This window comes from Ursus arctos, unplaced genomic scaffold (assembly GCF_023065955.2).
Source record: "Ursus arctos isolate Adak ecotype North America unplaced genomic scaffold, UrsArc2.0 scaffold_16, whole genome shotgun sequence".
NCBI classification, from domain to species: Eukaryota; Metazoa; Chordata; class Mammalia; order Carnivora; family Ursidae; genus Ursus; species Ursus arctos.
In genome coordinates, this window is record NW_026622830.1 from 29,700,186 (window position 1) to 29,772,274 (window position 72,089).

Sequence of the window (72,089 nt, forward strand, 5' to 3'; positions counted from 1 at the left end):
GGGGGGGTAGGTGTTTACCTCTTACCACTCTTTGCATTTCCTGCCCAGTTATTTCAGGCTACTTTCCAATTGGCAATGAGCTGGCTGAAATCCTACCCGTACCTGGCACAGGAGCTGGGGTGATGGCGCCGGGATGCCTTCAGGTAGAACCCGCTGGCGACCTGGGTCAGAGCTTACAGGGAACCAATGGGAGAGCTCAGATATCTCGCCTTTACTTGTTAAAGCCAAAAGAAGGTGATTCCATCTCCCCGGGACCTGTTTTTGCAGATATTCAACCCTCATAAAGCCTCCAGGACTCGAACACTGACAACAAAATACAAACCATTTGAAAAAGCTGAAGTTTATGTAACCATCCGGAAATTTAAAAAAAATTAAACCAGCAACACAACATGCAGCCTAGGCACGACTGTCACGAGTCCCACTCTCGCAGACGCCGCTGTTGGTCTAAACGAACCCCCTCAATGGATCGTGTTACAGGTTTGTGGACCATCCCTCAGCTCTCAGACGCTTCATTCCTAATGGACTGAGCTCACAACCTTCTTCAACCGCAGGACCACTCTGCCCAGCTTTGGTGAGAGCCTGATGTGCCCGTGGCCAGACTGCGGGGGCAGGAATCTGAAAGCCCTTTGCCTTGAGATAGGACCAACTCAGGTATGATTTGAGGTCCAGATCAGGTCAAGGTCAAGATCACATACTTGGCTTCTTCCCCTTCCCCTTTCCGCTTCCCCCATTATCTTACTGGTCTCCCCAGGGACTGCTTCCTTCATAAGATGCTTGCTCATGTATTGCCATCTTAGGAAAATGCTTCTGGAGAACCCGATCCCGTGCTAGGATCCCTGCTCCATGCCAGACACAATGGGAGGAAAAGAAAACCCCCTCCTTCACTGCAACTATCCTTAGAGGGAAGACCCACACACAAAACATATTCAAAAAATATTTCTTAGACGGAAGCAAGTGGTAAAAATGTTGTGGCCCAGTTACACCCCATCTGTATTATTGGATGCCCGTGACGGTGCGTGCTCAGAGCACCTTTAATGTAACGGGAAGGAAGAGTGAGTAGGGGGAGGGGAGGTAAGGAAAATCACTTGCTGAAGAGGTGGCTCGGAGGCACGGAGAACTTGCAGTGTTTGGTGTAATGTTGGTAGTAACATGGAACGTGGACTGCATCTCTCTTTTGATCTAGAACTCTGCTCAGAAGCAGGCTCAGGAGTGAGGGAGAGAAACTTCCCCAAGGACCTGCCTGCCCTTTCCACTGCTGCCTTATTCAGGGTGGGAGCTGCCTGCCGGAGTTCTGCATCCAGACCCGAGGCCACCCACTTTGCTCAGCAGCTTTCTTCCCCAGCGTCTTGTGATTTACATTCCCTTTGGGAGAGAAGGACATGGCATGCCCAGGGCAGTGTGAAAAATGCCTCTAGTTTTCAGTTTATGAAGAAATGACCCACTGCGCTTTCAATTCCCTGAATCCTGATTGACTTCCTTGTTCATTCATTCAGCAATCGTTATGGAGCACTTACTGTGTGCCAGTCAGCGAACTAACTTCCCAGAGCTCACCCTCTGATAAAGGAACAGCCACTAGAATTCTAACTTGGCTCAATGAGGGCAGTGACAGAGATACGCACAAGGCTCACAGGGGTACAGACAAGGAAACCCTAACTCAACACTCAGTCAAGGTCAACCATTCAATGACATTCTTTGTGTGGCCACACCCTTTCTTCCAGAACACTTGACTGCTTCTAGTCTATATCAAGGCTTTCAAATAATCATTTACTATATGCAAAATCTCTTCTCTTATAGCCGGGTTTTCGAGGTAAAGAGAACACAATGTTACTTAAACCATCTCCCTAATATATAGATGTCATGTGCTTTTCGAGAAGATTTATGCTTTGTGTGTGCACCATTGGTCGGTTAGATCCCAGCAGAAAATGCCAGCTAGCACACACACGGGTGAGAAAAATTCACCTTTCGCATTATAGCCCCAAGTGATACTCAAAGTGACACTTGGTAAACTTGATTCTACCCCCTTTCTGAACATCATCTTTGTGAATAACCTTGCAGCTAGTTTTATCAGCTTCTTGGTAATCGTGGGGGCTTTTTTTTGTATTAAGGATGCAATTTTGAATATTTTCTCCATCAGTATGAACTTTTCTCAACATTTCGAAAGAAACCATATTAATTTCATCTGGAAAAGCATTATTTTGCACTCTTTCTAGTTGGGGATATGGGACTCATTTATTTGAAGTCCCATAATACTTGAAATCCCATAAATGTTTAAGTGCTTCCATGCTACTGTTTAGCAGAAGGGATTTGAGAAGGTCAAATGGATAGACTGGGGTCAGAGACTAAATGCATAGAGCTGGGAATATTAAGGGCTCAGGGATGACTTTCAAGTCTCTAATTTGTTGACTGGGTATGTGGTGGGGCCACCAGTTGAGATAGACAATCTAGAACAAAGAGCAGTTTAGGGGTGGGGAAGACTGAGAGCCATTTGAATTCAAGGTGCCCATGAGGCGTCAAGTGGAAACATTCAGCGACTGTGAGTCTGTTGTGAGTTGATGAGGGTCAGGACCGGAGGGTTGGATCAAGAAGTTATTGGCATACGGGTGGCAGTTAAAACTGAAAAAGGGTGAGGTCATTGCAGGAGATCAAGAACAGTAGGTATGGGCTGATCTTCAAGGGGGCAGGCAGAGCAAAGGGGGCTTCCCAAATGGAGAAGGTAGGCCCAGAAAGACACTGGAAGAGGGCAGTGATATGGAAGGGAATAGAACATTTCAAGGAGGAGGGAGTGCTGAAGGTACGAAGAACTCCAGCAGGATTAGGACAGAGCACGGTATAGAGGTAACCTGTGACTTCTGTGGGAAGATAGTTGGAATAAGTTTGGTTCTGATCTCGTGGGTAAAGCAGTAACGAGTCTTCCGGGAGATGTGTATGAATAGGAAAGGAGGGGGGATTACAGAGCAGATGGAGGGCAACCTGAAATAAACATTTTGTTTAGAGCCTTAGAGGAAGTTGCCAGCAGAAAAAGACAAATGGGAGGTATAAGGGAAAGAGGATGATTAGATCGAGGGCCTGGCCTTGTATAGGAAAGTGAGGGTGGCTGTGGACGAAGATGAATATCTAATGGGGTGTAGGTAGCAAGTTGGGGCTCACGGGTGATGACCTATTTTTTTCTCCATCAAGCAGAAGGCAGGTTGCTTGCTGAGTATAAGAAATGGCGAAGGGTTGAGTAGGGGCTTTATGAGGACAAGGAAGGTTAGAATAGTTGTGGAAGACAGTGGGAGATGAAGCTCCTCCCCAGGGAAAGTAAAAGAATTGCTTAATTTAGGGCATCGAGGGCCAGCCCAAGTTTGGAGAACTTGAATTTCTAGTGATTGGTTTTCTCCAGCAGCTCTTGGCATCCTAAGTGGAGAAAGTAGATTAGAGTCTTGATTCTGGATGAACATTTTGCACGACAGGTGAGGCAGAAGGATAAGTGTGCGAGGAAATGGAAGGTTCTGGTTAGAGAACGATCCAACAAAAGTATTCAGTTTAGAGAAAAAAGAAAACAGGCCAGGACGTGGAAGATATACTATGTAATGGGAGACAGTGTGTCAAGGGTAGGACCCCCAGGAGGTGGAAGAAGAGGAGTGATGGAAGCCACATGGTAGGGTGGTCATCAGTACCAGTGAATAGAGCATTGGAGTTTAAGACTGGAGTGGAGCAGATTCAGGGTTCGGCTCTGGACATGACAGGCTGAGACATAACGGAAGCAAGAGAGCAAGAGGTGAGAGGTCACCACAAACTGTGAAGATGGGCTACCGCCCTGGACATTGAGATCTTCCAAGACAATGTCAGGAAACTGCTTAGAGAGGAAGAAGCACAGGCTGGGGGCCAAGTGGTCAGAGAATGAGGCCAGGGCTGGAGCTGGGAGGGGCCGGGGGTGGGGCGGTATAGATGAAATTAACCAGAGGAGCCATAGAGAGTGACAGATCTGGGGGGCGCAAATAGCAGAGGGGGAGGTCTGGAGAATGATTCAGTGGTGTGTGTTTGGTGGGGGTGGGGGAATCAAAGGAGCTGTCACTGAAGGGGACTGGGGAGGAATTGGTCCTCAGGGAGGGTTCCTGCAAGTGATTTAGGACCTATGGGAGTCTGCTTATTACAATGGAAGGAAAGTTCCAGAGAGGCAATATGGAGGATTGGGATGGGGGAATCTATTGAGAGGATTCAGGAGGAGAAGGAAAGCTCAGAGAGAATGAAAGAGCCCAGTCTAGGTCAGGGAGAGAATTGCCTTTTAAGGACTCCAAGCTTTATGGAGATGAGAGACAGGGAAGACCCTCAAAAGCCTTGACTGAGGCACAAGCCAATTCAGTTCTAGTTGTCCCTAAAGGCCCTGACAATGGGTGGATTAGCCTCAGAAGGGGCAAGGGCCTCCCAGATGCTCAGAGCAGCGGTGGGGGCTCCCAACGTGCAGAGAGATCATGGAGGCTCTGACTTTCCTCCTCTGTCATGGGTTCGAAATGTTCTCCCATGTGTTTCCTCTCACAGTGTTGTGATGTTCACAGCACCCTGGTGGCTCGAACCATTCAGGAATAATGACCAGGAGGCTGTGAAATTTCGATGGCTAGTTACCGCCCAAGATGAAGGAAAGAGAGGTCTGCAGCCTCGGAGACTGGGCGCACCCACAGCTTTGCTGAGACCTCACCATGAACTCACTCATCCTAGACACCCCAGCACAGCACACGGAACAACCCCCGGTGGGGTCTGACTTGTCCTTAAACCTGGCTTCACCGTCTGGATCCATGGGCAAATTCTTGACTCTTTAATGCTGACTTTTCTCACGTGTATAAAAGGGGGCTGTTTTCAGAGATGACGTAATGCCTGTATAGTTCCTAGCACATGGCAAGTGTATAACTAAAGACTTCTCTTCCCCCATGCCCTTTCCTTGCTAAACTTGCCTATGAATCCCTGAGCAGCCACCTGAATATCCCCCAGCTTATTGCCAGAAGGTGTCCGTTCACGAGCCTGCCCACCCGGGAGGAAGGGAGGAAGAGACTGCAGCCAGTGCCTTCCAACCAACCTGTTTCTGCCCTTGGTGTGGCAGGCTCACTGGCCTCACTCAGGCGTGGGGAGATCCGTGTGGCTTTAATGAACAATTGCACTTTACAGAATTGAGCTCACACTATAAATAAGACCTGAATTTCCGTGGTGGGATTTATAGGCTGCGGGTGGTAGGCTGCAAAAGGATTGGTCTGAACGCGGGATTTGTCTAAAACCTGGAGTGAGTGAGTGGGTAAAAACAGTTACGGAGGAACTGTCTGGCCCAGGAAACATCCATCAGTTTGGAAGGGCCTTGCTCCAGCAATGCTCTGGGGGCGAGGCAGGAGCTGATCCCGGTGAAGCCTTTTACGATAGGAAGTAATCTGGTGCCAGAGGTTAGAATGGTCTTTTCCAGCACTTGGTCTTCTTGTCCCTGCACAGGCAAAGGAGAAGTGAGGGGTTTTTCTTCCATGGAGACTATTGGCGCAACACAATGCCCAATGCTGAAGGCTCATTAAGATCCAATGAAGCTGAATGTAGAGGGAAATTTTAAGGCCATAATGTAAAATGGTACAAAGTCTTATGAGAAGAAAATAAAGCTCATTTATCAAGTCCCAGCAGTTTAGGGACAGGGCTCTGGAGCTGGGAGCAGACTCTGGGAGGCCAGATGCCAGGTCATTCTCTCCGCAACTTGGAGAAATAGTGGGGAATTGTCACACCCCAGGGAGAGTCCAGTCTGGGCATGGAAACAGGTTTGGAGAAAGGCAATATGGGGTCCATGCCTACTCCATGGGCACCCACAGCTTCCCGAACCACACCTCAGGCTGCTCTGGGAGTCAGGAGTGGGACAAAAAGAGATGATGGTTCAGAACTAAGAGCCCCCTTGCTGCCTTGTCTGTAGTAGACAGGACAGGAGAATACTATCAGACCTGGGAGATAAGATCTTAGACAAGCGCCTCCCCCCAGAAATGGGCTGAGATAGGCCACCCAGCTGTTCCTCGGGAGAACTTTCGGATAGCCACAAGCAGGTGCCTATCCCAGACATCTCTCCTACCCAGCCCAAACAGGGCTTTTTCGCTTTGAGAAATTCTTCCCTTTGGAGGTAGGCGTGGCAGGATCAAAAGGCCTTTTAGGGGAAGTAACTCCGCTCAGGACAACTTTGCATGAGTAATTGGACAAGTAGTCTCCTTGCGGAGGAAATGGAACCCAAGATGGCATGAGTTTAAATAGCATGATGAGGTGAGGGCTCTTAGCGGATGTAGAAGTATCTGGAGCATAGTGCCTGATTTATCATTGACACTCCACGGATATTGATTGAATATGCATTGCAATTTGTCTAATGAAGGGTTTTCTTTCTTCCTTTCTTTTTTTCTCATCTTCTATTCTTGGTCTATTCACATGAAATATTTAACTTGGATCCCTGGTCTAAAATTAAAAAGCTCAGGTTTGAACAAATTTGCAGAAATGACTCGCATGCACGCGTGTACATCTTGCTTAGAAAAGTTGACCACAGGAAGGAATGACCACTCAAGAGCATAATTCAAGGTCACAATTCATGATTTTTGTTTGTTTGTTTCTGTCCCGGTCATCATGTTCCCTGTACCTGCAGAAAACACTATCCTGGTATTTCCCACCGATCCTAGCGTTGTTTCCCCCCTAGTCACTTACATTTTTGAACCCCAAATCCTAGGTGGCACCAAAGGGCCATCTTAATCATCTCACAGTGCACATGGTTTAATAACCTTATGTTTTTTTTCCGGAATCAAGTGTTTCCAAGAAGTCTTGGATGGAGAGAAGCGGGCTGAAGGGAGGAGAGAATGAGGCAGTGACCGGGGAGCCATGTCACACTCAATACATCATCTCTGTTTTCCTTGGTTGTAGGAGTGGGGTCACTGGGAGGGTCTGTTGCAAACCACACTGGACAGCTGGGATGGTTTATTTTTAGTGGTGAGAGAGAGGAAGAACTTCCAAAGATAGAACTCGTGCCCACGCTCCACTCGGCAAGTTCAGACTTGGGGGCGGCTGGCAAAATGGGCTGGGGGTTCTGAGCCAGAACAAACAAGTGTGCAAGGCCAACCCAGGGGGAGGGCTGGGGATGGCAGCTGGTCCCACCAAAATGCACTTGGAGTGAGCTCCATGGGGTTCTGGATTTGGTCCTCACATCTTTTCAAGTGGGATTTGCAACAGGGAAGACCCACTTCCTTTCTTATTTGTCTTTTTTCTCCCTTACTCCTGACCCCTTCTTCCCTGCAGTGGCTTTGATGACTTTTCCAATCCCTCTCCCTGCTAAATGGCAAGCCCCGGTCTTGTAGCAGAAGTGGAGTGGACAGGGGAATTCAGGTTTGGAACCAGATACACGTGAGCAGAGTAGAGAGCCCTATGGAGTGTGGCTTTAAAATCACACACAAAAAAAGCCTGTGCATTCCCCAAACTTGGCTTTGTACCAGCGGGCGTGCTGCCTGCAATCCCCCGCTAACAAGGAAGCATTTCCTCAGAAAGCCAGCGTAAATGTGCAGATCTGAGATCTGGAGATGAGCGCTTTATCGGGGGCCGTGGTGAGCCCGGACCTAGCGAACTGGCCTTGAGGAGTCACAGGTTACTGCGCTGTGTCCTGTCTGGGGAGGGTCTGAAGCTCCCATCGGGGTGTTTTGTGTGTCTCTCTGCTCCCTGCTCTCAGAAGAGACTCTGACAGCTCCTTCACCCAGAGGGGGCTCAGCTCAGGGGACGTCCTGGGGCGTGGGGGATGCTCTCATCCTGCAGGGATCGGGGGACCACCGAAGGGCCAGGGAAAGGGTTTTTTGTGCTGTTGTCTGTGGGGATCCAGCCAGAGGAACCCTGACTTCTTTGCTTAGGTGTAAAGAGGACCTCTTGTGGGGTCTCAGGTAGGATGGCCTCTGGGAGGCAGACTTCAGCAGGACTCTGTCCAGTGGTCTTTTGTTCTGTTTTGAAAGAGGCTTTATTTTTGAGAGCAGTTCTGGCTTCACAGCACAGTTGAGGAGAAAGTACAGAGATTTCCCGTATACCTCCCTCCCCCGCAGCCCCCCTCCACCCACCATCAAAATCCTGTACCAGAGAGGGTGTCTTCGTATTACCTACGTTGATGATGAACCCACATGGATACGCCGTTGTCACCCAGGGCCCTTAGTTTCCATTGGGGTTTACTCTTGGTTTTATACATTCTGTGAGTTTTGACACATGTAATGACATGCAGCTACCATCACGGCAGCTTAGAGTAGTTTCAATGCTGAAAAATTCCTCTCTGTTCTGCTATTTATCCCTCTCCCCTGCCCCATAATCCTTTGCAACTGATCCTTTTAGTGTATCTATAGTTTTGCTTTTCCCAGAAAATTAGTTGGAATATATGGTATGGACTGTTGGATTTGGTCCTCACCTATAGCTGGAATTATATAGTATGTGGCCTTTCCAGATAGGCTTCTATCCCTCAGTAATATGCGTTTAAGTTTCCTCCATGTCTTTTCATGGCTTGATAGCTCCTTTCTTTTTAGCGCTGAATAATATTCCATTGTTTGGATGTTACAACTTTATGTATCCATTTACCTACTGACGGACATCTTGGTTGCTTCCAGGTTTGGGCAATTGTGAATAAGGCTGTTATAAACATCTGTGTGCGGGTTTTTGTGTGGACTTAACGTTTTCTTTACCTTCTTTGGGTAAATACCAAAGAACACAATTGCTAGATCATATGGGAGAATATTTAGTTTTGTAAGAAACTGACAAATGGTCTTCCACAGTGGGTACCATTTTGCGTTCACACCAGCAGTGAATAAGCATTCTTGTTGCTCCATATCCCCGCTCCATATCCCCGTTGTTTCTGGATTTGGGCCCCTCTAATAGGTGTGTAGGGATGTCTCATTATTTTCATTTGCATTTCCCTGATGACCTACGATATGACAAGGAGCATCTTTTCATATGTTTATTTACCATCTGTATATCTTCTTAGGTGAAGTGTCTGTTTTCATTTTGTTTTTTAAGATTTTAAAGTAATCTCTAGGGGCGCCTGGGTGGCACAGTCGTTAAGCATCTGCCTTCAGCTCAGGGCGTGATCCCGGCGTTATGGGATCGAGCCCCACATTAGGCTCCTCCGCTATGAGCCTGCTTCTTCCTCTCCCACTCTCCCTGCCTGTGTTCCCTCTCTCGCTGGCTGTCTATCTCGGTCAAATAAATAAATAAAATCTTAAAAAAAAATAAAGTAATCTCTACACCCACTATGGGGCTCAAACTCACAACACTGAGATCAAGAGCCTCATGCCCCCGGACTGAGCCAGCCAGGAGCCCCAAGGTGAAGTGTCTGTTAATGTCTTTGACCCATTTTTAAATCACGGTGCTTGTTTTCATATTGTTGAGTTTTTAAAGTTCTTTGTATATTTTGAATAACAGTCTTTTTATCAGATCTTTGCTTGCAAATATTTTCTCCTAGCCTGTGGCTTGTCTTCTCATGCTCTTGACAGTGTCTTTTGCAGAACAGAAGTTTCTAATTTTAACACAATTTTAATTTAACACAATTCAGTTTATCAATGCTTTCGTTCATGGATCATGTCTTTGGGGTTGTATCTAAAAAGTCATCATCAGGGCACCTGGGTGGCTCAGTCGGTTAAGACTCAGTCGGTTAAGACCTCTGCCTTAGGCTCAGGTCATGATCCCAGGGTCCTGAGATCGAGTTCCGCATCCAGCTCTCTGCTTGGCGGGGAGTCTGCCTTTCCCGGAGTCTGCTTCTCCCTCTGCCCCTCCCCCTGCTCATGCTCTCTCTCTTTCTTTCTCTCTCAAAAATAAATAAATAAATAAATAAAATCTTAAAAAAAAAAAAGTCATCACCAAACCCAAGGTCATCCAGGTTTTCTCCTGTATTATTTTCTAGGACTTGGATATTTTGCAGTTTACATTTTGGTCTGTGATCTACTTTGAGCTAATTTTTGTGAAGGGTATAAGGTCTGTGCCTTGATTTGTTTTTTGCATATGGATGTCCAGTTGTTCCAGCGCCATTTGTTGAAAAGACCATCTTTGCCCCAACGTGTAGCAAAGTCTAGGCCTCTCTTTGAGCAAGGTTAAATTGTTTACTGTACAATAATAGCCACAATGTTTTAAAGCCATAGTTTTTCCTCACCTGTAAAAAAGAGAGTACAAATTCCCACTGCTCAAGGACATTGTGGTCACTGAAAGGATACATTTGAGAAGCATTTGGCAACTGTCATCATTATTTTCCGATACAAATATGGGAATGGGGCTCAGCTATTCATTGGCAGAATTGGCATCAAACTTAATGGTCATATTTTAAACCTCAATCTTCTGTTTCTGTCCTTCCTCCTTCTTCAGGGTCTCTGTGTCCCTTGGTCTAGGCACTTGCTGGCAGCATCATGCCATATCTGTTTTTCTTTTTTTTTTTTCCTTAAGATTTTATTTATCTATTTGAGAGGGAGAGAGAGAGAGAGCATGGGGAGGGGCAGAGAGGGAGGGAAAGAATCTCAAACAGACTCCCGGCTGAGCGTGCAGCCTGACACAGGGGCTGAACCCAAGACCCTGAGATCATGACCTGAGCTGAAACCAAGAGTCAGACGCTTAACCGACTGAGCCACCCAGGTGCCCCCATGTCTGTTGTTCTGACAAAGGAAACAGGCCTAGTGCTTGGAACTGTATCTGCCTCTCTGTTTTATTCCCCTGTGTTTGCATATTTTAAAATATACTTCTAAATGGAATATTCTAAACAATTCATAGAGCAAAGAAAAAAATCAGAATGGCAATTAGAAGAGATTTTTTTTAAAAAATTGAACTAAAACAGAAATAAATCACATATTAACCCTTGTAGTTATACTTGTAGTCAAAGAAGTGCACTTAATGAAAGTTAATATTTTAAATGCTTGTATTAGAAAAGGAGAAAGGCTAGAACTCACTCAGTGTGCAACTTAAGAAGCTGTAAAAAGACCAGCAAAATAAATCCTAAGAAGTAGAAAGAAGGAAACAAGATAAAAGCAGAAATTCATTATCTAGGAAACATACAACTGAGAGCATTAACAAAGCTAAAAGTTGGTTCTTTGAATATATTAGTAGTCAAACCTCTGGCGAGATTAATTAAGAAAAAAGGCAAAAAGCAAAATTAAGTATTAGAGAAAAAGGGGAGCCGGGGTGGCTCAGTGCGTTAAGTGTCTGCCTTCAGCTCAGGTCATGATCCCAGGGTCCTGGGATGGAGTCCCGCATCGGGCTCCCTGCTCACTGGGGAGCCTGCTTCTCCCTCTGCCTCTGCCCACTGATCCGCCTGCTTGTTCTCTCTCTCTCTCTGTCATATAAATAAAATAAAATAAAATAAAATAAAACTAAAATAAATATTAGAAAAAAGAGGCCAAACTACAGATAAAGAAAAATTAAAAACATCTGAAGTGTTATTAGGAGTAATTTATTAAACAATAAATTAGAAACACAAATGAAATGGATAAATTCCTTTAAAAATACCACTTAACAGAACAGACTAGAGAGGAAATAGAAAACACCATTATTCTATAACTTACCTTCGAAGAAATTGAACTAATAGTTTAAATCTTCCTTCAAGAATATACGAGGCTCTGATGATTTTAAAGTTAAATTTTATCAGGCATTCAAGTGGTAGATAATTCCAATCTATGCAAACTCAGATAACAGAAAAAAAGAGACTTCCCAATTAGTTTTATGGTGCTAGCATAATTTTGATACAAAAACCAAGCAAAGATAGTTAAAGAAAGGAAAACGATTGACTAATCACACCCATGAATATATTTGTAAAATCTTTTTTTTTTAAGATTTTATTTATTTATTCGACAGAGACAGAGACAGCCAGCGGGAGAGGGAACACAAGCAGGGGAGTGGGAGAGGAAGAAGCAGGCTCCCAGCGGAGGAGCCCGATGTGGGGCTCGATCCCATAACGCCAGGATCACGCCCTGAGCCGAAGGCAGCCGCCTAACTACTGCGCCACCCAGGCATCCCTATATTTGTAAAATCTTAAACAAAGAATTTATCAAGTCAAATTCAGAGAAATATCATCATAAGCAAGTTGGTTTGGTTCCAGAAATACAGGGAGGTGTAACATAGGAAAATCCCTTAACAAATTAAAGGATCAAGACCATGGGATCATCTCAATAGATGCAGGAAAGGCAATTGGTAAAACTATAAATCTACTCAATGGTAAAACTCTAGGCAAACTAAGAATAGAAGGCACTACTGTAAACTGATTAAAAACATCTATAAAATGGAAAAGCAAGGATGTCCCGTCTCTCCCCTTCTGTTCAATAGTATGCTGGAAGTCTTAGGCAGTGAATTAACTCAAGAAAAGCATAACAACCGGAATGGAAAAAACAAAACATTGTATATAACATTGTCTATGGTGAAAAAGTAAAAGGGTCTTCAGATTATTGGATTATTAGATTATTATGAATTCAGATGATTAGAAATAGTATTTGCAAAGGTTCGGAATATGAAGTCAAAATACCAAAGAGGCCAATTTTGAAAGCAACAGCAATTTGAAATAGGTTCAACGAACAATGTGCAAAAGCAGGGGGAAGTGTAAAACGGAATTGAAGATATTAGCATGTTAACCTAAATAAATGGAGAGTACGTTGTGTTTATCGATGAAAGGATTTAATGTCATGAAGACCGAAACTCTCCCCAAATTCTTCTGTAGATTTGATGCAATTTTAATTCATGGAATTTGATAAGGTGATTCTAAAATGTATGTGCAAAAACAAAGGGCAAGAAATACCCTATATTCTTCCGAGGAAGAACACAATAAGGTGAGATGCCCAGGCTAAGTACCAAGCTTTATTTAAAAAAAAAAAAAAAGTTTTTTTTTTTTTTTTTACTGCAGTGTGGTAGTAATAAAGGCAGGGTGATGTTGGCTTGGGGATGGACAAGCTGACCAGACGAGGAGAACAGAGAACTGAGATGCAGACCGTGGTTACGTGAGTCCCATTCACACCACAGTGAGCACGACAGAGATGTGGGGACAGTTGGAATTCCTGAGTATTCCTTGTCTTTTCCACGTGGAAAATGTGAAATTGGATTTCTACTCCCCCACCATGCACAAAGATCAATTGCAAGTAGAATAAACCTTAAATGTGGATGGCAAGCTGTCAACTTTTCTAAACAATATAGGAAAAAACCTTTGTGATCTGGGAGTGGAAAAGAATTTTTTAAATAAAAATCACAGAAAATAAACACTAAATGACAGGATAGATGAATTCATCTCTATTAAAACTAAGAACTTTTTTCGTTAAAAAGCACAATAGAGTGATAGAACAGCCAAAAGATGGGATAAGATGTTGTAACTCATTCGTTACAAGGGATTAGTATCTAGACTGTGTACAGAACTCCCGCCGTCAGTAAGAATGTAACGTACAACTCAGTAAGAAAAGCAGGGCTGGGCAAGAGGAAATAAAGGGCATTTCACAGAAGGAGAAACTTAAATGGCCCAAAACCTAAAAGTAGTATGTCAAATATTGGGTAGATAAAAGAGCTAAGAGTATGAAGATGGCAGTGTCGATTAATAAATATAATTCCAAGTTACTATATCAAGAATTTATTATTTTGATTTATAGAATTTAGCACCATGAAAATGGCAAACTTAAAAGTTTTCGCTCCTTGGGAATGGGACAGAGGGTCAGGTAAAACAGCTAAGCTCTCCTATATTCCTCTAAAAATATGTGCACGTGTCACTTTAAAATCAAAGAAAATAGGGAGGCCTGGGTGGCTCAGTCAGTTAAGTGTCTGTCTTCAGCTCAGGTCATGATCCCAGGGTCCTGGGATCGATCGAGACATGTGTTGGACTCCCTGCTCAGTGGGGAGTCTCCTTCCCCCCTCTGCCCCTCCCCCTGCTCGTGCTTGCTCTGTCAAGTAAATAAATAAAATCTTTTTTAAAAAAATCAAAGTAAATATAGTAAATACAGTCCCTTTTCAAGAGAAACAAAATGCTAAATACTCCAGAGCAAATGCACCAAAAATAGGCAGCATGGACACATAAATATGTCTACAAAATTTTACCACTGCATAAAAAAAAAAAGAATCCAATAAAGGAAGGGCTCTATAAATATAATATTCTGAAATAGGCAGATAACGTTGTAAGGATTCTTCCCCAAATTAACCTATAAATTTAACATTTCTCCAATTGAAAAAATTTTTCATCAGATCTCAACAAAATTGTCTAGAAGTCCTTTAAAAGTACATCAGAAAAGACTAGCCAAGGGGTCTGGGTGGCTTAGTTGGTTTTGGCTCAGGGCCTGATCTCAGGGTCGTGGGATCGAGCCCTGAGACCAGTTCTGTGCTGGGCATGGAACCTGCTTAAGATTCTCTCTCTCCCTCTGCCCTTCCCCCAGCTCGTGCGCTCTCTCTCTCCAAGAAAAAAGAATAGCCAAAAAAATAGGACTTATGAGAATTTCGTTTAAATATTTAGTAATTTAATTTAGTAATTTAAATGCTTTGCTCCTTGTGGAATGAGAGACGGTCAATGTAGCAAAACGAAATGATCAGATGAGCTCATTGAGGAGCATAAGAAGTGATATCCACAGTTAGGGGGAGATACGTGGTTTGGGGACCTGGATTTATCTAGAAACTGCTAAATTCTTACATTACACTATATGTTATTAAGTGCAAAGAAAGTTATGAAATAATTTGTGGGGCATAATGCCATTTTTGTAAGAATAGCTTAAGTTAAATTTGTATGCACGCACACACACACACACACACACACACACACACACACACACAGAAATGCTGAAGATAAAAACGAATGGTACTACTGGCTATCTCTGGTCGTTGGCCATAGGAAGAAAACATGTGTGTAGCCAGAGGTAGTAACGCTGGTTGGTCCCAAGTGGTTGAGACTTTTTTTTCTTTTTTTTTATCAGTATTTTCTATTTTTTTCTGAGAAGAAATCCTATTTTCAAAACTTTGGCTAGTTATTTTAGGAAGTATAAAGTAGACCTAAACTTCTCTGTCATATTTATTGAAAGATTTTTTTAAAAGCATTCCAACTCTCTGGAATTCTACCATCCATATTTCTTCTCCATTTAAAAAAAAAATTATTTATTTATTTATTTTAGGGGTATGGCGAGTGCCGGGGGAGGGGCAGGGGAGAGAGAATCTCAAGCAGACTCCCTATGGAGGCCAACCTGGGGCTCGATCCCACGACCCTGGGATCATGACCTGAGTCAAGATCAAAAGTAGGACGCCTAAAGACTGAGCCACCCTGGTGCCCCTCTTTTCCTTTTGTATGACAAAGATCTTAAACATGAATTGTGACCCCAAATTTGTTTAACAATTCTTTTAAAAATATTGGCACTGCATTATTTTAAACAGTTAACAATGAGAAACACCGATGAATTTCCATGCAAAACAACGACAGGTTATGCTTCAGTTATACCGAAATGTATTTATTCAAAACCATCCATTCTCAACCACTTGGGACCAACCAGCGTTTCTACCTCTGGCTACACACATGTTTTCTTCCCATCACTTTTTCTAAATTGCTCCATGATTTTACAAAGTCATTTTTTTTGAGCTGAAATTTTCCATGCTTGGTTCGCTACCAAAGGTGATTTCATTTGGGAAAGATTAAAAAAAATGTATAGTCCAAAGTGTTCAGTCATTTTTGCAGTTATATAAGGATGATTGAAAACCACCTTCGAAGCCTTCTTCTTACCAGACAGTAACTCCGAGTGGGAGGTTTAATATTTGCATCCCACCTGTCCCCAGACACTGTTTTTGTCTTTAGAAAGAACCTGTCGGGGGCACCTGGGTGGCACAGTTGGTTAAGCGTCTGCCTTCAGCTCAGGTCATGATCCCAGGGTCCCGGGATCGAGCCCCACATCAGGCTCCCTGCTCAGTGGAAAGCCTGCTTCTCCCTCTCCCTCTCCCTCTGCTGCTCCCCCTGCTTGTGCTCTCTCTGTCAAATAAATAAATAAATAAATCCTAAAATAAATAAATAAATAAAAGCTGCTTCAGTCTCTGTATGATTCTGGCTTACCCTAAAAAGTCTATGTTGGCAGCATGTGCCTGGATTTTTGACAAACAACAGAGAGAAACGAGTAAAATGAACTTGGGAAAACAGCACAGTGAGAATGACATTAAGGGTTACTCTTAATGGATGGTTCTTCAACTTTTTTGACCCAAGCTCATTTCCACTGAGTGACAGTCACAGAGCAGCTGTGTATGGTCACACAGGTTGTGCACTGTACAGTTTCAAGGGATGCCTTTCACAGACCCCTTGGACAATCTATCCCTCCCCTTCCCACTTGTCATTGGAGAAGAGAACTCTACCAGGCATGAGAGGGGAAAAACCCTGAAAGTTGCAACTGAAGCTTATATCAGATTTGATGTTATGAAACTATGCTCTAGACACTTAAAAATAACCCAATGATTTTATTACACGTACCTTGAGATGTTGTTGGAAGTTAGTCAAATAATACAAGTCCGGGGAAGTGCATCTAATAAAGGACACTGAGCAAGAAAATTTCAGGGAGGTCACAATCTATCTTGACAACATATCTTTTTTTTTTTTAAAGATTTTATTTATTTATTTGGTAGAGAGAGAGACAGCCAGCGAGAGAGGGAACACAAGCAGGGGGAGTGGGAGAGGAAGAAGCAGGTTCCCAGCAAAGGAGCCTGATGTGGGGCTCGATCCCGTAATGCTGGAATCACGCCCTGAGCCGAAGGCAGACGCCCAACGACTGAGCCACCCAGGCGCCCCTTGACACATATTCTACACAGTATCTATACAATATCTTGACAGTATATTCTTTAGCAATAAGAAAATGGGTGGGTACAAGCCCAAATGCATATATGTCTTAAGCTCTGATTCTGGAAGACGGTAAAGCCAAAAATACTATTGATGAAAATATGCACCACCGTCGGCTGCAGGGCTGACCAGTCAGCCACAAGAACAAATAGCTGATTAAATAAAACCAAGGAAAATGTGTAACTGCAAAGCAAGAGGCCCTTAATACGAAACTACAATCAACTCAACACAGGAATAAGCAAATGTTTAGATAGTGCCCACATTTATCCCAATATATCATGTATTTATGGTTATATATAGTTCACAATAAAACTTTGTGAAGTATGTTGTATTTTCTCCATTGTGCAGACAAGACACAGAGAGGCTGAACAATAGGATTGATGGCTTTCATGAACGGCCGCCCTGCATCCACGCCCTCTGCCCTATGACTTGCTTTCTCTGCCCATTGTGGATACAAGGCTGGTCCTGTGAGTTGTTTGGCCAATAGGCGAGAGAGGAAGTGAGAAAGAGTCTGGGCTAACCACCTGGCGGATGAAGGACGTACAGGAGAGCTGAGGCCTCCCCAGCCAGCGGACAGCCCAGCCAACTCCGAAGCAGACCCATCCAGCTGAGTCACGGCAACCCTGATGATACGCAGACAGCCAAGAGGACTTCTGTTGCACGCAGGGCAGAACTCTGCCATTATCAGTGTCTGAGCCATATCTCAGAGAACATCTCCTCCATGTTCTCAGGACACTCTTGTCACGTGTCAAATTACTAGTAGGTCAATTGCCAGTAATTATCCTTTATGAATACATCAAAATATCTGTAACTGTACAGCATAGCTTCTTCTGATGACAGAAGTGACTTGTCTTTCAGGCTGTGGAACCTCTCCAGCCCAAGACCACCAGGACTGCACCTGTGGTCAAACAAAGTTGGGTTTATTTAGCTCATTGTAGCACGGGAGAGAGCACACGGGGACGGCTTGGTAAGAGGTCTTTTTTTTTTATAGGTTTTGGGCTTGTGCTGAGTGATTCTTAGGAGGGTTGAGGGAAGTTAGGAGCTGGGTTTGGATGGGGTATGTCAGGAAGTGGAGGCCGCACTTCCGTCGGAAAATGGCTAAGAGAGTAGCTCTCAAATGTTCTCACCGCAAAAACATGGGAATTATGTGGCAGAATGGCGACCCCTAATGCTATGGCAGCAACCATTCTGCAACACGTGTATCAGCTCCACACCTTAAACTAACGCCATGTTGTATGTCCATCATATCTCAATAAAGCTGGGGGAAAGGGGGGTAGAAAGTGTTGGCAATCTGGTGACTGGGTGTATAATCCTTTTGACCCAGGAGGTGGGAGGATTAAAGCAGTTCTAGAAAGTTGTCACTGGTAAAGAAGCAGCAGTCACTCCTATCCCCAAGGGGAGAAACGAAAAACGTTTATTTTTGTGGTGGTGGTGGTATGGCCTTGTCTCTGCCTTGTTTCAGGCACGGATTCCGAGTGGCTTTGCTTGATTATTGTTTACGTTCTGTGAAAATTGTTGATGTTCATTTGGGAACACTTTGCTTCAGCCTAGCTGTTAGCTGCTAGCTGCCAGCTGTTGGGGCCATTTTTTTATTTTGCAGGGAATCACTTTGAGATGATTGAGGGGGGCCCCTCCTGACAAAATAAGGAGGTGCCCCAAGAGCAGTGCATTCTGGGGCCTGTGGGCTGCATGTAGGTATCGCCTCAGAGATCCAGAGACCAGAAGGTGGAAGCAGGAGGGTGAGCAGCTGTGGAGAGGGTGGCCTGCGGGGCGAGAGGCTCCCGGGGATGGGACTTCGACCAGGTGCCTACAGAGCAACCTCACCTCTGGCTGTGATTCTGAGAGGGGGTCTTAGCTACCAAAGAACTGAGTAGGTAGACACACGCGCACTTGCCTAGGGAAGCGGTGGGATCCAGCCAGCCGGCAAAGGGGCAAAGGGAGGACCTATGGGAAACGCTGAGCAGAACTAAGCAAAGGGAGCAGCACATCCAGACGAGGCAGAGGACAAGCATGGCTCTGAAAATGATCACCAGCAGTATCCTGAAGACAATTCCCAGAAACTGCGTTCTCAGGAGCGTGCCCAAAGACAGGGCCTCCCAGTGTCGGGGGACAAGAATCAGGAGGAGACGACAGGCGATGATGCAAAGCCACCTGGATGAGAACAGCAGAAACAGACAAGATCAGGAAGGATTTAAATTCTTTAAAGGATTTAAGTAACTACAAAGGCTGAACTTAAAATCACATTTGAAGGTAGTAAAGAGCTTACCCGCGGATTCTGACCCATGAATAAGGGACACACTGAGAATCCAGAAAAGACAGGGGAAAATGACGAGAGGGAATACAGTCGGAACAGGATGGAGAATGGAAAATCCAAACGTGGGAAATCCCAGGAAAGGCCAAAACCAGTGGAGCAAAATTCAATCCTTCCCATTTCCTCAATTATACTCCCTCCCATTTTGATCTCCCTGAAATTAAGATGCATCTTACAGCTTATCACTGGCCTGCCATTTCCACCCCCCAAAGTCATCAGGAATACCTTTTCAACCGCTATCATCTTAGAATCAAAGAAATGTGCTAATGAAAAAAAATGTCTTTCGCTAAAGAAAGATCCAAGTAATGCAGATGGAAAGTCTCACTTGAGTTCCAAGGAATATGAATGGAAAATACCCCAAATTAAAGATTGCTTGGCAAAAACTCTTAGAGGAAAAAATCCTATAAGCTTCCACGCCTACATATCAGATTACCTACAAAAGAGCAAATGCCAGGCGGCTTTATTACTGATCCTGAACAACAAGGGTTGGCCGCTCACAGAGGTGGAGAGTTGTAGCCTAGGATTTTTTTTTTTCCATTCAGCCAAGTTGTCCATATTTAATAGCTATAAAAAAATATTGCTGGGACAGTCAAGGTATATCAGCCTGGGTTCTCTAGTGAAACAGAACTAATGGGACAGAGAGAAAAAAAAAGATTTATTTTAAGAAATTGCCCCCATACAATTGTGGGGCTTGGCAGACTGGCAAGCTGAAAATTCATGTAAGATTTCTGTGTTGTAGTTTTGAGGCAGAATTCCTTCCTCTTGAAGAAAGTTCAGGTTTAGCTCTTAGGGCCTTCAACTGATTAGATGAGGCCCACCCACATTATAGAGGGTAATCTGCCGTGCTTAACATCAGTTGGCTGTAAGTATTAATCACCTCTACAAAATACCTTCCCAGTAACATCTAGATTAGTATTTGACCAAACAACTGGGCACCATAGCCTAGTCAAGTTGACACATAGATTAACTATCACACAAAGACAGAAAAAATACATCAGCTTTCTTTAAAACAAATGTCTTGAAGGTATCTTCCAGATTCAAAACATAAAGTTGAGAAAACCATGGTAAAAAGACACAGAAACCAGTTAAAGTAAAAGCCTGAAAACTGTACATCTGTTTCTAGAATTGAATGGAAAAGCCAAAAATATTCTTGAAATGAAAGTGCTCTAATGTTAAAAATAGTATAGTAACTATAGTTTAGATAGAAAATCCCAGATTATATTAACAAAGAAAAGGGAGAAAAAAGAAAATGAAGGTTTTATCTAAGGTTGAGAGAATAAAAAGTTGCCAATTGATATTCTTTTTTTTTTTTTTTTTTAAAGATTTTATTTATTTATTCGACAGAGATAGAGACAGCCAGCGAGAGAGGGAACACAAGCAGGGGGAGTGGGAGAGAAAGAAGCAGGCTCATAGCGGAGGAGCCTGACGTGGGGCTCGATCCCATGACGCCGGGATCACGCCCTGAGCCGAAGGCAGACGCTTAACCGCTATGCCACCCAGGCGCCCCTCCAATTGATATTCTTGACTCAGATTTATTGGGAAAATATAATTTAAACAATTATTCCAAAACACGAAGTTAACAACTAGTAAAAATTTTTAAATGATGTCTTATCTTCTGAAACACTGGTGAAAGTTTAATTTTGTTCTAGTAGCTTGTGAATACCTGGCACGAAATGATCTTTGGACCCTGTGTTCCTGCATCAGTAATTCACACCTGGTAACCACTGACCCATAGTTCTCAACCCCCGGCCGTGTATTAGAGTCATCCTGAGAGCTTGCACACTTCTTGGAGGCCCCCAAGACTTGTTATACCAGAATCGCTTGGGATGGGGCCCAGTTACCATTAGTTGTTAGAGCTTCCCAAATGATTCCAAATTTGTGCAGCCAAGTGTGAGAACACCTACCCCAGGTCTTTGCCTTTCTTATGTTTCGTTGGGAATGGCATTCTAATCTAGCATAAAATTGCACAGTGACTTGCCCCTCTACCTTTCCCCTGAGTCACCTTTTCAGCAATGCTTGGTTATTTGGTTACAATGCATCGCTCACTACCCACAGTACAGTCCAAAGACCAGAGGCCTCAACCTCTCTTGGGAGCTTGGTGGGAACGCACCTCTTCCATGGCCTTGCCTTCCTAGGTGGCCTTCTTGCATCTTAATTTCCCTTCTTTAAACTTCCAGCAGAAGGCTTTTTCCAAAGCACAAACCTAACCATGTGGCAACCTCCTCCATAAACAATCAGAGACTCTACATGTCCTCTACACTAAAATCTAAGGTCCTGAAAATGGAATTGAGGGTTTTCTGAGGATGATTTAGATATAAAATCCCAGATTATATTAACAGAGAAAAGGGAGAAAAAAGAAAATAAAGGTTTTATCTAAGGTTGAGGGAATAAAAAGTTGCCGATTGATATTTTTTTAAAAAGATTTTATTTATTTATTTGACGGAGAGAGAGACAGCCAGCGAGAGAGGGAACACAAGCAGGGGGAGTGGGAGAGGAAGAAGCAGGCTCCCAGCAGAGCAGGGAGCCCGATATGGAGCTCGATCCCAGGACCCTGAGGTCACGCCCTGAGCCGAAGGCAGACGCTTAACGACTGAACCACCCAGGCGCCCAGCCGATTGATATTCTTGACTCTGAGTTGTTGGGAAAATATAATTCAGGTTTTCTTTACCTTGTCCCAAACTTTTTCTCCGCCTCGTTTCCCACCCTCCCAGCTCCAGGTACACCAGACCATTACCCAGTCACCAAATGGGATAGGCCCTTCCACCCATCAGTTATTGGGCAAATGCTTTCTTCGGCTGTGAATGCCTCTTGACCCATTTTCCCACTAATTCTAGTCTTTCTTTAAGGCTTTGTTTAGATGCCACCTCTGCTATGAAGCCTTCCCCAGATCTCCCAGTTAAAAGAAATTTCTCTTTGTTCTTTTCTTGTAGCGCTGGTTTCCATCAGTCTTACGTGTGAATTTGTCTGTTTTTCCTCCTGGATTGTTAATCCTTTGAGGGGAGGAACTATGCCCTTTGGCCCCAGATCCTCCAGTGAATGCTTCTAGAACATATGTCATGGGTCACATTGCAAATGCCTGTAGGTGAATTCTTTCAGCAGGGTCAAGCCGCCCTACATTCCAAGGGCACTTCAGAGGGCAGGACCAGCCCACACTTTGTTTCAACATGAGCATTTATTGCAAAAAGTATCTGACTTTGGTTTATTAAGCAACTCCTTGACATTTCATGGAATTGCTGTGTTTTCTCATCATCTTCGTCTCTTGTTCCACACTGGTAGAGTGCTTCCCCTGTCCTGACACTTTCTTCATTTCACTCGTATTGATGTTTCCTTTCTGAGGGCCAGGTTGTCCAAGTCAGATTCGGGGAATGAATCAACTTTCTAAGGATGATGATTCAATTTCTTTTAACTCTGGGGACAATATTGGAAGCTCAAACTAAATGTCTAAACAATCACCCAGGAACGTTTGCTTGGGGAGAGGGTGTGGAACTTCGGTGTCATCTGATGAGAGCATTCATGCCTTGCGGCAGTTTCCAAAGAGTATAGGACTGTGTGCCTACCTGCAGGTGCACTCAGAGATAATTGAGGAATTGAACAGAAGACGAGGCTATCTCTTCTCGGGAATCATACTAATCAAGCAGTCACAGATTCCTGAAAGAGCCTTTGTAGCACAGGGATCTGACAAGCTAGCACACAAGCCAAGCAGTCCAACTGTGACTGCCAGATGTCTAGGGCTTGGACTAAACACACCAAAAGTTGACGGACAGAGGTGACTCTGGAGGTGACAAAGCCCTAGATGAAAGCCATTTCAAGGACAATATATTTTTCCAAATGTTTTTGCTTTTCTGTATAACCTGATCCAAATATTCTACTCGTATTATGCTCTCTCCCTCTTGTAGACAAATCTTTTATTATGTGGTATAATGATATGATTTTATTTGTACAGAGGCCCCAGGCCACGTTCCAAGTACTTGGAAGTCAGAGTCTATGCTTGTCTTCCTCTTCAAACTCCCACCTTATGCTCTAACAAACTGAAAGAATAAACCAAAACAGAGGAAGAGAGGAGATCTGAGAAACAGAGAATCCAACCCAGGAGAAATACAAAGGGAATTTCAAAATGACAATAAAGAGAAGGGTCAGTATCGTCAGGCCTAATGTGTTACTAACTCAGAGAAAAGGAGAATAGAGGTTCCCAGAGGGCATGTATCCAAGAAAAAAAAAAAAAGAAACTATATAGATTGCTTGATGTGATTGATCTTTTGGAAAATCATACTGAGAAGCTATTGGAAAATGTGGAGAGAGTTATGAAAACGTAAAAAGAAGTCTAAGGAAGTTAAAAGCAAGGCAATTATTAACTCCAGGAAAAGCAAATAGTAAGAAAAGAGATGTCATTATAGAATGCTACAATGCCCACCTATGAATAATGTTTATATAAGTATAACAATGTGAACACAGAATATTATTTAGCCCCAAGTAGTAATATTATACTAAGAGAAATACACTGACAATAGGGGATTAATTCAGTGTTCTTAGTCCAAGACCAAATAAATGGACAAAAATTAACTAAGGATATAAAAACATAACAAGATCACCAATGAGGTAGATATAGCTGAAATTCTATACCCCATTAAGAGTGAGTACATCTTGGGGTGCCTGGGTGGCTCAGTGGGTTAGACATCTGCCTTAGGCTCAGATCATGATCCCAGGGTCCTGGGATCGAGCCCCATGTCAGCTCTCTGCTCAGTGGGGTATCTGCTTCTCCCTCTCCCTCTGCCTGCTGCTCTGCCTGCTTGTGCTCTCTCTCTCTCTGTCAAATAAACAAAATCTTAAAAAAAAAAAAAAGAGTGTATACAATCTTCTTGACAAGTGCATGTGGCCCTTCATGATAACTGACCTCATATTAGCCACCAAGAGAAGCTCAGTAAATTCCAAAAAGCAGAAATAATACAGATAACATTCTCTGAACACATTACAATAAAACTAGAAAATAATAACATCAGAAAAAACCAACCAGAGAATTTTTAAAAAGAACAACAGCCTTACTTTGAATTCTTGCTACTCAAATCGTAGTCTGCAGACAGAAGCATCTGCATTCCTCTGGGCTTGTTAGAAATGAAGAATCCCAGACCTACTAAGTCAGCACCTGCATATTACAAAATACCTAAGGGACCTACAGGTGTGTTCATGTGTATCTATTGCTATGGACCGAACGTTTGTGTCCCCTCAGAATTCATGTTAAACTCTAATGCCCAGAGTGATGGTATTTGGATGTGGAGCCTTTAGAAGTAATTCGTTCCTGAGGGTGGAACCCCCATGAATGGGATTAGTGCCCTGAGAAGAGGCCAGAGAGCTAGCCCACCATCTTTGTGCCACATGAGGATACAAGAAGTCAGCCATCTGCAAACCAGGAGAGGGCTCTCACTAACCCCACTGTGCTGGCACCATGATCTCAGACTTCTTCCCTCCAGAAATGTGAGAAATTCCTTTCTGTGGGTGGCGAGCCACTCAATTTATATTTTGTTATAGTAACTGAGCTAAAGGGCACATTGTTTCCAGAAAACAAGGATCCTTAAAAGAATTGCCAGAACTATGGGCCAAAAACAGAGCAGAGATCAGAGAAAAATTTTAGCCTTAAATATTTATATTGAGAAACGTAAAACAAAGAAAACCAATGCATTACATATCCAAGTCCAAAAGTTAGAGGGAAGGGGCGCTGGGATGGCTCAGTTGGTTAAGGCTCCAGCTCTCGGTTTTGGCTCAGGTCATGACCTCGGGGTCGTGGGATTGAGCCCTTATTGGGCTCCAGGTTCAGCTCAGAGTCCACTTGAGATTCTCCTCCTTTCCCTCTGCCCCTCCCCCACTCTAAGATAAATAAATCAATCTTAAAAAAAAAAAAATAAGCCTCCATGAGTTAACAGAACATACTTGCAGGCCCAGATAATTCCACATAAGAATTGTAGTGAGCCTTTAGAGAACAGAGCATTGCAATGCTAGCATTCAGACAGAAGAAAAAGTTCCAAATTGTTTTTATAAAATGAGTCTAACATTGACACCAACACCTGAAATAAATTGTAGTAAAAAAAGAAAATGTTACACATTAATCGCACTTGCAAATATACACATTAAAGTTTTAAATACATTAACAGCAATTAGAGCCAGGCAGTTCATTAGGAGAATAGTAGCCTGATCAAGAAGGATTCATTTCGGAAATTCATTCCACAAGGGGTTAGTGTTAGGAAAGGAATATAATTCAACATATCAATAGAGGGACGCCTGGGTGGCTCAGTTGGTTAAGCATCTGTCTTCAGCTCTGGTCATGATCCTGGGGTCCTGGGATCGAGTCCCCACATCAAGCTCCTTGCTCAGCAAGGGAGCCTGCTTCTCCCTCTGCCTGCCTCTCCCCCTGCTTGTTCTCTCTCTCTTTCTCTCTGGCAAATAAATAAGTAAAATCTTAAAAACAAAACAACAACAAAAAACATATCAGTAGATTTTAGGAGAACATTTTAACATATTGATGCTGAAATGGCATTTGAACCATTCTTAAATTTAAAAGACTTCCACTCTTTTAAAAAGACTTCCAAAAAGGAAATTAATAGATACTAAAATTAGGAACGCAATTAGGATGCCCACTTCCACTTACCATTGTATTGGAGGTGGAAATTCAGGTGGAAACACTGGAAAAGAAAAGGTTAAATTATCACTTTTTTTTGATGGGATGACTTTTACCTGGAAAGTCCAGAGGAATTAACTGAAAACTTCTTCGAACAAGAAAGAGAATACAGTAAATAAATAGGCTATGAAAATTAATATGTAGAAATCCACAGCATTCATATACAACACCAATGAGTTAAACAATGTAATGACAGATGATTTTGTTTATGGTAGAAGGAGAAAATATAAATATCTCAATATAAATTTTAAAAAAATTCATAAAACTCACATGAGGACAAGTTTAAAATGCTTCTGAAATGCCCCAAATAGACATAGGTTCTCTATTCTAAGAAATTACTAGTTTGAGTAATTGACTACCTGCCGTCTCTGATGTCTAATCATGGTCGACTCACTGCCTTGCTGGCCATTTTGGGATGGACGTGTGACCCAGTGCTGGCCATTGAAATGTTAGACAGGATCTGTTGGTATGGGCAAAAATAATTGAATCTTTTAAAAAATCTAGGGAAGACACAGTCACTTCCTTTGTCTAGATTTTGTCATGTCTGGATAGGATGGGTGAAATTGCTGACATTACTTTGCAGCCATACCAGAGCCAGGCTAAGTGCAAAGCCAGGACAGCCAGGATGCCTGGGTTAGATCTGGTAAGAACTGGCTCCTTGGGGCACCTGGGTGACTCAGTTGGTTAAGTGTCCGCCTTTGGCTCAGGTCATGATCTCAGGGTTCTGGGATCAAGTCCCACATCAGGGTCCCTGATCAGCGGGGAGTCTGCTTCTCCCTCTCCCCATGCCCCTCCCCCCATGCTCATTCATGCTTGCTCGCTCTCTCTCTCAAATAAATAAATAAAATCTTAAAAAAAAAAAAAAAGAACTGGCTCCTTGATGAGATGAAGCACTGATTATACTGTACTTGAAGCCACCACTTGTGGACTTCGGGTTATAAGAGGCAATAAATTTCCTTAATATTTTGGTCCATTTGAAGCAGGTTTTCCTGTTATTTGCTGTCAAAGCTGACACAGTGACTATTCCTTCCCAAGGACCATCCTGTCTTAATTACTATTGCTTTACAATGGTTTAATATATAGTTAGCTTGTCTGGGGTTCAGAGGATAATTCCTTAACAATTTTCTTCATGTCTTCCTTAAGTGATTTAACCAGATGATTCCTATTGAGTTCATTAATTCTAGCCATCTTAATAAATTTCTATTTCAATGACTTTCAGATTTATTAGAAATCAAGAATGCATTTTATTATACTAAAAATTTTTAAATTTCTATATACATTTTATCTTTTTTTTTCTTTTTTCGAGTATGGAATTTTTTTTTTTAATTTTCTAGCAGTGTCCATTTTACTGATTCTTTTCAAAGGCATTTTCTTGAAATTCATTATCTACTCATATCATCTTTTTTCTCTAATGGTTTATTTATTTATTTTTGCTTTTATGACTTTCATTTCTTTCTGTTTGTTTCCTTGGCTACTTTTATCTTTTCTTCATTTTTTGAAGTTGAAATAATGTGTTTTCTTGCTTTTGTTTTTTAAAACATATTTATTACTACAGATTGCTTGAGAACAACTTTATGCGTATTCCATAATTTTTAATATGAATTATCTTGATTCTCATTATTCTTCAATTAGCTGTCTTCATTCCTTTGATTTCCTCCTTAATCCAATAATATTGAAAAGAGCATGCATAACGTTTGTCTTACCTTTTATTATCTGTTTCTATTTCTGCTATATTTTTGAGAACATGGTTTGCATATATTCATCTTTCTAACTTATGCCTCTGTTAGTTTCTTGGGACTGACTACTATAGATTTTTAAATTTAAAAAATTCTGTGGGCATTTAGGAAGAAGGCACATTTTACAGTGCCTATGCAATATACTCTGTAAAAGAAATGATAACTTTATAAGACAAAGCTTGAAATGGTCATGAATTCTACCTTACTAATTATATTGTTCCAATCATTTGTGCCATAATGCCATATTTTTTATGGTGCATAATGACAGTTTGGAGAATTGATTTTGGGAGATCCTAGGGGAAGTATCCACAGTTAGGCATACCAGTAGTGGGGTGAGTGCCCGTGGCCGTGTATCTGTTGCACTGGGAACCCGCAGGAGAGAAGAGGCCACTTGTGAATGGTGAAGGAACACAAAGCAATGGAATGTACTGGGTTTGACTGCCCTGTTGGGAGCCCTATGTAGTGCCTGGCACAGAGGAACTGCTCAAATTTGTTTCCTCCAGGAAAGAATAGATTCTTTCCCCAAATCGTTAGGTTGAAAATGGGCCATATTGAGGCAGGAAAGTTAGTTAGCTCAGGGGTGGGGAGGCAGACTGGGTAAGTAAGGATGGCCCCAGGGACCACCTTGAACTCCTGAGTTGCCGAATGATTCAGGGAGAGATGGTGGAGCTTGAGCTCTTCAAACATGTTCTTTATTCTTCAAGGATCTAAAAGGTGGGATGGGTTTTCATTTTTAAGAAATTCTTCCATGAGGACTGGTGTATGTTGGGCAACGAACATGAAGAACCAGGAGCAATACTGACCGGGTCGCCATCCCTCGGGCTCCCCACCTTCAGAGCACCCCTGCCTGCTGTCAGCTGCCCGAACCCGCATCCGTCTGTGTGAGAGCTTTCTCCGAGGCCCCTGGGGCTCCTCTGCCCCTTATTGGCTGCCTCCCCTTTCCTATCTCACTGCCCCGCTCCGCTGCCGGTGCTCTCCACACATTCCAAGTTCACTAGCTGCTCTTGAAACCTTGTCTTCTTCTGGGAATACCCAAATTAAGACAAATGGTAATTTTTATGATTCGTTTAGCCTCATCAATCTTTGTAAACAAGCATTGCTGGGGGAGGAAGGTGAGAAATGTGCAAGCTAGGAAGTCCCACTTGGATGCCTCCAGAGGTATTTGAAGATGTCACGCAAGTCGTTTATCACATTCTGCTTGATCAGGCCGGAGAAATGTGGTTCAGCAAATCTTGGGAGCATGGAGAGGGTACTGCATAGTTCAAAAGCCCTGACTCTGTCCTCAGCTGGGTGGACTGAAACCAATGAACCATATTCCAGTCACTATTTGCCACTTGTAATATTGAATGATAACTCCTCCTGCAGGTGTAACGTAGAGCTCCTCCACCTGGGCTAACTGGTTGAGAAGGCAGGTCCCGTCAGGGCAACTGGTCATGGGTCCCAGCCATGGGCGCAAACGTGTGTTTGTTACAATGACAATCATGGTTTCCATCAGAGAGGCGGAGACTAGATTTATAGGTAATAATGATAGCGACGATAATGTCCAGAGATACTTGTAGTTCACAAAAAGATCTCAAATTTCCAGCAGGACACATTACCTAAGACCCCCCCCCTCCCGCCGCCCCAGCCGTCTGGGCTTTGTGCTCTTCTTCTGTGACCCTGCATTGCCTTATATTTCCCACATCCTGGCGGGGTTGTTTTGTTTTGTTTTGTTTTGTTTTTACCACAGCCAGGTGGGATTTATTCCAGGTATGCAACGCTAATTAAACATTCAAAAAACAACAATCAACCCATCATACAAACAGGCTAAAGAAGAAAAATCATATGATCATATCAATAGGTACAGAAAAAGCATTTGACAAAATCCACCCACATCCTGGTTCTTAATCCTTTAAACTGTAACGAGCATTTTATTTATCTACCCCCAAGGACACTCCTTTATACTCCTTGAAAGCAGTGATTTTAACTTTCACTGCTGTATCATTGGCATAGAATTGTCTCTTAAAAGGCAGAAACAAATAAATAGAAAACTGTAACAGGTAAAAATCAATGGGGAAAGACCTGCACCTAGACAGAAACTGGCAAATATTTGAACTATAATAAAGAAGAACTCCTTTAAGTCTCATGATTAAAAACAAAGTCATATTATCAATAAGGGTTAAAGTTTGTAAATGCCACATTTGATGTTCGGAAAAGTTGTCATTCATGTGGGAAAGCAGGAGAAAGCCAATTGTAGACCTTGGGAGGTTCAGAAAACACGCTGGTCAGAAATCCTTAAAAAATTACTTTCAATCATACGCCAAATAACAGAAAGATGAAGCAAATGTAATTACGATAAAAGAATTTAATGTCATAAAAAGATGAGTAATAAAAAGCTGAAAAACAGATGCCTAAATATTTTTGAAGACCTGGTTTATAAAACAGAACACAGAAGGGGATAAATGGAGTTAAAGTGTTCTAAGGCCTCTGAATCATCCAGGGGGTGGTGAAATATTAATGTATATTAGGTTCTAAGTAAAAAATAAATGCAGTGAGTTTGAGGGTAACATTAAAAAATAGAATACAGTATAACAGAGAGGGAGAAATGGAGTAATAAAAATACTTGATTGGTCAAAAAGAAGGCAAGAGAGGGATTAAGAAGAAACAAATAGTGATGAGCTAAATTAAAAAAATAAATTGTGGAATAGCCAACTTAAATTCAAATACAACATTAAATATAAATAAATAGATACTCGTCCAACTAAAAGATGATGATTATGAAATTACATTTTCAAAACAAAACTATGTATTGCTTACAAGAAACACGCTTGAAGTATAAAGATGCAGAAAGGTTGAAAGTACAAGGATAGTTAACTATAATGAGGCACACCTTAAATAAAAGACAGAGGATGTCAGTATATGATTATTGCACTAAGCAGACTTTAAGACAAGAGCATTGCCGTCGATAAACAGGAATATTGTTTAATGATTGCCTATGCATCACCAGGAATCTAAATCAATGTTAAACTTTTATGTACCCAATAACATAGCTTCAAAATATCTAAAGCAAAAAGCAAAAACATGTTGTGTAATTACAGATCAATCAATATAATAAAATAAATGTTTTGGAATATGAAAAACAAAACAAAACAAAACCAAAAAGAACTCCAAACAACCAAAGCAAATACTGAGAGTGCCAAAAAGAAATAGACCAATCCGTAATTACAGTGGAGGTTTTAGCACAATGCGGCCTTCCACAATGGCAGAATGCACATTCTTTTCAAGTGCACATGCAACATTTATCGGAATTGACTATGTGTTGGGATGTAAAGCAATGTGCACCCAAATTCACAGTCCCAATATCTTAAAAGTATGTTCTCTAAGCCTCTTAACACAGGAGAAGTAAGCTGGAAAACAGTTAACGTTCAGCCACTGATTGGATTTGGAGTGGAAGGTGGAGAAAAGTCATCAGAGCAACTGGCTGCAGTGAGTCACAAAAGAATCACTTCATGTTAAAGTGCAGCTTTGGGACAGACAAGTATCCAAGGGCAGCATGCTCCAGACTGGAATGCAGGGCATCTGGGAGTAAGGGATAGAGCAGAGGACAGGGCAACGTCCCTAAAGGCAAACTTCATCAGCTTTATGATTGTGTCTGGAGGGCCAGTCACTACTGAGAAATACTGGGTATGCTTCCATATTGCTGAAATTATCTAGCAGGTAAATTCTCTTTTCATTATAAAGCAAATCTTTGGTCTCTCCACGGTCTGCTCGCTGAATGGAAAACATTGCAATATTGAATTCCTCTGCTGTCTAAGCCTTTCCCCTACTGAACATTCCCAACGGTCACCAGTATGCAGTCTTTACAGCATTAAAAAAATATATTTTTTGTTGTTTGAGTTTATGAGAAATTTCAAGATAGGTCTTCTAGTGTAATCAGGAGATAATCCTACTTGTATGTGCACAGAGCTTTCCTTTTCCACTGTACCTGAAAAATCACCTACGACTCTTGGAACTTTTCCTACTTATACCAAAGGATCTGCATAGTCAGATCACAGTTCATGGCTCCATTGGTTTGCCCTGAAGCAAGGGGGCTGGTTGTTAATAGAGACATAAGAGACGCAGGAGGGTGGGATTCTACCACAGAGCCTGGTGAAAATACTGCAATTAGCAGTGCCCAGACTCTTTTGGCCAGGTTTAATTCAAGTGCGACTCCGATGGCAAATACCAGTGCTAAGAATGTGTGTCCCCCTGCCCTGAGCTGCCCTGTCCAACTCTAGGGCTCAGGTCCAGCAGCCTGTCTCCAGAGTTCCAGCCTCTGCTGCTCCTCTCCCATAGGGTCCGTTCCTTCCAATGGAATCCCACTTCTTCTTTACGGTATGACTTCCCAGGCCATGTCTGCTCCAGAATGGAACCTTATAAAATGAAAGGGTTTCTGGGGTTGACTAGGTCTCTACAGCCTCCATCCCACTCCCCACCCCACTGACTTCCCTGCACCATCAATGGCATCACCCAGCACATATGAAAGCACCGGTCTGCTGACTGCTAAGTCCGGTGGTCCACCAGGTTAATTAGCAGTAATTAGCCACAGGACAGCCTGCACTATTCCCAACTGTCTACCTTATTTAGCCCCTCTTTGATGTTATACTGGGGAGACTTGTAACCAGCAGAAGGTGGTCAATTAGATAAGGGTTGTTAGCCAATAATCACACTGGGAAAGGGGCTTCGTCACCTCCATCAGTCCAAAAGCTTTGTAGAGTTATGGACATTTCAGAGTTTGGACTTCCGAACAGTAGGGATTATTTCTCATCCTCCCTCTGGGAACGCCAGACTACGCACATAGCTCTTTATCCAATTCCAGACCACCTAAAGGTTTACCTAGGGTCCCAGTTTGGTTCACTGTGGAGGGAGTAGGACAGAGGAGAGGATACAGAGATGCCAAGACCCTGCTCCTGTGTACGAAATGCAGTAAATTCAGCATTTTCACGTAATAAGGTCAATGTAATAATCCACGTTTTCACTGCACGAAGCACTGACTCTCCAGCAGAGCAGGCCAACAAAAAGGAAAAGAAAAGAATATGAAAAATATCAGGAGTAGGAGCTGATTAGTAACTCTAATGTGCGGGCATAAAAACTGGCTCTATCTGCCTAATTGAATCATTTTAAAAATTCACATGTGGTTATGCTTGATTTATCTTTAGCCAATCCAATTAAAAGCCCAGTTCCAGTGCTTTCCTCCAGAGTGACTTAAGTGGTCAAACCTTCGCATGGCAACCATAATCAATTCAGTAAGCAAGTGGCATAATTAAAACAAGATGCCAGTTAGGGGCCTTGGAGTGGCTTAAAATAAAACCCGACTCCTTGTCAAAGGAAAAAAAAAGAAATACACAAGGTATAGCGTGGCCCGAAGCAGGAAGGGGAATTTTGATCTCTGTCCCATTCTTTGTTCTGCCTCTAACTTACTGGGGACTGCATGCTAGTCCCTAAACCCTTTAGGCTGTACTCTGTTATCTCATCTCTGAGAAAACGAGGAGCACCTCTCTGGCCTGCCTCTCACAATATTGTAAGGCTGGCAGCAGAAAGCATATCTGGGAGTATGTAGAAATAAAGCTGCGTTTTATGACACATGGTATTATGGTTACAACTATGAATGCTGGTTATTCACGGTAATGAGGATGGTGACGTTTGGAAAAATGTTACTGGGAGACCACTGCGGGGCACGCAGAAGAGGGCCAGGCTTGGTGTCTATTCAATTCCAGGATAGCACGAACTGTCGATATTTTATTGACCGAGCAAATAGTTTAAGGAACAGGGAGACGGGAGAAGTCTAAAGCAGTGGGAAAGGTTGGTTCCGTCCCTGTGAACATAGCTTTGTGAACTTAGCCGTGCTGCTGAATCAAGGGGGAGATCAGGCATAGGGACTGGAGATTGGAGAAGTGGAGAGAAAAGGAAGGAAAGGGTGGGCCGAGCAATCCCAGCCAGCGTGGAAAACAAGATCTTCACCCTCATAGGGAGGGCATGGGAGAAGCAGCTGGGTGGCCCATTTTTGTGTGGGGACAAGACTGATATAATCAAAGATTGAATGGTTCGTGTCCAGCCACTGTACCAAACCCGTGCTCCTTGGCTTTCTAGGATCGGGGCCTCTTTGAGAATCTTATGGAAGCACAGAACTCTCACCTGTGGGGGACGTGTGCGCATGGACAAGCCCATGAGATTCTGCAGCTGGAAGCCCAGGTGTAGAAAACTGGCTTAGAAACCTGGAAGTGGGCTTTCAACTCCGAAAGCGTGGCACCCATTTCTAGCTGTCTGTCTAGCATTTCTTGAGCAGGAGTTCTGAGCATGGAAGGAAACTATCTCAGGTGTTACATAGTTTGGCAGACAGCACTAATTGCATTTGCCAAGGTAAGGTTGGCTTTGGGGCTCATTCACAAAGAGGGCAAGGATGCGTGTGCGCTAGAGCGTTCCCGGGCTGCGGACTGCAGGCTTCGGAGCACGCCCCTACATAGCCTCAGGCTTGGCCCCAGTGACACCCCAGCCTCTCATGCAGATTCCTACATTGACTGAACCATTTCCAGACTGAGGCCCCAAAGAAGATCCACAAAGGGTACTGCTGGGCTGTTCTTTCCTATCCTGATCTCAACCAGGAACCAAGGTAAGAAAGTACCTAGAGGAACCAAATCTCACAGGAGTCCCCTGGCCATCACACTCGTTTCCACCTCCAGGCCTTTGCAGAAGCTGTTCCTTTTGCCTAAAATGCTTTTTTCCCCTTCTGAGTGTGAGAGCAAGTGGGAATGAATGGGCATCAATGTAAACAAAGTGTGTGGCGCATGTGATAGATTACACTAAGTGGTAATTCAACACAAATAACACAAAATCATAAATCTTAGGGTTGGTCTACTCTTCCCAAGGTTACTCACTCCATCTGTCTAACACTAAAACTTATACTTCAGGAATTAATAGCAATGTCAATTACATGTCAAGAAAAAAGATTTTTACTTTTATTTTTTTAAGATTTTATTTATTTGAGAGAGAGCACGGGAGCACAGAGGAAGAGTGAGAAGCAGAAGCAGACTCTTCACTGAGCAGGGAGCCTGATGCAGGGCTCGATCCCAGGACCCTGAGATCATGACCTGAGCCGAAGGCAGACACTTACCTGAGCCACCCAAGCACCTCAGAAAAAAGACTTTTATATAGTGATAATAACACTATTAATATCACTGGTAATGCTAGTACTAACACAAGCAATCACATCTCCTTGAATGCTGATCTGATCCATTTACTTTTTTATTTTTTGTATGATAATTACTTCCTATACACACACATTTTGCACATATTTAGACAAAGAAACGTAATATAAGACTAAACTTACACTTTGACTTAAAAAAATAAAAAGCAGTCACCATTTGCTTATACTCCTAGGTGACCTTGAGGAGTAGAAAGACAAGGATTTCAGATGACTTAGAAACACACACACACACCACACACACTGATACCTCATTTTGTTCTGGGAAGGTAGCCAAGACCTTTCAATTTTTGTGCTAATATGGCCCAAGAAGACAGGAGAGGGGTCTTAGGGAAAACATTGTTTTGTAATCAAAAGAATAAAATGAGATCTGCCTTTTACAATGACCTCGCATGTCACAAAAGTCTTTTCTTATTCCTCAAATGCAGAGACTTAATCAAATGCTTGTCTACCTGCCATTGAACCACTTGGATTTTCTTCCCAGAAACCACTCCACCGCCACCAGACTTTTCTAACTCCTCAGGTATTTCCAGAGACAAGGGTTGCCTCTTGCTCTCAACCCAGAAGCCACCAGAAGACTTCCCTGCAGCTCCGCATCCCCTTGGACACTTCCTGAGATCGAAGAGCACTCCGATATACATGCTTTCCAGTATTCACTCTGAAAACATTTCCCCGCGGGGCTGGGCTCCACCACCGGGCTCTTCGTGAGGAGACATGGCCCAAAATGGTTGAAGGGCAGTGAGAGGTTCGGGGTTCTAGTTCTGGAATGGGTAAGTCACAGGGATGAAAGGTACAGCAGAGGGAATACAGTCAATGGCATTCTAACAGCCTTGTGTAGTGACAGATGGTAGCTAAGTTTGTGGTGGGCTTAGTATAATGTGGAGAGCTGTCCAATCACTCTGTTGTATGCCTACAACCAATGTAACACTGTGTGTCAACTATACTTCAAATTAAAAAGAGAGAAAGAGAGAGCCACGGCTCAAGTTGGCATAGACGTGGGGCACGTGCACATGGCCATGCGAAAGTGACAGTTTGTTTTTCTAGCTCTCTCTCTCTTTTTTTTTTTTTTTTTTTTTACTGTAGACAAAGTACCTAGAAATGGCTCAGGCCTCACATTATTGTCAAAGCTCTTGTGTAAAAGGTTGACACATTCTTCCTCCAGGGCAATTTATGAAAGACAGCAGAGAATTATGTGCTAGATGTATGGTGCCTGGATGCTTAGAAGCACATAGCTGGAGGTTATTTCTGATGATGGACAGGCATCCTTCTCCATAAGGGAATAGTCTAGAGTAAAGGAAAAAAATGACTAATGTAGTCCAGGCAGAGACAGTTTCTCTGTTTGATTGTATTTTACCTGGTGTTTTATTACCGCACCCCAAGATGTTTCGCCCATGCCTTAGCATTTCGAGGTGCTGTCCCACAGCCTCGTCTGACCTTGTCTTCCTCGTAGACCTGGGAGGCCAGCCCTCCTTCAATGTTAAGGATGAGGAGTCTGAGCCCCGGGGCAGACACGGTTGCTGTTCACAGAAATGCATTTCTTCTCCTTGGGCACACAGCCAGACGACATGCGCCAGCCCCTCGTGAAGTCAGCTGTGGTCACGTGACTGAGTTCTAGCCAATGGAAGACGAACCGAAGCAACGTGTGCTACTGCCCGTCCTGGCCCATAGAAACCTCCCACATCTCTCTTCCCTTCCCGCCAATGGGATGATGGGAAGGTGCCATCGAAGCCACACGGGAAACCCCAATCTCTAAAATGTCTCGTGTGGGGCAGAAACACACGCACACACAATCTCCCTGCTGTTCTGGAATCTTTCTGAACTGTTCTGTGAATGGGAAATCATTGTCCAAGTGTTAAGCTATGACACATTCGTGTCTGTTACCGCAGTCTACCCTAGCCAACCTAGCACAAAAACTTGTACCATGAGGTGGGAGGCGGCCATTTTCAAAAGACTAAAATTGTGCGGCATTGGCCGAATCAGGTAGCGGTGGTGGGGTAACACAAGTAGCAGAAGGAAAGATGGAGACTCGTGTGGGTGTGAGGTGGCAGCCGACCACACGCTTGCTGAGTCTGTGACTCTAAAGAACTTGCTGGAACAATCCAGAGTGATAGTGTGTTGGCTGTTGCAGGGCTTAGAAGAGATTACAGTACTATAAAAGAGAGATGAGCTCAAGTGTGTCTGGTTTACAAGCAGAGAGTGAAAGCTATAAAGTTCAGAGACGAAGGGCTTTAAGGTGTTAGAAAGACCTACTGCTTCTGGACCCTAAATAGTAAAAGATAAGACCAAAAAAGGCTCTGCACAGCACAATCTCATTAGGACTTTCAAGTAAACCAATGGGACTTAGACCTATGGCAAAGGTCACATGGAGAATGTTACCTCCTCGAGCCCGTTGATTCTGTGGGTCTCAATATAGGTACATTACTTTGAGAAATAGAAAAACATAGGTTGGGAAACAAAGAAATAAAGCAGACTTGGGGAATATGATTGGGGAAAAAAAATAGAAGATGTTGTTTCTGGCACCTGGAACCGGCTAGAAGCAAATTGAAGAGAAGCCTGCCATGTTTTTGAAGGACTTGTCAAACAATGAGCCTGGCCTGCAAGCCTGTGATTGGAAAGTTACAAGAGTAGGGTGAGTTCAGTGCAAGCGATGCTCCCCGCCAAAAGCTGTGTTGTCCTCAGTGCCCCCTGGAGATGGGGCTCCAGAGAAAAATGGCCCACTAAGAAGCTCTCAGCACCTCCAGAGCACAGTCTTCACAAGGTCTGCCTAGCAGGGGCCCAGCCTTGCTACAGACTGGCCACTATGGGATGTTTCCCTCCTTCCGAGGAACTTTCGTTGTCGTTGTGGCATTCTATACGCCATATACTGTGGTGTAATGTCAAGTGTTCTTTTCTCAGGTGATTTGTCAATATCCAAGTGCAGGAAGAAGGTGGGTATTTTTATTCCCCGTTTCCTAATGAAGCAACCAGACTGAGACAGGTTATGACCATGGCTGTCGTTTTGGCCACACCACACCCAAATATCTCATCGGTTCAATTACAGGGGGTGCTAAAAACAGCCATTTTCAACTAGCAACATCGGTGTTCTACGCCAAAAGATTCTCTGAATTCAGGCAATGATCCAGTCAAACCCCAGCAATGACACCGAAACATCCCTCCCAGCTGGCTAGCTGGATTTTGGACAGAGTTCACCGCATTGCTGTGCCACCAGAAGTCTCGGAATCATAGCTGAAGATGAGGTTTATCTCCAGAAGCCCCAAGCCAAGGGCCAATTTGCTCAATTCATTCTTCAGATCAATCAGTGTGATGAGAGTAAAGCTGTCTCAAATTAAATTTCACCTCCCATTCTGGCCCATGCCTGGGGAAAGTATTGCTCTCTTCCTTTCTTCTCCGCCCCCAGTGGCTGCCTCAAAGGAACCGTCCTGACCCACGGAGTCTGAGCAGAGCTGGGAATTCGGCGATGCGTGTTCCCCTGTCTTTCCACTTTTTCTGGGAAGGAGTTACCCTCCTGTCCTTGTATCCCTGTGGCAGCCTTATAAAGAAATTCAAGTAAATTACATGTCTTTAGCAGACCGATTTTATTCTCATAATTACCTTTTGGGCAAGAAACGGATCCTTTTAGCTGAGTAACTAGTCCCAACGATAATTAAAGTTGACATCAAGCATTTGAACAGAAATACTGCCTAATACAAAAGGGCAAAGATTCTTCAAAGAGATTTAGTGGAAGGTTAAACTCACTGAGCTTATGGTGTTAAGTGGCAGTGAGACGCTAGACGGTGGGACAGGAGGACAGAGAGCTGCGCTCCAGGACAGCCACGTCCTTCACCGAGTTGACCGCGAGCAATAGTCAAGTCCAACAACGGTGCGTCTCCTTCCACGGTCCTGGGGAGGCCCCCTTGGACAGTGCCCCCCCCACCCCGGGACATCGAGAGGGTGCCCATTCTTTTGCCTTACTTGCAAGTTTTGGGTAGTGTTTCATAACCGCTTTTAAGCAAGTCCTTATCCCTTTCTGTAAAATATGGGATTGTGATTGTTGTAGGGTGAAATCTGTAGTTATGACGCTAATGATACTAAGTGACAATTAACTAGCCTCTGAGCTCAGACTCTGAAGGAGTGGGTTCTCCTTCGATCGGCAAAGCCAGGGCCTGGGTGGGAATTTGTGGCATGTTGTGCGGGGCGGGAGGATCCCATCTTGGCCTCCCTGGGGGCAGGGACGTGAGGCCTCTACCCGTGTCTGAACCTTCAGCTGCCTGGAGCCCGGTTCGCTGCCCCGGTGAGGACCGCTGACGCGCAGCTCAGAGCATGAACGAGCTGACTTCTCAGGGGCTGGGCCGCGGCACCCCCACCCCCACCTGCAGGCTATCCCTCCCTACGCTACTCCTCCTTCCTGTCTTGTTCTTACTCCTTTCTCCTTACCCCTCTCCTGTCCTCTCTGCCTCCCCTTCTCCCCCAAACCTTTCACATTTGGTCACGTGCCCCTCTTGGTCAGGATAAAGCACAAACCCTTGCCCACGGTCTCCGTAAGTGCTGTTTCCTTGGCTGAGACATCACTCCCTCTGATATCTCTCGTCTGATTCCTATTTTCCACCAGATCTCTGCTCTGTGTGATTGTCCGGACCTGACCACGAGCCATTACCCAGGCTTACCTGGCTGGCCTCCCGCACCTGCCCGGAGGTGGGGGGTGGTCTCTGAGTGGAGCTGCAGTCAGGGTCTCGGGCACCCCACCACCCGCAAGTCAGCCGTGCTCGGTCACATGTTTGCATCCTAGCATAGGCACTGTCCTTCCTGAGTCTCTTTATCTGAGGCCTTGGGCAGACCTTTGGGAGCCTTGCTGAGCTTCTTCAGGGGAAAGGGGGGGAAGCCCTGAAGACTCCGTCCCCACTCTCAGTCCCCAGCACTCTCCCCTCCCCTCCCCTCTCCAGGGTCCATGACAGGCTTTTGCTGGAGCCTTCTGTTCAGGGCTCTCCCCACCTCTGTGCTCAACCAGCAGCCAGCCCAGGAAGGAAAGGAAGGTGGGGACGCAGGGTTTTCTCGGGTTTAGGGCTCACACCATCGCATTCACTCTCATTATGACTTTTGCTTTCGCAGGCTTCTCTGAGAGCTGGCAGCTCAGCCTGCTGTCCCCCAGCCCAACTGAGCCCCTGAGATGTTGGGGGGCTGCCTTTGTTGTGGCCCTAGAAGAGATTCCAGGGGTGACCCGGTCCGGCCTTTCACATTCTCACCATGCTGCTGCCACGGGGCCTGCTTTCCATTCCATGAGCACCTCGGGCACCCTCTGCCACAGGGCCTTTGCCCAGAGTGCACTTGCTGCCACCCCTCCCCGTCTGTTTAATCCCTCTCATATTCCAGACCTCAGCTCACACGCCACCCTGCAGGGAAGCCTTCCTGACTCTTCTATCACGTGCCCTCACAGCATCCTACTTCTTTCCTTCTCCATGTTCATCTTGGCTTCTAATTGTAGACTTCTCTGTGAGGTGTCAGGGTTCTCTGGGGCAGCTGGGAGAGAGAGATGCTGAACACTGTTAGATCCCTGTGCGAGGCACAGTCCTTGTCTCCCAGTTCGACTGATTAATTTCTATAAGTATTTGTTGAATGAATGAATGAATGAGTGTTCAATATTATTCTTTCAAAGCACAAGTTCAAGCCCAATTCCTACAAGTTAAGCTTAACCAAGGAATGCTGAGAACAAAACCACATGACACAAGAAATTAGGGGGATCTATCAATAGTCAAGATTGCTTGGATAACATGAGAACCAGGGTTTGGGGCAGGATGTCCAATCAGTTATTCAAGCATTGGCTGTGATCGTGGAGGACACACCATAGAGCCACAGCAAGTCTACCCAGCAAGGCCAACAAGGCCAGATTACTAGGAAGAGCAGTTCCAGTTCCTCCATCCTTCCTGGTGACCTCGGGCACCTCACCTCACCTCCCATGTCACCATCTTGCCAATTGCATTCCGCAGAGGACCGTTCTGAAGAGCAAGTAAAATCTATGTTTAGGGCACCGCTAGAGACATCATCACTCAGCGGAAGAGGGTGAGCGTGAATTCAGGTTGACCTTCAGAGCTGACGATCCGCAAGAAGAAACAGGAAGAAGGTGACTGCACGAACCCTACCAAATCAGCCAAAGGAAGAGGTAAAGATTCCCTCATACCCAAGGGTTCTTGTGAAAACATGACACAAGATGGCTCCTTTGAGTTTCCAACCAACTCAACTGCTTGTTTGGAGTCCACATCAAGCCAGCCCCAGACGTCTATAAATAATACCCAGAGCTCAATTATTGTCTTTTCCCTTCTTGATACCCATGGTTTGCCAAGCAGTCTCTCCTCTGCCAGCAAGCCCTGTGACTTGGCCCCTACCTGTCCATCCTCAGCTGTGATGTTCAGCGTTTCGTCCTTTGCCTGAGAAGAGGCAGGTGGGAGCCAGGTCCTCATTCTGGCCCCAAGGGCACTGGCCCCAAGGGCAAAGTGTCTGGAGTGGTTAGCACCAATGCAAATTAAGAGTGTGTACCCCTGTGTGTGTGTTGTGTGTGTGTGTCCGCGTGCGCCCGTGCATGCCCCTTTGGGTTAGAGTTTGTTTACTTTTTAAAAAGAATCTGGGAAAGTGACCAAGAACTCTATATTAAAAAAAAAAAGAAGAAGAAGAAGAAGAAAGAAAGAAAAAAACCTTTTCCTAAAGGGGCACCTCCAACCTAGTTGTCACAGCACAGGGAAATGATGCTGATTTTATCCTCCGAGGAGCAAGGCATAAAAAAATGCCACTTTCTCATCTATTTTCATGGTTGTGGGATTTCCAGTGGAGGAATTTGCCCCCTTTCTCTGCCCCTCTTGGTGTAATGGAAACTACCTTAACTCTTCTCTTACGCCCTTGAATCTCCACCTTCCCTGATGCAGATATATTGGTTTTGCAAATAAAACGGGGTGCAGGGGTGGGGAGGGAGAGGTGGTCAAGGCCTTGACCCGAGAAAACTTAACCTGGAATGCAGAGGCTGGCGGAGGAAGGAGGGGCCATCGGCTGAAACTCTTGCTGGAAGCTCTACGAGTCACAGGGCACTTGACCCTGGGATTGACCGGGGTCAGGGCATGGGTGCCAAATCTCAAGGGGAGAAGGCAATGTGGGGACACAGCAAATGGCCAGAGCGGGGTCAGGAGCACACGTGTCGGGCCTGAAGAGGGAAGGGATTGCAAGCACCAGGCAAGGTCAAGGTGGTTGGTTTCGTTGGGCCCCCGAGGCAGAGAATGAGAATTCATAAAGGGAAACCTGACAGAAGTGGGCTGGGGGTGCTAGGAGGGGAGGTTGGGAGGGGGCTGTAGCACTCGGTGTCAGTTACAGGGAGAACTGTGAGTTACCGATCCCCACAGAAGAATCTCAACAGGAAGGAGTCCGCAATGACAGGCTCCAACAGGAAAAGATGGGCAGTTCAGCTCCTACAGGAAATCGACCACCCCTGCAACTCGGCCAGTGAGACCTCTTGCTTTCTCTCCAACGGACTGTTGTTCGAAACAACCCCTCCCAACTTCGTCCTTCTTCTCCATAATGTTCCTCTCCTTTCTGTGTTGGACTTGCCTATGGTTTTGCTCTAGCTTGCTTGTCCCAGATTGCCATTCTCTGCTGTTCCCAAATAACTCCATCTTTTGCTGGTAAAATAACGGGCAGTTTTATTCTTAAGGTTAACTAGAGAGAAGCCCAGGGGCGCCTGGGTGGCACAGCGGTTAAAGCGTCTGCCTTCGGCTCAGGGCGTGATCCCCGCGTTCCGGGATTGAGCCTGACATCAGGCTCCTCCGCTATGAGCCTGCTTCTTCCTCTCCCACTCCCCCTGCTTGTGTTCCCTCTCTCGCTGGCTGTCTCTATCTCTGTCGAATAAATAAATAAAATCTTTAAAAAAAAACAAAAAACAAGAGAGAAGCCCAGAGGCGGGGGCTCTGAGTGGGGAGGCCCATGCGGGCTGGACCAGGGGAGGAGTCTGGGGTCTGAGCAGCGCCAAAGCCATTCCAGCCACTTGTGACCTGCAGTGGGGGTCCAAAGCAAGCATTTACTCAAGTCCAATCTGTAAGTCAAGGGGTTGCTCTCAGGCTGCAGGGTGGGGTGCCCCACTGTGTCTCAGAGTGGGGAGAGAGCTACTCCAAGCCTGGGGCTTCTGAGAAGACCCCCCCGGGGGGATCAGTAGGTGGACTAGTGTGCTCAACTAAACCCTTCCTCCCTCCCCAGCTCAGGGCTTTGGCCGCACGGACACACAGCAGAGAGCAGCTTCGCTGAAACCATGCTGACCCTGTCTCTCCCACAACCCTCGTCCCCACTTTCCTATGTTTCTCTGCAGATTAGCTCAAACGAAAGATGCTTATAGATTCTAGTTAAATGAGGGTAGGTTAACTCGCTAGGTTGTTTTGGTTTTTTAGCTGTATAAATTCACCCTGCTGTAGGTGAATTTCATAGGAGGAATAGTGTTGTTTTAGCATCGACTTAATAAAATGGCTTAAAACTTTTTTTAAAGATTAATATTAATTATTTGTGTATACGTCAAGTCCTCAAACTAGAGAGGATCATCTGAATCATTCACCCTTCGGGTTTTAGGAGCGCGAAGCATTACATTCTCCAGGCCTGGCATCGAGAAAGTGTCTTACATGGTACCAGGTGTGTAAAATTGCATGCATGTGATGGTGTGTGTGTCTGTGTGTGCGTGTGCGTGTGTGTAACAGCAATATATAGTTCTCTCTGGGGTTTGAAGTGGTTTTCATTCTCTATTTCACATTTTTTCTTCACTCTTAATTGCTTTACAGTATTTTTAAAAATTTTTTTAAATTTTTTCTTATTTTAATGTTTTTTTATTATATTATGTTGTGGGTGTTATACGCAACTAATGAATCATCGAACTTTACATCAGAAACCAGGGATGTACTGTATGGTGACTAACATAATACAGTAAGCATTATTTTATAATCAGGAACGAAAACAATAATGCTATGTCCATTTTGAAAAAAACAGATTTCGGTTTCCTGGCCAACAGAGTTGTTCTTTATTTTCTGAGAGCTGTGTCTAGAGACAGCTGAAATTTCACATCACCAGGCAGAAGTCTGAGATCCTCCAGGTCCAGGCAGCTTCCGCAGACCCGCCCCCATTCCAGGGTTTTCCCTGTTTCTCTGGCTTAGGTCATTGGTCTCTCTCCCTTCCGGCCCCATCCCTCCCACTCTCCCACCTCCTTTGCAAGACATCATGGGCATTTTATAATTTCTAACAACATGCCCTTCCTTGGGTTTGGGATGTCACCAAGGAAGAAGACAGCCCCGAAGCCACCCACCGGGCCTCGCTCATAAACAAAAGCACAGCAAGACTGCATTATTCAGCTCATTCCGATTTCGGGCCCGCCAGATGTGACAACAGCTCTCCTAGATCTCTGGTCTTTCTAATCCTGTTTTACATGAACCGGTCCTGCTTATCATTTTACCAAGGGGGAGAAAAATTACTTCCCTGAGTTAAACTTGAAATTGCCTTATTTTTTTTTTCTGAGAAAATAACAACAACAACTACAATAACCTTTTTTTGCCTTTTTTCTTTCTTTCTGAGTATAGCTGGCTGGTTCTTTTGAAATTTTACATCCTCTCTTTCCTTCTAGTTTGTATCCCCCAGCTCAGTGCTTCTTTTAAGAAAGCAGATTCTGACTCGGTAGGTCCCGGGGGGCGGCTGACACTCTCTGTGTCTAACAAGGACCCAGGCGAGGCCAGCTGCTGGTCCAGGGATGGCACTGGGGGCAGGGAGGCTGGGGCCACACCCGGGCCCGTGGACGGTAACACGAGGGCCCACGTCATACTCAGACGCCATATTTCTTTGACGCCCTCCTAGCTCTTGCGGCTCCACAGCCAGCCAGCTCTGAATGAAGCAGTTAACTAAATGCATCCTGGTATTCAATAACACCGGGTAAATTAAAAAGCGAAACTGAAGCAGCAGGGTTATCCAACATCCCATCCTGTTACCCGGAACTGGGTTTGCCTTTTGGTGCGTATTGAGCCAAAAGACACAACCAAGCCAAAGAATAGGAAAAGGGAGGGTTTTACTGGCAACAAGTAAAGAACACCGGGGAACTTTCCCAAAGCAGCGTTGGACGAGTTTTCCGCTAAGGATGCGTGTATATTTGTGAAGGGGCTTGTGTAGTGGGGAAGGTGGCACGGAATTGGGGTGAAGGGTCCACTCAGTTCTCTGGCTCCGCTTGGTCTGGTTATTCAAGGGGGTTTAGATCCTGTAAAGATAACTCGATGTGCATCAGGTCAACCTTCAATTTTGAATCCGCGCTGGGAGTTTTGTGGTCCCTGATATGATTAGACTACCTGCTGGCCTGTTCTTACATTCTTTCACAAGATGGCCGGGGACTTTGCTCAAAACTATGACTGACTGGGGCGCCTGAGTGGCACAGCGGTTAAGCGTCCGCCTTCGGCTCAGGGCGTGATCCCGGCGTTATGGGATCGAGCCCCACATCAGGCTCTTCCACTATGAGCCTGCTTCTTCCTCTCCCACTCCCCCTGCTTGTGTTCCCTCTCTTGCTGGCTGTCTCTATCTCTGTCGAATAAATAAATAAAATCTTTAAAAAAAAAAAAAAAAAAAAAAAAAACTATGACTGACTTTTTCTGGGGACTTCTCACTCTTTCTGCCAACAGTTCCCCCCACCCCCCACCCCTGTTGCCCAATCTCAGGCCTTTCTCGGTGTGTATTTCCCTGGGTGTTAATGCTCCCAATATCTACTTTGGGGCCATATGCCTGTCACGTCTGAAGCACCTAGTGTGGTCACTTGCAGAGCTTTCTTTGGAGCCCCTGTCACTGGATCAAATTCAAGGGTCAAACTTACGGGCTGTGTGACCCTTGAGCCTTAGCTCATTCATGGGCCGAAGGAGAAGAATAAAAGTTACCCTTTTATGTATGGCTATGTGAAAAAAAAAAAAGAGCTATCGAGAGAGAGAGAGAGAGAGAGAGATAGAAACAAACCTAAAATGGAGTCATTTACCCCCCACAACAGCAAAGCAACACTTAATTACAATTTCAACATATTCCAGGAACATGACCTTTTAAGTCCATGGGAAATTTCCTGACCAGCACTAGTGAGGCCATGTGCATGATTAGAAACCCTGCAGGTCCCTTTCCCCCAAAAGGAGATGTCCTGGCTTGAGACAGTCCTTTCTTTTCTTTTGCTACTAACTTCCTTGCCCCAACCTCCTTCCTATAAAAGCCTTTCATTTGCTACAACTCCTTGGATGGTGTCCCTATGTGACGAGATGCTGCCTGGTTCATGAATCGATCAATAAAGCCAATTAGATCTTCAAATTTACTCAATCGCATTTTGTTTTATAATAGCTGTGATATTACAGTGAGATGCTGGCCCGTGCAGACCGCTCCATAAAAGACAGCTGGTAATGCTGATAAGTCTTGGGGCCCTGCCTTCTTTCTGAAGTCTTAGGCGACCATGTGGGCATCCTTTATGACCCTGCAGCTTCCTCTAGGAAAACTCTGGGCCCTGAGCCCCCTTCTATCTCTATCGTGTCCTCACTGCATTATCTCCACCAACCCTGACCTGGATGTTCACACGTGTCTGCGGGTCTGAGCTTGCGCCACTAGGAGAAAGTGGATAGAACCCTCACATTCAGACTCTCGAGTCCGTTCATTTGTACCCAATTAGCAACCACAACTCTTACCTACTTAAAACAGAAACAAAAACTGTAGCTATTCCTAATGATGGCACGTTGGTGTGGATGTCCGGTAACTTGGGACGGTGCAGTGTTGGATTCTTTTTAGTGGCACACAGAGATGGTTATTATTTATTCATTGACAATTCATTTACAATATCCATTTTAATCAGATGATCTGAATACCTTGAGGTAAGGGGTTGCAAATACCTTTCACTAGGTATGCCAACTCTGCTCAGCTGATTGGTAATGGTCGTCCAGAGCATGGTGTTGAGAAAGATTGAGACTATTTCCCTGGGCAGGAAGGAGTGTCACGATTAATTATGGGAAGGCTGATTCTGCTTTAAACCATTGGGGTTTCTTTGGGGGGCGGGGGGGGGGTTGGGGTAGTAGGGACAGTTATATCCTTCCTTTCTTACTCCCCAACTTAATCTATATTACAAAATATTGATGGAAATTTCTATCTCCTGGATGAGTTTTGTAAATATCACGTCCCCAACCTAATTGGATTCTGAATTCAGTATAAATCTCAATAGAACAAGAACTAATTTTTACATTCACATTCAGAATCAATTGTTATTATTTATTCATTGAGCCACACAGGCCCTGCCCTGGGTGCCTCTTGAGCCATGCTGAGGGTACGGACCTCACAGCCGTTCTCGTGTGTCTCCGGAGCACATGTGAATGCAGACAGGGCTTTTCATTCTTCCTTGTCAGATGTTTCTCCAATTTTAAACATCGGAGCAAATTACCTTTTTGTAAAAGCGTTTAGTAAACCTGATTTCCTTTAAATTGAAATGAAAGCTTTTTAGCTTTTAAAGTTCTCTAAGTTTCCAGAATATTTTATGGGAGAGGGAGAAATGTGGCTACCTTTCTGATAATTAATTGTCATAATCCCAGCATGCACATTTCCCAAGACTCAGGCAGGATCAGGGGGCAAGCTAGCCCTCTGAAGATAAACTCCTCACAAGTAAAGGCACGTGGGTGACTGCTGGTGGACACTGGGACATTGTCCCAGGGGCAAGGCTCGGCCTTGAGAACAGTTGTGCATGCTTATCACATTCATTGTCTTGTTTTGTCCAACATACACACTCCGAAGATAAATTTCCAACCCCCCGCAGTGGCCTTGGCTCTCTTTAACTCTGACGGTTTATTCTTTTTCGTCAACACTGTCATCTTTGGGATCCCTAGATGTCAGCTTCCCATTCTCTTCCCCCTGTAATCTCCCAGGTACATCCCAGGTCTGTGAGGCTCCTGTGCAAACACCTCCATCTCTTTGAGTAGCTGGTCCAGTGCCTCCTACCCCAGTGGATGGTCTACAACCCTCTCCCTCACCGCTGCCTTTTTGTTCCCTTAATTTCTTGAGATAGCGGGATACTGTTCCTTCCGGCACTTGAAGTCTTCTTAAGAAGACACCCATTGTGCACTGGACATCCAGCCCGTCGGCTGTATGCCTCACTCACCATGCCCCCGCTCACCCACGCTCTGGCCTCTGCATGGCCTGCACTCTCCACCTGGAATGCTTCCTCCCTTCCACACACTTCTCTCCTCCTAGTTAATTCTTTCTCTTTCTTCAGAGGTCAGTTCGTTGACCTACTCGAGAGAGCCTTCCCTCACCTCCCAAAGTCAAATCTGCCTATCGCATGATCTCATAACACCTAGACTTCCGCACTGTACCATTTTACATGACAGGTGATTATTTGATTAACATCTCCACCTACCCCTGGACTTCACTCCCCACAGGCAGAGGTGGGAATTGTTTCCGGTTCTGCTCCTAATGAAATCCCCAGCATCTACCACCTTTCCTGGCACATAGAGGGTATGCAAAAACTATCTGTTGAATGTAACCATGAAAAAAGGTTAACAGGGTCACTTGGGACAGACATGGAGAGGTCGTCTTGGGAGGACATTGGAGATAATACTAAAATGCAGAGAGAGGGCTGTGCTTCTGTAAGTTCATAAGAAAGTTTATGTCTTAGAAGTAGGGCATGTTTACCATCAACAGGAGTTTGCCTTTTTTTTTTTTTTTTGAGAGGGGGTGGGCAGAGGGAGAGGGAGAATCTTAAGCAGGTCATGAGCCTACGAGCCTGAGGAAGGGCTCCATCTCACAACCCTGAGATCCTGACCTGAACTGAAATCCAGGGTGGGATGCTTAACCAACTGAGCCACCCAGACGCCCTGGGAACTTGCCTTTTAAAGCAAGCTGACAGTGATTCCTAGATGCAGGCTAGGGCTTCCCAAGGACCAAAGGCAGGAGATGAATAATCATTTGTATGTTTCACCCACACTGGGTGCACTGCACTAACCACGCCAGAGCTTTCACTGGCTTTTCGTTTGGTAGGTTTGATGATGAAATAAAGATTACTTCATTAAACGCCAGTCCCACCCCTCCCCAGTGGTCCAGTGGACCCAGAGTTCCAACCCTTTCATTACATAGGTGGGTCTTCGTGGTGACCAGCCCCCATTCTGATGCTATCACGGGACCCTTCCTGAGTCACCTCATTAACCTAGAAAAGACATGCCTATCACTCAGGAAATCCCAAGGGTTTTTGAATTTCTGTGCCAGGAACCAGAAATAAAGACCAGATATACCCTTTAGGACCCCACAATCACCATTTTAACAAATAGCAGTGAGATAATGTCATTTCGTTTCATTAAAATTGGGAGAATTTAGAACACTTTACTGCTCATAGGAGATAGTAAGTTGGTAGGAACCGTTATAAGGGAAGGAATGTGGCAATGCACACACCAAGAGTCTTAAAATGTTTACACCTTTCCCTAATAACTCCATGATTTGGAATCTATGGTAAGGGAGCCTTCAGAATTATATACAGAGATTTATTGGCAAGGGTGTTCACCACAGTGTTATTTATTATAGGAAAAAATTAAAAATATTAAAGCCCAGGAATAGGAGACAGCATGAATAAATTAGAACATAGTCACACAATGAAATAATATGCATCTATTAAAAGTATTGCCACAGAATGCTTACCTGCAGAGGAAAATGCTTCAGTATGCTATGATGTGAAAAGGACAAGATTTAACAATCTATGTACACTGTGGGAGATAACATTGTGGGTGACTACTCTTTGAACATTTTCCTGTGACTTCTATAATGATTTCATTATTTTTATAATCCGAAAAATGTCATTGAAAACTCTCTTTAAACCACTCAGTACCTAATTGAATACAACATACAAATCATCATCACAAGTTACTCTTTTTCATTCATTAAAGTACACCTGGCAAGACCTTTACTTGGCACCAACAACTTGGACGTTTTAATTTAAGAGTGCAGTTTATGACTGAGAACAATAAGGCTAACAGTCTTTCCAAATTTCACATAAGTTTTCACAAGCTGTCTTTCTCCATAATTCATTCAGATTGAAGAATTGTTGCCTGCTAAGATCTCTGGCAGGCTCCGAGGAATATGTGCCTGCCGATGGATGGCAGAACATGCCTTCTGCACCCCGCTCCCATCCATCCCTCTCAGCTCTGGCAGGCTGTTAAGGGTGGTTTGACGATAGGCGCCATCATTCATCGCCTGCCTTTGGCCCTTGGGGAGCCCTAGCGTGCGTCTAGGAATCGCTCTCAGCATGCTGCTGTCTACCTGCTTTAAAAGGCAAGTTCCTGGGGCGCCTGGGTGGCTTAGTTGGTTAAGCCTCCAACTCTTGATTTCAACTCAGGTCATGATCTCAGGGTCGTGGAATCGAGCCCCACATCAGGCTTCGCACTCAGCGTGGAGTCCACTCGTCCTTCTCCCTCTGCTCCTCCCCCACTTGAGCACACACTCTCTCTCTCTCTAAAATAAATAAAATCTTTAAAAAATAAAAAAAAAATTATAAATAAAAGGCAAGCTCTTGTTGATAGTGAACTTGAGCCTAATTGTAAGACATAAACTTCCTCACAAAATACTAAAGCAGAGCTTTCTCTCTGCATTAATATTTGTAACATATTTAATATGCATTTAATAACTGTGTGCATTTAATAAGCATTTAACAACTGTAACAAGTGACGCCATAGTAACCAGATTTCCTACTGTTCTGATCTTAGACAAATCATGTCCAAACCTCAGCTTTCTCATCTGTAAAATGGGGACTTCATTAGCAATGGTATCAAGATTAATAACACTCAGCACAGTGCCTGGTTCTATGTTCATTAACATTCGCAAACAATACTACCACTACTACTATTAATGATGATGATAATAATAATAATAATAATAATAATGGGGAGGAAGGGGAAGGAGAGGAAAAGGAGAAGTGCGCACGCAAACATTTTTAAAAAATAACCAATGTCAATGAGATTAGTCTTAAGTTTCTCCCACTTACAGAATTTTCTGTTTTCTAATTCTGGACATATACTACAGCTCTAATTAATAATGACTGCGGTTTATTTAAATTGCCATTATATGATTGTGCTTTATGGATAATAGTGATTCTATGAAATATAATTTACAAATCCTAATACCTCTTGGTTTCGAATATCCCATGGTAGAAAATCAGCATGTATTTAATGGTATTAAATACCCTTGCTCTCCCTGGGCATCCCCTAGTCCCTTGTGGCAAAGATCTATCAGTGTACTGAGCGAATGAGGGGAAGCCGGAGCCCCCCCACCACACAAAGATTAGATTTATCAGCTTCAACTTGAGCCTAATTCAAAGACAGAACATTTCTCCAAAATTTGCAGAAGGAGAGCTTTTTCTCTGCCTTTTAATATGATCTCCAATGTCCTCCAAAGTCGACGTGCCCACAACTGTATTAGTCTACACATGCCATAATAACCAGTCATTTCCTTTCTCTGGATGTCTGGCACTAGCCACGCCCACAGTCCCTCTGGGCCACTAACCCGTCTTTTCTCCCTGGCCCCTCATCTCTACAGCATCATCAAACTCTGACATCTGTTCTCAAAACTCCATGTCGCACAGATGTTTATACACGTGTGAGCAGGTGACCACACTCTGCAGTTTGCCTGGGACACTTCCTTCCAAGAGAGTTATTAACAGTGCCCCCTTCTTGTCTCTGAAGCAAATTTGTTTGAACAGGAAATTACGTGTTGACCTATCTATAGAGGAAAGGAAATCTGTGTCCTTAATTTTCATAAAGGACTGCAAATATCTCTATGTAAATATCCTCCAGGAAGTTAAAAAAAAATAAAGATATTAAAGAATTCTCCGTCATAAAAATTCTAAGTTGAGAAAACGAGAAGATCAAAGCAAGAGTGATACGACTTGGCAGACCATACAACTCCAAAGTACTAATTAGGATACAGGCTTCTGATCCGGGCTTTGAACAGTTAACAAAAACCGACTGGGTTTTGAGGCAGCGTCCTGTCCTGGCGGTGGTAGGAGGAAGGGGAGTTACAGCCTCTTTCCTCCTAGGGATGGTTCCTGACACAAACACTCCAGCTTTTGGTTGGAGAGAGATCTGAGTAGGATCTACTCCCCAGCAAGCAAAAGCCTCAGCCTTTCTAGAACCATCTTCCAGTTTTGACTATATCCTTAGGGCACAAAGATGCTGCCAGTTCTGACTACAGGGAGGTGTCCCCATTTTCCCAAGTGTCTCCAAACTGAGTTGCATGTCAGCTCGGCACTGCCCCTCTCCCGGTACCTCTAGGGCCTCCGTTCTCTCCTGCGTTCGGATTGCTCTGCATAGACCATCACGTGGGCCCTCTTTGCCCTTGCTGGAATGTTGAGTGTCACACTTCTTCACTACATCCATGTTCCACAATGTCCCTGGACAGACTCTGTGATAAAGAACCCTGAGGTTAATGCATTTTAAAAACTTCCCTTTTAGAGACTGACAATAAATAATCACTTGGAAAAATTTCCAAGAACTACAACCAAGAAGTATGTTTAAAGGCTTAGCCAGTGTTCCTCATATTTTATGACAATGGTCTCCCCTTTTTTTCCACAATACCTAATATCCCCAATATTACACTTGGGGCAATTCTGCCCTAATTTCTCTCTTTTTAATTAGGTTTGGTTAAAACTGAATCACTATCCAGCTGCTAAGGCAGTTTCTAGCTGCTGATGAAACCAGAGGTCTCTTAATCTTTTATTCTCAGCTCATATTAATCAGGAGAGCCACGTGGCCTGGCCCTGGACGCCATCTTTCCCTGGAATCCAGCTACTAGTGTCCCAGTAGCTGTCTCCCATGGCCAGACTCCCCATATCTTCATTCTCTGTCCTGAAAAGGTTTGGGTTGGTGGTAGGATGAGACCCAAGACAGAAAAAGCATTCCTCCAGAGTAGAGTAGGCATTTGGGGCCTGGAGGAGACAGAATCCCGTTGTGAATGTAGAGAATAATTTATAGAGGAGAGGTAGTCCATTGTTGTCGTTTATTACGTATACCCTAGACCCGTAACTGTGGCAATAGGCAGTCTGTGGCGCTCCCAATTCAGAAAACATACGTCAGCAGCGGGGCTCCAGTAACTCAAAGGAGTGGAGAATGTGTGGACCCTGAGAACCAAGAAGGTCACAGCTGTGTGACTCTGCGAACAGAACAGGACTCAGTCACCAGGAAGAAGATGAGAAGAGAACAGACACCATAGCGACCTTGCCTGACATTGAACTTCTGAATCTCTGAGCTAGTGCTAGAGGGCTCCCTAAGTCTGACTAGAATGGGAGAGGGACTGGCCCCCGGGGGGGTCTGAGCAAGGCTGGGCCTATGGTAGAGTCAATGCACTTGCCTATGAGAATTAGAAACTTACAGTGACACAAAGAGATTCCAACTTTAACACCTACACGTCTTTCTAGAAAAACTACCAAAATCCTGTTTCCCTCTGAGACTCACTTTCTCCCTAACATTAAGAAGGGGTCATCCTTCACTTTACAGGGGGTATCAGTTATCTCTTGCCATGATAACGCTGCATAAAAAACCGCCACACAACGTCAGTGGCCTCCCACATTTTATCACTTACGTGTTTGGGGCCAGCTCAGCAGCTCTGCTGGTCTGGGCAGGGCCCACTCGTGCTCTGGGGCTGGCTGACTGTCGGCTGGTAAAGGCTGGCCTTGGCTAGGAGGACTGGGCCGAGTGTCCCTGCTCGTGCAGGGCTTCTCGAAGTCTGTTGCATGGTCACTCCGGCAGCCCTCTTCTGGTGGCCAAGGCAAGCCACCTGGTTGAGTCCATATCCAAATGGCGAGGAAATAGACTCCACCTGTTTAGTGAGAGAAACTGAAAAGTTATTGGCAAAAAGCGTCGCCATGGGACAGACGTGAATTGGGGCCGTGAATGAATTACGTTATCAGGGGCAATATGCCCACTCCCCTTGCCAGTTCTGACCGCCCCCCAACCCCAATTGTTAAAGATTAACCAGAACCTTCGGTCTACAACTAGAGATAATGGTTAATGTGTAAATATTGTGTGGGCATAGAGAATGCAGAGCTGGGTTTAATGGGGGTAACTGTGAAATAGATACTGTAGAAGGAACATTCTGGTAGGTGTGAGGGTCTCATGGGTCCCTCAGACCCATCCCGGGAACGGGAGGGGAAAGAGTTGTTTTTCTCCACAGCACGTACCCAGTAAAAGACAGCTGCAATCTGAGAAGAGCAGCTCCGTGTGCCTCATTTCAGCGTGGCGATTCCATGGGGTTCCCGGGGGCCCTGAGAGTGATCTGCATCTCCTCCCGAGGCTGGGAGAGGGCAAGGCAATCCGCTCCTCCCAGCTCCTCGCCCTGGGTTCCTTCTGCGCCCTGAGCTGCCTCCCACGGGCTGCACTTGCTGATCCGGAAACATCCTGGGCCACGGGCAGCCTGCAGATGTCCACAGCATCCAGCTCGGCCTTTCCCAGGAGGCGATGGCTTCCTCTCCTCTGCCGGCTTGGACAGCCGATCCTCACACAGCAAGGCCATGGCTTAGAATGCCGTCGGCTGAGATAACAGCTGGAAGAGTTCAACGAGCATACGGTTAAAAACCTTGCTTGTCTTCAGGAAGCACTTCTTTTGTTTCTACTCGTTCTTCTGCCAGCTCCTTGGGCAATGGCTATGATCACTCCGGTGCATTTTCAAGAGCTGCTAGCAAGATTCCAAAGGAATGAAAAGCAGGAGTGAGACCGGCACTGGTGATAGAAGGATGCTGGGGGACACTGTGTTCTGGCTGTAGCAGCTCTGAAACCACTCACAGCCCAGGGGAGGAGGCCCGAGAATGAGAACATCTGGGAACCACTGGGCAGCAAAATAAAAATGTCATCGCACTGGACGGATGGCCCACCAAAAGGGGCAGGGTGAGGGAGTGCGGACGAGACACTCACTTGGGAAGGCTTGCAACAGTGACAGCCTGCTGTCGCCACCCACAGACGGGACGGCAAGTGTAAAGACCTGTACCACAGCCCCTGCTAATAAACAGATTTAGCGCTAGAACATTTATCTTCTAAGCCTCCTCTCTCTTCATATGGTAATTACCAAACAGGAAAATAAATATGTTCCTTGGAGGAGACTATCTCGACTCTTCCATCACACGTTCATACGCATTTTCATTTAAACCTATTGGATTTTCAATGCTCACAGCTGATGGCACTCATCCCCATTTTAGCAGATCTACTGAGAATCGAAATGTAAATTCCCGCTGGGAATTGTGAATAACGTTTTCTGTCAAAATATGTGACTTGGGACACATCCGCAAAAACAGCATGGAGAGTCACAGAAGGGACAGAACCCTGGGGACATAGGGACCGTGGTGGTTACAACAAGGAGCCAATGTTTCCCTAAAATGACTCTGCAGGGGTGAGAGACAGGTCTCCAGGCCAACCAAGAAGGGTTTATTGTAGAGCAGTCCATAGAACTTTCTGCAGTGACTGGAAATGTTCTCTGCCCACACTGCTCAGTAGGGCAACTAGTGGCCACATGTGGCCATTGAGCACTTGGAATGTGGCTCTTGCTACTGAGAAACGAAATGACGAACCTTCTTAAAGTTTCAAGTAATTTCAGTTTAAATACCCGGGTGTGGCTAGTGGCTACCGCATCGGACAGCGCAGCTCCAGAGTCTTGCTGTCTCTACTACATTGTATGTTGTTCTGTCGCATTCATCAGCCTTTCCTGCGTCCCCTCAAGCTGCTTGGTGTGCTTGGTTGTGTTCCTCTCCCCCTGCCCGGGGGGGGGGGGGGCTCAGGAATGCGGGGTGTGTGGACTAGTCCCTTTGGACGCAGCCAGGCTGAGAGGCTGAAACTCAGCACAGGAAAAGCTGGGACCAAGCACGTGGGTGCCCGTAGGCCAGGGGAGCTGTTCTCCTGGTGCGGAGGGAAGAGAGAAGCTGAAGGAAAAAGTTCTAGATCTTTGGAGTCTGTCCTCATTGGCATGTGCCCTTTACAGAAAGAAAAAAAAAGTGTTGGCCTTTTGCATAAGGAGTTAGGAGGCGTTCCGAAGCGTGTTATGCCTACGGCCAGAGGAAGGGAAAGGGACAGACGCACAGCAAGGGCGATCAGAGGAGCTGGACAAAGCCTTTCAGAACAGGACGGGTCAGAAACGCTGTTCTCTCCCATGACTTCCTACTCGAAAAGAAGTGACCCCCTAGCTTCAAGATGATTCTTGTGCAATTAGGCATAATGTGCTTTTGATTAAGTATCAAAACAAAACAATGCAATTGCAGAAAAACTTGGCCACTGCCTGAGGTGAATTCTAGGGTCCTAGACCTATGTCTCCAATGAAGACATGGCCAGAAGTCCCATGGGAAGACCCTGTTGGATGGGGGGAGGGGACTGTGGAAACAATTTCTGTCACTCAATAAATACCCCAGGAAGGGACACACGTAGGAGTGGGAGTTGAGGAAAGGAAACTGACGCACGGAATGAAATAATGACTCTCAGAGGGGTCCCCCGTGTTGTGACGGTCCCATGGTGTCATCCAGAGGAGTCTAATTAGTACCCGCTGGGGATGCATTTGTGTGACAGCTGGTGATGGGTGGTGGGAGTTGTGACGTAAGACGTATGGCCACGGCCATGGACAACAGGGCTTGAGAGAGACACGGGTATGGAAACAGTGTCTCTTGGATCCTTATTCATTCTTTAGAACAGTGCTGAGTTCAGCATGGTCCCAAGAAGCACCCCAAATCCATCTCCTCTCAATCTCAACCCAGTCACAAACTTCCTTAAACAGTTTAGTCTCATGTTTAAACAGATCAACATTTTATTTGAGTTTAGCATATGATAGAGCTCTTCCTCTAAGTTTGTGACAGAGAAGAGGAGTTGCTAACATTGGTCGTCCATTTAGAAGAGAGAGAGAAAAGTTTTGGATTCCTACCTTATCTCACTGCCAGAGCTGAGCCGGCTGTAAAGCTAGGGGTAGAGTCTCCGCGAGGTCACCCGTCTTCTGAAAGCCATCGTGGGTGTGGGTGGTTCCCCCAAACATCCTCACTTTATCACTTGCCAGGACTCACAGAACTCATTGAAAGCTGTTATACCTACGGTTACCGTTTATTCCAAGGAAAGGGAACAGATTAAAGTCAGCCAAGCGAAGAAGCATGTGGGTGGAATCTGGGGGTGTAACAAATGCAGAGTATCTATTGGTCTCACCCCTGGGAGTCAGGATGCATTACTTTCCTGCTGTCGATGTGTGACGATATGCACAGACTGTGGCCAACCAGGGAAGCTCACTCAAGCCTTGATGCTAGAGTTTTTATTGGGGCATCATAACGTAGACATGATTAATTGATTGATTGGTACCACATGACCCAGAGCCCTTACCCTAAATCATATTGTTTGTTTTTCTGGCATGGCCAGTCCTGGCTGTAAGATCGTTTAGCCCCTACCATAAATCATACAGTTAGACTATGCAGTCTGACATCAGGCTCCTAGGCAAACCCAGAGGCTCCCATCAGGCATGACATTTCAAGGGCTTAGGGATTACTTCCCGGAATCTGAGATTAAAGTCCAGACCCCTTGGGAGGCAAGGTTAACGTCTTTACTATACATGTACACATAACAACAAATTGCAGGCAGCCTGACAATCTAAATGCAAAACAGGTTAAAGAACCAGAATAAAATGTAAGTGAAAGTTTTATCATCTTGGAGTGGAGAAGTTCCACTTAAACAGAAAACTTCCGAACGGAAGACACCACAGACAAATCAAAAGATAATCAATTGAATTAGAGAACACACTCACACTATATCTAAGAGTCAACAAATCAACATGAAAAGACAAACAGTACGTTAGAACAATGGGCATAATCTACAAGGAACAGAAGATTAACAGAAGCAAGTATATCCCATAGACGAGCATGCAGATTAGTAGAAACTTTTGGGGTGACAGTTTATTTAGAGCCATTAAAGTGTAAAATTTTAAATGACATTTTACCTCTAGAAATATGGTTTCTAGAAATTGCACACAAGCTCAGAAACGTGTATGCACACACACACACACACACACACACACACACACACAAACATATTTGCAATGAAGAGACAGGAGACACTCTCTAACCCATATAAACAAATATTATGGTATGGAGTCGACGCAACGATGACTTGGAAAGGAGTCCATGAGACATTCATTGGACAGAGAAGTTGCAAAAGAATATTTATAGCCCGATTCTGTTTTTTAATACATAAGAACTATGTAAATATGTATAATTTGTACATGGAAAACAAGGAATACCCACATACACATTGTATGTAAGCACAGGAAAAACGAAGACTTACAAGCAGTTACCCCAAAATGGAAATGGAAGGATAACTTTTTTCTTTTCTTTTCTTTTCTATCCTATAATTTTATTTGAATTTGTTTCAGCAAACATGGGTACATGTGTGGATTTTGTAACTAAACACACACACGTGTACAGCAGTTTTGTGCATCTATGGACCTGGCTAACTGTATCTTCTTCCCAGAATCCCCTTCTCCGTGTGATTCTGGGTGATTCTGGGTTAGAGCTGGCTGAAAGAGAAGTTTGCAGGCGAGGTGGAAAGAAGAACTACAACAGTAGCCTTTATTCTCTGAAATCCGCTGTGGTCAGCTATAACGACAAAGACAAAAAGGAGGGGGCAGATTCTCTGTTGTCCTAACTCCCCTCTGCCCAGCACCCCACAATTCTTCTCCTCTGGTCCTGCTGACCAACAGCAGCCCTGGCTCTTCCTCTGGGATCTGCCTCCTCCGGATTCCCCCTCTGGACTCCCCGTCCCGGCTACTGTCTCTGAGGTGGTAGCTGTGAGAGGCTGTAGCCTTGCATAGACTCGCCACCTCCCCTTTGCAACCCCACTCTGGCCGGTGGGGTGCCTGCTTGGCTTCCTCACGTCCCCTGCAAGCTCCAACCTGTCCTCCCACTCCAGGGCTCCAGGAGGGCTGGTGAAAGACTCTTCTCTCATTTTCCAGGTCCCCCTTCCTGGACCTTCACTTCCCAAGTTCTTCCCATGTTTGTGTAGGTTTGATTCGCACATAAATCCCTTATTGCATAACACTCATAGTGGTTCTGCTTCCCCGACAGGATGCTAACTGACGCCACATAACCATGTATTATATGTATGTGCATATGTATGTGTAAGTGTATATGTGTACATACGTGTATATGTGTGTATGTGTCTATGTATGTGTATATGTGTGTATGTGTATATCTATATGTGTGTATGTGTGTATGTGTATATGTGTGTATGTGTATATGTATGTGTGTATGTGTATATGTGTGTATGTGTATATGTATGTGTGTATGTGTATATGTATGTGTGTACATGTGTGTATGTGTATATGTATGTGTGTACATGTGTGTATGTGTATATGTATGTGTGTATGTGTATATCTATATGTGTGTGTATGTGTATATGTGTGTATGTGTATATGTATGTGTGTATGTGTATATCTATATGTGTGTGTATGTGTATATGTGTGTATGTGTATATGTATGTGTGTATGTGTATATCTATATGTGTGTGTATGTGTATATGTGTGTATGTGTATTTGTATGTGTGTATATGTATATGTATGTGTGTACATGTGTGTATGTGTGTATGTGTATATGTATGTGTGTATGTGTATGTGTACATGTGTGTATGTGTATATGTGTGTATGTGTATATGTATGTGTGTATGTGTGTATGTGTGTATGTGTATATGTATGTGTGTACATGTGTGTATGTGTGTATGTGTATATGTGTGTGTATATGTGTGTATGTGTACATGTGTGTATGTGTATTTGTATGTGTGTATGTGTGTGTGTGTGTGTGCATTTGTATGTGTGTATGTGTATATGTGTGTGTGTATATGTATGTGTGTGTATGTGTGTATGTGTATATGTATGTGTGTATGTGTATATGTGTGTATGTGTACATATGTGTATGTGTATATGTGTGTATGTGTATTTGTATGTGTGTATGTGTGTGTGTATTTGTATGTGTGTATGTGTATATGTGTGTATGTGTATATGTATGTGCGTATATGTGTGTATGTGTATACGTATACTTGTCATATAGAACACGAAGAGAGTTTTCTGATGGGAAAGTTGGGTTTCAGTTTTCCCCTTGGAGTCTCTCATGCTGTCAGCCCGCTGCCCCCAGCACTGGGATGTTCCCCTGTCACAGCCTGGACCACTTGGGAACAAAACTCCCTTCCTCCTAGTCCTCTCTTCATAGCTAAGAGAGCCGGAAGCATGAAAAAATGTTAAACCCTAAGGGAAATTAGCAGAATACTCACAGAATCAAAACAAGAAAATTTCCAAAAAACAGCTGGGATTCCACCAGAGCTAACTTGATTTTGGGGAATCTTGGGTCTTGTCACACATCCTGGATTTGGTGGATGTCATCTTTGAATCCCTTTCCTAGAAATTGTTCCTTTGACTTTTAGACCCATTGGAATCCCAAAGGGAAAAAAGTGAAGAAGAGGGGATAAATCTTCCAGCTTTGCCTGCCATGTGTTGGGTATCTGGCTTGTAGACATCATCTCATTTAACCCTCACAGCATCCTGCAAGGCGAATGCTATCCTCTGTGGTCTAAGAAGAGAAAATTGAGGCCCAGAGATGTTAAGTAAGTCTCCCCAAGTCACACAGTTAACTAGTAGTAAACCCAGGACTCTAAGTAATTGAGTGTGATTATTAAACACGTGCTCATCCATATGATGGGTCCTTTGAGATAAGCATTGTCTCTGGCTGCCTTCTGAATCAGCCACTGCTGCAGAAGCAAACCCTGGGATCTCAGTGGCTCACAGCAACATCGGTTTCTCACTCACGGATGTGTGGGTTGGCTGTAGGTTGGCTGTGGGCTGCTTGGGCTCAGCTGAGTTTAGATGGCCTCAGGCTTCAGGTCTGATCAAGGTCTTTATGTGTCTGCATTCTGGCACTGAGGCCGAAGGAGCCCTGAATTCTTAGGCCAAGTTCTTCTGACGGCGGATGGCGGGTGCTTAAGAGGACAAGTGGAAACTTGCCATGTTGCTTAAAACATAAGCTCAGAACTGGCACAGTGTCCTTTCCACCTACCTGCCATTGCTCCGTAGCCAGCTGGTCCACAGTCAGGGAGGGGCAGGAAAGGGAGAAAATATTTGCTGATCATCCCTCCCTAAAGAAGGGGGAATGAACCATGAGAGACTGTGGACTCGGGGAAACAAACAGATTTCAAGTTCTCTTCTGAGACACATACTTGCATTTCAGGTGGAGGTCTTCCCTTCAACCAGAACCTCATTCAACCAGCATCCGTGCGGCTCGGTCCTTAGCTAACCTATTACTGGGATAACAAAGTGACCATCGCATCCATCATCTGCCGTTGGTAATAAGTCACCGCAAAATTTCGTGCTTTAAGTAACAACAATCCTTTATTTTGCTCATGCTGCCTCCCTGCCTTTCGGTTCCCTACACATATCTGCGTGGTCCCGAGGTTGAAACCCCATTTCTGCTATATCTAGATGCCGAGGCTTTCTGTTACTTGCAACCACAGGAGGCCTAAATACTACAGAAATAAAATTATTTTAAGATCTGATATAATTATATGATCAAAAATCTCTGCCATTTGAGATGAAATCTTGTACACAAGTTGGGGGCTTTGCTTGTTTTTTCAAAGCAGCCGAGGGAAGGGTGGCTGTGTGAGTACACGTTTGCTGAACTCCACTTCCTGAAACCTATCAAAATGAACAAAAACAACCCAAATAGAAAAGGAAATCCCACATACGAGGAGACTACAGAATGGCCACAGTCCCATTGCACAGATTCCGGGCAACTGATGGAGGTAGGCATATCTGGACCCCATCAAAGAGAGAAGCTACAGTCGAAAGCGGGATTCCCTGAGTCTTGAGAAGGGTGACCTATTCACAGGGAAAGGAGAGGGTTCTACAGGGCCCTGTGTGTGGTACTCAGCTTGCAAAAGTGGGCACCGTGGTAATGGCTTGGTTTTGCGGACCCTTGGTCTTTGCTACATGCACTTGGGGACCATTTGTACAAACAAAAGAGCACGGATGTGGAGGGGATGCTGCAGGATGAGCTAGATATTTTTGTCCTTTAAAAAAAATCCTACACTCCCCCCTTTCTATCGTGTAGGAGAGTCTGCTAGAGAGAAGACAGGAAGGCGGCAGCTTGGGCTTCAGCTTTGGATCTCTGTCCAGAGTCCAGATACAGAGATAAAAAGAGCTGGCCCGTGGCAAAGACCTGTTAACGACCAAACTTGTGCCGCTGTGACATCCTGCTGTAGCCACCACCCATCAAGGGTCGGAGGATGGTGGCTGAAATCTTGGAGGAGGCAACCCCCCCCAACACACACACACATACCCCAACACAGACACAAGACGTAACTTGCCCTGGGACAGAGGAGTGAGTAGATTCCGTGGGCAAAGGCTTAGTTTCTGTACATTCACCTGGCTGCCCACTGCCCCCATAATAGCACCTCTCACCACCTTCAAATCATCTACACCAAGATGACATTCTAGCAATATCTACCCTGCTAGTTCCTGTTCTAAGGGGCCTGTACGAGCAGGCCCTAGGCAAACGTGGAGGGAAATCAGAGTAGAAAACAGGGCCTCAGACTGAGGACTTTGGATGGGATTAGAAATGCAGGGGAAAAAGTCACAGGCCTTTCTCCTTGGGGATTTTTAGAGAATTCTAGGCACAACTCCTAGCAGTTGTTTTAGGGGCAGTGTGCAAAAAGAGGACTAATGTCTGTGGAGCCTATGCACCAGGCACTCTGCTACACGCTTTACATTGAATCCTTTATTTGACCCTTCCTGGTGGGTATGATTTCGGGTAGACATTATTATTCCCATTTTATGGATGAGGGAGTGAAGGACAGAGGGATTCCAAAACTTTCTCAAGACCATACATCTAGTAAGTGGCAGAGCTAGGACATGATTTAAAAAAAGGGATGACTGCAACCAACTCTTTAATATCTTCTGATTTGGAAAAAGCCATTGTCACAGCACAGATGAGAAAAACAAGTCAATCTTATATGTAAGCAGATGGCGGGGCTGCTAGTTAGACAGGGAGAGGAGACGCTGCCACCTGCAAACAGAGCTTCTGGAGAATTCTGTTCCAATAGCAGCTTGTCAAGTGACTAGTGACCCAGCACAGTGGGTCACCACAAAACCAGGTGTCACAGCAACACCGCATCAACCTTTCTGCAAACTGTTCCCTGATTCTGCGCATGTTTGAAGGTGAGAAGGGGGAAACCCAAGAGAATGTCCCACATAAAAGATGAGCTTAAATCCAGCTCCTTTTCACTAATGCCAAGATCCTTCAGAAGATGAGAGGGGAAGGTTTTACAAAATCCCAGTGCCCCCGGGCAACACCCCAGATCAATTAAATCAGACTCCTTGGGGTGAAACCTAGGTATCAGTATTTTTTAAAACTCTCCAGGTGATTCCAGCTGTGGCCAAGAACCATTGCTCTAATTATAATTAATGCTGTGGGAGCCCCGAGGAGCCTTTGTCCAGCAAACGATGCAAGGATCTCTTAGAAAACTTCACCTTTGCTCACCTTCCGTGGTCCTTCATGCTTGTGCCTTTCACTGGGTTTTTATATTCACAATGAAAAGGAAGATCCTCGTGCCACTCTGGTTTTTGTCTTTTAATAGCACTGGGAGCATACCTGATATGACATTCTGGACTTAATCTATACTTGCTGGTCTCTCCGTTTGTTACCTGTGTTCTCCACTAGAGGGTAAGGTCTATGGATCGGCACCCCGTATTGAGCAGCTCCGGGGGCTACCGTTCACGTATAACACGAAGGGAGTGGTGTCACCCGCCATCGTGCAACACAGTAGCCCTAGGTGGGGTCAACATTTTGTCTTGTTCACTGTTGTGTCCCAAACACCTGGAACGGAACCTGGAACATAGGAGATGCCCAATAAATATCTTTTGAGTGACTGAATAAACGAATGCGATTGTAGAATACAGTAAGAATCCTCTTTACGGGAACGCTTGGTTTCCCTCCAGCCTGGACCTGGGCTCTGAGGCTCAGCATCTTCTTCTTCTTCATCCCCATCATCATCATTGTGGTCATTGTCACCATCTCCCCCAGTGCTATGAGGCCTCCACATAAAATCTCCTTCGGGAACAGGATCCAATGACTAAAAACAAAAGTCAGCAAACTAATGCCCTATTGACTACAACGTTGCTTTTGCCCAGAGCCCCGCCCGTCACCCACCCCCAGATGGCTTTGGAACCAAACAAACCCCGGTTTAGATTCTGGCTTCATCACTTACTAGCAATGGGACGCCGGATAGTTTTTTATCTTCAGATGGTTATTTTAATAACTAACTTACTAGACTATTGTAATGAAGGGAGGTTGTATATAAAGAGCTTGTGGCCAAAACTGTATGAAAACATGCCTCGTCTCACTAGCATGCGGGGAAATGCAAATCAAAACCAGATAACGATTTTTACCCTCCAGACTGGTGAAAACACAAAAGTGAGAGAATATGTTCATAAGGTTAGTCTAGCTGCCGTTAATAAACAAACCCCCAGGGTGCCTGGGTAGCTCACTTGGTTAAGCATCTGCCTTCGGCTCAGGTCATGATCCCAGGGTCCTGGGATCGAGCCCCACATCGGGCTCCCTGCTCAGGGGGAGCCTACTTCTCCCTCTCCCTCTGTTGCTCCCCCTGCTTGTGCTCTCTCTCTACCGAATAAATAAAATCTTAACAAATAAACAAACAAAGAAAGAAAGAAACCCCCAAATCGCAACGATTTAATAAAATAGACCTTTTTTTTTTTTTTTTCCCAGCTAAAGACTATCGGCAGTGACGGGGAGGGATGCTTTGTTCCAACAAGTCATCCTTGGATTCGGGCTGTTACCCTCTTGTGAGTGTGTCCCACTACGGGCCTTGGAGCTCTGCAAGGGACCTTCTGCCTCGCTTCAGAGGAAGGACTGTACCAGAGGTTTTTACGGGTCAGCTCATCACTTCTACTCAATTTTCTTTGACCAGAACCGATGACATGGCCTCCCCTAGAGGCAAAGGCAAGAGCAGCTGGGAAATGTGGTTGTTCGTTGGCTGAGTGACTCCTTCTGGGCAACAGCTCTGGAGGATAGAATGAGCGCAGGGCTCACTAGGGGAAGGCTGCCTGCCTCTGCCACCAGCCAACGTCAGTGTCGGTGACAATGGGCTAAATGGGTTCTCTTACATGCAACTGGCAGAAGCATGGATTTGTGACAGGCGCTCCGAGGACCTTGTGGCCGGAAATTTAAAATTCAAAACAAGGTTGTCCTGTGACCTAGCAATTCTGCTTCTTGGTACCAATCCAAGAGGTCGAAAGAGGCGTACACGAGAATGTTTATTACAACTCTGTTGCAGTCATGAACCCAAACTAAATTTCTGCCAATAAGGGAAAGTCCAAATACACTGTGTCTATCCATGCTATGGAATTCTAGGCAGCAGTTTTGTAAATGTAAGTAATAAATAGGAAAAACGTCTGGAGGTACATGGACCAAAAAGAAATGACATCAGCGGCAGAGAAAAGTAGGGAGGTGCGGGCTGAAGGGAGGGAGGAGGGCTTGGCAGTAAAAGAACATGAAGATCTTATGGGTGAGCAAGTGCAGGCCCAAGCAAGCCCACACTCTTATAAAAAGATGATGTATTAACTCCACGCCTAGGAAATTATCCAAAAGACCTGAAACAGGGACTCAAACAAATACTTGTCCGCAAACGTTAATAGCAGCATTAGTCACAATAGCCAAAAGGTAGAAACAACTCCAGTGTCATCAACAGACGAAAGGACAAAAAAACAAAACAAAACTGTGGTCTATCCATGCAGTAGAATATTACTCAGCCATAAAAAGGAACGAAGTTCTTTTTTTTTTTTAAAGATTTTATTTATTTATTCGACAGAGATAGAGACAGCCAGCGAGAGAGGGAACACAAGCAGGGGGAGTGGGAGAGGAAGAAGCAGGCTCCTAGCAGAAGAGCCCGATGTGGGGCTCGATCCCATAACGCTGGGATCACGCCCTGAGCCGAAGGCAGACGCTTAACTGCTGTGCCACCCAGGCGCCCCAGGAACGAAGTTCTGATACCTACTGTAACGTGGGTGAAATCTGAAAACATACTAAGGGAAACAAACCAGACACAAAAGAAAATATTGTATGATTCCACTTACAAGCAATAGCTAGAATGACAAATTCAGAGACAGAAAGTAGAGTAGTGGTTACGCGGTGGGGGAGGGGCAATGGGAAAGTATTGCTTAATGATTACAGCTTCTGCTTAGGATGATGAAAATTTTGGAAATAGTGGTGATGGTGATTCTCAAAAACATGGACAACGTGATTAATGCCACTGAATCATACACTTAAAAATGGTTAAAATGGCAACTTTTGTTATACGTATTTTACCAAAATGAAAACATAAGCAAACGATCCGCACTTGAACTTAAAAAAAAAAACAAAAAAACAACGGCAATTTAACACATTCTCAGCTTGCCTTCAGAGAGAGTCAAATAGGCTCTTCTTGAGTCAAGAGAAGTGGAGTGAGGATTACAAGGGCCTCTCGTAGAAAGCAGATTTTCCCTTTTCTGCCCCAAGACGTGGTTTCCAACATTTAGGTGTCTACTTTTGTGGTAAATTGTTTAAAGATGAGAGAGTCTTGTATAGGGAGACGGAAGAATGTAATTAAATCTGATGAGGAGTGTGCAATTTAAATCCCTTTAATGGGAAATCTCGCGAGTGTAGTCATGGACTATAGGAAGCTGATAACAGAGGTAGAAAATTCCAGGCAAGTTGTAGGAAGTTTGCCTTTGAATCGGGTGGATGCAGACAGCTCTTCCCCCTTGGACTAATTATTGACGGGATTCTCTATCTGCCATATGTGTTTTGAGGGGGTGGAGGGAGGCGAGTCCATGATTAATGTGTTTAATTTCCCTCCGTGCTCAGAAGACTGCTGTCCCGCACTCTGAACACAGAGAAATTGATTAAAATAACAATTGCCAAGAGCACAACCACCAGCAATCAGCACGAGGAGCTAGTTTTCCTCCCTTAGAATTAGACCTGATTCCTCCCAGCTGCCTGGGGTCATCTCCTTGGCCCTTGGGGGCTAGCATGGAATTTTCAAAGCTAACAAGATTTAACCTTCGCTAATGAGGTCAGTAGAAAAAGTAACAAATTCTCCAGGCTCCAAAGAGGGGAACAAAGTTTGTCTCTTCCTGGTCTCCGCTTTGCCTCTGCTCTCCAGGGCCTCCAGTTCTTAAATAAATACACTTGTCATCAAATAAAAATTAACAAATATTTATTGAAAGACTGGCGGAGTATGGGAGGATACGTTTCCTGTGTGGGGCTAAGGGCAAAATGTCACAGGGAAAGACAGAAGAAGGAGAGATTTCTGTTTGGAATGGGCGTGGACGGACGCAGGTGTGAAGCCAGGAGGCCTTGCCACTTAGTACCTTCTGCGACCTTAGACAAGTGATTTATGGCCCCTGAGCCCCGGCTTCCTTGTCTGCACTGCGGGGATGATGGTAGTGATGTCTACTGCGCGGTGTGCATGCGTATAAGGGAGAGATGTGTAAAGGCCTGGCACAGAGTAAAAGCTTAGTAAGTCGTTGGCATTGTCAGTGTTGTTGGCTACAGATCACAAGAGGGGAGATCAGAGGTGCAAACACTCAGAAGAGGACACTTCAGGAGCATGAGACAAGGGAAGGGCATTGAGATGGGCATCGAGTCCACTAAGAAGCTAGAAATAGGAAGGGAACTCACCAAAAGGGTTATATTTATGATTGCACTTTTGTTATAAAGGGTACACAGAGGGCAAGGTCTGGAAGGGTCTTGGATGTAGAGCTTTCATGGCCGCCCGTTGCATAACCCTCCCATCACCGTACTCACCAACAAGGAATTGTCCCCAAGCCTCAGTGTCCGCAGATTTTATTAGGGCTTCATTAGAAAGGCAACAACCGATTAACTCATTAGCCATGTGATTGAACTCAATCTCCAGCAGCTCTCCCCTTCCCCGAAGTCAAGTGACTGAAAAATCCCAGCCCTCTAATTGGGGTCTTTCTGGTCACCAGGTCCCATCCTGAAACCACTCAGGGACCTATCTGGATTGCCTCATTAGCTAACAAAGAAACGCCTCTCACTCAGGGAATTCCGGGAGTTTTTGAACCTTAAGACCAGATATATCCTTTATAATACCACAGATTTAGAGCTGGGGGACTGGACTTGAGTCTCACTGAGTGTGACCAGGACCTACCTTGATTTGTTTCTTGCCATCTGGGCTTCAGTATCGTCCTCTGCAAATGGAAGAATTGCATGGTTACCTCCAGAAGTCTGATTCAGCAAAGAATATACATGTAGGGTAAAATACTGGAAGGACATAAATCAAAACATGAATGTTCATTGACTCTGGAAGACTTTTTACCTGCTTTGTGATTTCTGTAATATAATGTCCATATCTTTCTATACTTTAAAAATATTTAAAGTATGTATAGTATTCTATGATACACACACACACAAAACTCCACAAACTTAAAAATATTAAAGTATATAATTTACATATTTAAAATGCACAGATGTATACAGTTTGATGAGTTCTGACGAATGTATACACCCCTGGAACCAATACCCAAATCGAGATGTAGGACGCTTCCATAATATAAATGTCATGGGGATGCATGTGACTCTAGTTAATAGTATTACATATTTGCAAGTTGCTAAGAGAGTCGATCCTAAAAGTTTCCATCACAATAAAAAACTTTTTTGTAACTATTTATGGTGATGAATATTAACTAGACTTATTGTAGTGATCATTTCATAATATATACAAATATTGAGTCATTACGCTGTACCTCTGAAACTAATATAATCTTATATGTCAATTTTACCTCAATTTAAAAAATACAAACCCCCAAAATTTTTAAAGGGGTAGAACAGTTCTGTTACCCCCCAATTTCCCTTTGCAGCTTTCTAGTCTATCCCACCCCAGAGCCAGCTCTACCGTGATTTTTAACACCATCCGTTAGTTTTGTATGTTCTTAAATTTCAAATAAATAGAATCATACAGTATGTGCTCTGTGGTATCAGTTCTTCTCAGCATAATGGTTGGAGATACATCCAGGTTGTGTCAGAAGTTCATTATTTTTTAGTGCTAATAATCCACTGTGTGACTGGACCACAGTGTGGTTATCAATTCTCTCCTTGATGGACATTTGGGTTGTTTCCGGTTTGGACTATTGAGAATAAAGCTGCTACAAACATTCTCGTACAAGTGTTTTTGTAGATACCAACCTTTATTTCTCCTGGATAGACAGCCAGGCCTCGAGTTCCTGGATCTTAGGTGGAGGCTGGCGTGTTCATGAAACTGCAGCTAATCTCCAAAGTGGTTGCACCATCTAACATTCCCACCAGCAGCAAACGAGAGTTCTAGCTGCTTTGTACCCTCCCCAACGGTGGGCATCAGCAGCTCTTGATTGCAGATACTCTGGTGAGCATGAGGTGGTATGTTTGCATTCATTCGCATGCACCCCATGGGCATTCATATTTTCTTTTGTGTAAGGCCTGTTCAAGTAATTTGCCCTTTTAAAATAAAAAAATTGGAGAGGCGCCTGAGTGGCTCAGTTGTTTAAGCATCTGCCTTTAGCGCAGGTCATGATCCCAGAGCCCTGGGATCGAGACCCACATCGGGCTCCCTGCACCACGAGGAGCCTGCTTCTCCCTTTCCCTCTGCTTGCCGTTCCCCCTGCTTGTACTCGCATTCTCTCTCTCCCTCTGTCAAATAAATAAATAAATACAATCCTTTTTAAAAATTGGAAAATGCCTAACTTTTGCAGGTGTTTTCATACCAGTTTTCTCATTTTGTCCTCCCCCAAAGCCTGAGAGGTGGGTGGGACAGCAATCGTCGCTCGTTGTAGAGGAGGGCGCTGACATTTAGAGAATGAGTCATAGCCAGATGATGGAATGGCTGGAACTAGAAGTTGGAGTTTTCTCATTCTGTTCTCACCTAGATCCTGCCTTTCTTCTTTATGAATGGCTGTGACACTGTGATGCTTGGAAGACATCTGGGAAAGGGGTCAAAGTCATAGACTCACAGCTTCCACCCCTTGTGAGCAAGCATGGGAAGGGATGAGCTTTGTTTCTGCGATCAGACCCTGCTGCTGCCTTGTACCACCAAACATAGGAGACCTACTGAGAGCACAGTGGGATTTCTGGGCGTCTCTAGATGGGATACTCTTCAGTAGCTCCTTGACTGTCCCTCAAGAAATGGTGGGTAGGGGCGCCTGGGTGGCACAGCGGTTAAGCGTCTGCCTTTGGCTCAGGGCGTGATCCCGGCGTTATGGGATCGAGCCCCACGTCAGGCTCCTCCACTATGAGCCTGCTTCTTCCTCTCCCACTCCCCCTGCTTGTGTTCCCTCTCTCGCTGGCTGTCTCTATCTCTGTCAAATAAATAAATAAAATCTTAAAAAAAAAAAAAAGAAATGGTGGGTAAACTTTGCTTCCCAGGGCCGTAAGTTCCTCAAACATAGGCTTCAGCACAACCCAAGCACCACGTGGCCACCAAGTAAGACTGACATGTCGAGGCCAAAGCAAGGGAAAGCAGTCCTGACACTCCCCAGAGTGGGTGCCCAGTTCCGCCACTGTGCGATGCCCACAGCGGCCATCCTTGGGAAATGTCCAGTTCATTCAAGCTAGAGAGCAAATCCCTGGGACGATCCACCTTGTATCATTGCCTCTAGTCACTCACTTTCCCTTCCCACCCCCACCACCCGCACTCTCTGCTTCCCTAGATGTTGACCGTTGCCTGGACTCTGAAGGTGGCCCATTGGTTTTAGTTAATTTTTGTTGATCACCTTCCATAGGCTCAGACTAGCTGGGTTACTTCCACGTAGATCATGTCATCATTTTTTTTATTTCATTGTTCTTTTTGAAATTTGCCTGTCAGCTGTCTTGTGCCTTTATTTTTTTTTTAATGATTTTTTATTATATTATGTTAGTCACCATACAGTACATCCCCGGTTTCCGATGTAAGGCTCGATGATTCATTAGTTGTGTATAACACCCAGTGCACCATGCAATACGTGCCCTCCTTACTACCCATCACCGGTCTATCCCATTCCCCCACCCCCCTCCCCTCTGAAGTCCTCAGTTTGTTTCTCAGAGTCCATAGTCTCTCATGCTTCATTCCCCCTTCTGATTAACCCCCCTTCTTTATCCCTTTCTTCCCCTACCGATCTTCCTAGTTCTTATGTTCCATAGATGAGAGAAATCATATGATAGTTGTCTTTCTCTGCTTGACTTATTTCACTTAGCATTATCTCCTCCAGTGCTGTCCATGTTGTAGCAAATGTTGAGAACTCGTTCTTTCTGATAGCTGAGTAATATTCCATTGTATATATGGACCACAACTTCTTAATCCAGTCATCTGTTGAAGGGCATCTCGGCTCCTTCCACGATTTAGCTATTGTGGACATTGCTGCTATGAACATTGGGGTGCATATGGCCCTTCTCTTCACTACGTCTGTATCTTTGGGGTAAATACCCAGTAGTGCAATGGCTGGATCATAGGGTAGCTCAATTTTTAACTTTTTAAGGGACCTCCACACTGTTTTCCAGAGTGGCTGTACCAACTTGCATTCCCACCAACAATGTAGGAGGGATCCCCTTTCTCCACATCCTGTCTTGTGCCTTTAAAGAATCTTTACTTCAAAAGCAGTAAGAAAGGCGCCTGGGTGGCTCAGTCGTTAAGCATCTGCCTTCGGCCTGGGGCATGATCCCAGGGTTCTGGGATTGAGCCCCGCATCGGGCTCCCTGCTCCACTGGGAGCCTGCTTCTCCCTCTCCCACTCCCCCTGCTTGTGTTCCCTCTCTCGCTGTGTCTCTCTCTGTCAAATAAATAAAATCTTTAAACACACACACACACACACACACACACAAAAGTAGTAAGAATAACCCATTAGCGAAGCCTACTTCCCTATGCTAATATGCCTTGGATAGAGGGAAAGGCTATTCCTTTTTGGAAAACAGGAGTGTTTCGCTGTGACGTCCTGGAGGAGATTTTTCATTCCTCTGGTTCATCTCAGAGGGATGGTCCTAACTAGGACAATCCCAGATAACAGCCTAGAAGTCTACTACCTACTTGTGGCCTTGCTTCTGGATTGTGGAATGTCCCAGGTCGAAAATATCCTCATCTGTGAATGATGGGGGTGGAAGGAGGTGGGTGACAAGAAGAGCAGAGAACAGCAGACCAGGGTTGCCGTGAACATGAAATGTGAAGCAGGGAGGAAAGAGCGAGGGGAAGCGTCTGTGCTATGCAGTCCCCACCTCATCGCTTCAGCCCGTGTGAGCGCCCCATTTGATGAATTAAATCATACTGTACAGCTATTTCATAGTCAGTGCTGTGGCTGGGTGATGGGACC

The 72,089-nt window shown here is 44.6% G+C and overlaps 1 long non-coding RNA gene across 1 annotated transcript; it reads right to left on the reverse strand.

Moving 5' to 3' along the window:
- Positions 1–18,681: 18,681 nt before the first annotated feature.
- Positions 18,682–53,597, reverse strand: LOC113258186 (uncharacterized). Its single transcript, XR_003317166.2, has 4 exons — positions 53,302–53,597; positions 51,990–52,125; positions 25,732–25,765; positions 18,682–18,934 (listed from the first exon to the last, which is right to left on the reverse strand). It is a non-coding gene; the product is annotated as an uncharacterized LOC113258186 (long non-coding RNA).
- Positions 53,598–72,089: the final 18,492 nt, after the last annotated feature.